General features: G+C 33.0%; 1 protein-coding gene and 1 long non-coding RNA gene across 2 annotated transcripts; both read left to right on the top strand.

Annotated features, from left to right (window-relative positions):
• The first annotated feature begins 1,227 nt into the window (after nt 1-1,227).
• On the top strand, nt 1,228-9,924 carry LOC143058556 (uncharacterized). Its single transcript, XR_012973114.1, has 2 exons — nt 1,228-1,353; nt 9,770-9,924. It is a non-coding gene; the product is annotated as an uncharacterized LOC143058556 (long non-coding RNA).
• Nucleotides 9,925-15,399: 5,475 nt separating this feature from the next.
• Nucleotides 15,400-66,105, top strand: LOC143058007 (uncharacterized). Its single transcript, XM_076231470.1, has 18 exons — nt 15,400-15,481; nt 16,892-17,035; nt 17,390-17,569; nt 25,418-25,741; nt 30,603-31,160; nt 32,193-32,765; nt 33,792-33,930; nt 38,521-38,606; nt 39,616-39,759; nt 40,118-40,297; nt 41,903-42,232; nt 43,207-43,945; nt 47,922-48,218; nt 49,566-50,018; nt 52,509-52,759; nt 53,329-54,513; nt 61,857-61,967; nt 62,818-66,105. The coding sequence occupies exons 2-18, from the start codon at nt 16,910-16,912 to the stop codon at nt 63,319-63,321; spliced, it is 6,180 nt and encodes a 2,059-aa protein (XP_076087585.1). The 5' UTR covers nt 15,400-15,481; nt 16,892-16,909; the 3' UTR covers nt 63,322-66,105.
• The last annotated feature ends 5,984 nt before the right edge of the window (nt 66,106-72,089 follow it).

The raw sequence follows: 72,089 nt of genomic DNA, 5'->3' as shown, positions 1-72,089 counted from the left end.
AAGGAATATGGGATAAACATACACGGGAACTTATCGCACACAAAGTCAATGCATAGAAAAAATACAAATGATCAATGGTCAAAATTGTTATTCTTGATAGTTGCTGGAGGGTACTCAATAATAAAAGAATCATTAATACTGTAAAAGAAGGTCAAGATGGTCCCTAGTGTCGAATTAAGCAGTACTAGTACTTAAAGTATAATACTGCACTGTCACTATATTTAAATGGGGGGGGGGGGGGGGTCTTAAATCTAGTCATAAAAAAATTCATCAAAGTCAGCACAATACAAGACAAGAGCAGACAGACAGACCCGGTATTAATGATTATGAGAAATACGAATTTTACTTTATCCTACATATCGGTCTTTTAATATTGCCCCTAAAACCTAAAAGTCTTAAATTATAATGAATCTATGTTTTTGCATTGAGACCAGAATATTGTCGAAAAAATAGCTAAAGATTATTTGCGTGTCAATGATGTAAGAAAGAGTCCGTGGAACGCTCAGAATGCACGATTTTGCGTTATTTTACTCAAAGCTTAAGGCCCCCAGACACTTCGCCAAAATTTTTTCGACTCGCTACGCTCGGCGAATATATTTTGCCTCATTATTAAAACGGAGGCTAGTTACGGTCCTGAATAAGGAATAAGTAACGAATAAGGAATAAGGAATAAGCAGAGACATATATACACATGTGTATATATGTCTCTGGAATAAGTAACGAATGAGTAACGAAAAAGGAATAAGGAATAAGTAACGAATAAGGAATAAAGAATAAGTAACCAACTTGCCGTCCATTTAAGATTTAACAGTCTCAAGATGCATGTTCGTTTTCTACTTTAAAATAATTACAATGAGATTTTCCATTAGAATTGAATATTATAATTTTTGATTTTTGTTTTTTGACACTGATCAAGTTTCCATAGGGAACAAAATTTATATATCAAATAGATTATATTTATAACTGAACCAATTTGATAAAATTTATTATTCTGCAGTTGTCAATATACGCATGTGCAAAAAAATATATTGGATTTAGAGCATGGGTTTATTCATAAAGCGAAATAAACACGTCATATTAGAAATTGATTGATATTCTTTAAACCTAGCTGCCTTTTTACGAATTGCTTTTCTGTTTCTGTTTAAGCATACTGAGCTTAAGAAAGATACCGAGAGTTCCGAATGTAGTCTTCAAAACATATTTGTTTGCTTAACTCCCCTCTACCTATTTTGCTCTTCCAAAACCGAAAGTAAAAACAGTTATCTGGAATTTAAGTAGGCGTATTGATCATCATGATCAGAAGGAAACATGACGTATGATCATGATGGCATATCATATCAAGATCAACTAAAGGTATACCAGTATCTATAGAGATTTGGAAATGTTGTTTACGGAACGAATTCTTAATGTTCATGTGGACCCTATGGCTAAAATATTTTCACCTCAAAATTTACTCTGAGTACAGGCAAATCTGTGCATTTGGAAAAGTTAGGCTAGGATGAAAAATTTTGTCCTGCATTTTTTTTTAGTTGTAATCTCTGTCCTGTCTTTTTATTTTTCACTCTATTCGGTCCTGCCTTTTTTTTTATTAGTTTATCCTGACTTTTTTTACCTAAATTGTCATCCTGCCTTTTTTTTTGCAAAGTGTCTCATCCTGCCTTTTTTTTTTTTACTCAAAACTCCTGTCCTGCCTATTTTTTTCAAATTTCATCCTAGCCCCCCCCCCCCCCCCCCCCCCCCCCCCCCCCCCCATAAAAATCAAATGGTAGCTCCCTTCCCTTGATATGGTCCACTCAGGTACACAGTTAAAATACCCAATTATTGTCAGGTATCTATTGTCCATCTCATCATGCTCATGTCCATGTCAAACAAAACAGCTCACTTCAATAATTACCTGTGGGGAAGTTCTCAAACCTGTTTCCCAACTTAGGTTATTTTGGCACCTTCTGGAGGAATGAAAAAAAGTGCACAGAAAAATCCTTGTGAGTTTTTATTTTTCTAAAACATAAAACATATTTGAAATTTATTTATCTAGGGCATGCTATGCCTGAAATTTTTTACAGATGCACAGGTTTGTCTGTACTCAGAGTAAATTTTGAGGTGAAAATACGGCCATTTTAGCCATAGGGTCCACATGAACCTTAACCATACGTTCTTGTCCATGTTGTCCTTATTTGTCATAATTTTATAAGATTTTATTTTAAAGCTGTGAAATCCTTTTTTTGTCGAGCCTTCGACTTTAGTCGAAAAAGCGAGACTAAGCGATCCTACATTCCGTCGGCGTCGGCGTCGTCGTCGTCGGCGGCGTCCACAAATATTCACTCTGTGGTTAAAGTTTTTGAAATTTTAATAACTTTCTTAAACTATACTGAATTTCTACCAAACTTGGACAGAAGCTTGTTTATGATCATAAGAAAGTATCTAGAAGTAAATTTTGTAAAAATAAAATTCCATTTTTTCCGTATTTTACTTATAAATGGACTTTGTTTTTCTGCAAGGAAACATTACATTCACTCTGTGGTTAAAGTTTTTAAAATTTTAATAACTTTCATAAACTATCCTTGATTTGTACCAAACTTGGACAGAAGCTTGTTTATAATCATAAGATAGTATCAAGAAGAAAATTTTGTAAAAATAAATTTCCACTTTTCCGTATTTTACTTATAAATGGACTTAGTTTTTCTGCGAGGAAACATTACATTCACTCTGTGGTTAAAGTTTTTAAAATTTTAATAACTTTCATAAACTATCCTTGATTTGTACCAAACTTGGACAGAAGCTTGTTTATAATCATAAGATAGTATCAAGAAGAAAATTTTGTAAAAATAAATTTCCACTTTTCCGTATTTTACTTATAAATGGATTTAGTTTTTTTGCCAGAAACAAAACATTCACTCTGTGGTTTAAGTTTTTAAAATTTTTATAATGTTCTTAAACTATCCTGGATTTCTACCAAACTTAGACAGAAGCTTGTTTCTGATCATAAGATATTATTCAGAAGTAAATTTTGTAAAAAAAAAATCACTTTTTCCGTATTTTACTTATCAATGGACTTAGTTTTTCTTCCAGTTAACATTACATACAGTCTGCAGTTAAAGTTTATACAACATTTATTAGATTCATAAACTATCCTGGATTTTTTACCAAACTTCTTTCAATCAAAAGACAGTATCGAGAGGGAAATTTTTATTGATGTTTTTCCTCATTTTTTGAGTCTGCGATTAACAGCAAAAGTAGGCGAGACACTGGGTTCCGCGGAACCCTTACAAATTTTTTTTATGAAATGAACCCATGACTATTACATGTATTATACTAACCATTACTCCAATCAATGTAACAATATCTACATCACAGTCATTAGAACAAGACTTTACCTGTGCTATTTATCGATACGCCATATTCATGATATTGTTTTGACAGTGACCAGTGGCCTAGCTAGGTCGTTTAAGCGTGTACACCATAACCTCAGCGAGGGGTCTTAAGATCCCAAGTGGGTCCAGGTCAAAGCAACAGGTGTTAGTGGGTTCAAAACCTAACGAGTTCTCATGAATGAAATACCATTCCTGCTATTAAAAACTCATCAATAGTAACATACTTTAGAATCTAAATGGTGTATTTTTATGCCCAACCTACTGTAGCATGCCTTTTTTTTCATGTTTTTTTTTCAGTCTGTGCGTCTGTTTGCCAATCCGTCTGTCTGTCCCACTCTAGGTTAAAGTTGTTGGTCTAGGTAGTTTTTGCTAAAGTTAAAGTCCAATCAACTTGAAACTAAGTACAAAATGAAGTACACATGTTTCCTAGGATTCGATCTTCTGTATTTTAATGCCAAATTAGAGTTTTGTCACCTCCATTTAACAGTCCACTGAACATAGCAAATGATAGTGTGAGTGAGACATCTGTGTACTATGGAACTTATCAGGGATGATTCCAGTATATAGTTTAGGCCAGCGGCCCCCAAAAAATGTACATGAAAATGAATTCCCAATTCAGGAAAATAAAATAAAAATCGATATTTCCGGAAAAGTTTCTGTCATCATATAACATGTATAAGGCAACTATAATTTTTCATAGTTTGTTGTCAAAACGTTTTAAAATCCGGATAAGAATGCTGTTTACAACCGCATTTTATTAACAACGATTTAACTATGACAACATGTGGCAAACAATTTTAGCAGCCGAATTCAATTGATTAATATGTTATGGCAGTATTCGATCTTGTAAAAGAAGATCGCCCATCAGGTTGATAAAAATGGGTGTCAAAGCGGACCTCGGCAGAGAGCAAATTCAAATTTTGATATAACATTGATGGATGCAGTTTAATGGGCGCCAATCTTATAAAAGCAGATCGCCCAGCAGAGCCGGTTATATAATATGATGAAAACTTGTTTTGTAAAAGAAATTGTTTCCTCAAAAGACAAAAGTTTGAGCGTTTTTTGCAAATAATGTTGATGATAGACCATTCATGAAATTTGATGTCATCATTATGGACCTATTTCAAAAGTTTTGAACATGATCCAAATAATTTTAAAGAACACTGGTTCAATGCTTTAAATATCTTATCAATTAAGTATATGAACTTTTGTAATTTCTTTTCTGAATTCGACAATTGACCAGTTCAATTTGAAATCCTTTTGAATCAAGGTAAATTTATAAAGATGACCTGCTGTTGAAAACATACTGGATGAATGATTTTTTCAGCGGTTTATGTTCATGATGTTAGCTGAAATATATGTTTTTGTAATAGGCCTGGGTAACTATAGCTAAGATGAGATACTAGTGCATCATGTCCAATGATATTCATGTAATAACAGTAGCCCATCCAGAATTATTCAAAATGTTACAACTTACATGAACAACAGTCAATGACAGTGTACAGGTTAAACTTAATAATATACATTTTCCATTTTTACAGGAAAATAATGTTGTTTCGTCTTAGATTTTATGCTTAAAAAATTCCCAATTAGAATACAAATTCCCAATTTGATGTTCAAGGTATCCATTTGAAAACACCTGGAATCATCCCTGCTTATGGACACTCTTTGTTTATGTTAAATTTATTTGTTTTGAAAATTTTGAATCTATGGCCATTGGTTATAGAAAAAGTCCAAATCATTAACTTTAAAACATTTTTTAAAAGGAGCCAATGGGCAAATGTTGGGGTAAAGGAATCAATCAGAGTTCGCGAAAAGTGTCAGTCCTCAGGATTTCAGCACCAAAATTTTGCATAGAACTGACACAATTTTAGTATTTTTCAATAGATAAATAGTGAGGACAGTAGATTTTCTTCAAGGACAACCAGGGGAAAAAAGATTTCGCGAACTCTGATCAATCGACCAAAACACCTTTGTATGTGCAAATTTTGTTTATGAACATGAAATAATTAGATTATTCTCCTTAAATCTGTACAGGGAAGTTTTAGCTAGCTCTAATTGTATCTAGTTTTATATCATGTATATCATGTATATTGTTGATATTCACCCCAATTTGTATCTAGTGTTCGATTATGTATTTATATGACCATGAAGACAGAACTTTCTTGGTTTTCCTAATTATTGGAAGAATTTTATACACATAAGTAGTATACCTAAAACGACAAAGCTATTTTTCATTTACCTGTATATATTATTAAAACCGTTTTTTGCAAAAGTGATTTTTGTCGAGCCTGCAACTTTTGTTGCAGAAAGCTCGACAAAGGGATAGTGATCCGGCGGCGGCGGCGTTAGCTAACTTCTTAAAAGGTTTATATTTTAGAAGGTGAAAGACCTGGATGCTTCATACTTTGTATATAGATGCCTCATGTTACGAAGTTTCCATCAGTCACATGTCCAATGTCCTTGACCTCATTTTTATGGTTCAGTGACCACTTGAAAAAAAAGGTTAGATTTTTGTAATGTTGAATTCTGTCTTATTATAAGTAATAGGATAACTATATTTGGTATGTGCGTACCTTGCAAGGTCCTCATGCCCGTCAGACAGTTTTCACTTGACCTCGACCTCATTTCATGGATCAGTGAACAAGGTTAAGTTTTGGTGGTCAAGTCCATATCTCATATACTATAAGCAATAGGGCTAGTATATTTGGTGTATGGAAGGACTGGAAGGTGTACATGTCCAACTGGCAGGTGTCATCTGACCTTGATCTTATTTTCATGGTTCAGTGGTTATAGTTAAGTTTTTGTGTTTTGGTCTGTTTTTCTCATATTTTATGCAATAGGTCTACTATATTTGTTGTATGGAATGATTGTAAGGTGTACATGTCTAGCGGGCAGATGTCATCTGACCTTGACCTCGTTTTCATGGTTCAGTGGTCAAAGTTGAGTTTTTAAGTTTTGGTCTTTTTATCTAATATTATATGCCAAAGGTCAACTATATTTGGTATGGAATATATTATGATCCATATGTCAGTCCCGCAGGTTTGTTTGACCATGACCTCAATTGCACGGTTCATTGCACAGTGTTAAGTTTTTGTGTTTTGGTCTATTTCTTAAACTATAAGTAATAGATCAACTATATTTGTTGTATGGAAGCTTTGTTAGCTGTACATGTCTGCCTGGCATGGTTCATCTGACCTTGACCTAATTTTCATGGTTCATTGGTCTTTGTTTAGCTATCTTGGTTAATGTTAAGTTTATGTGACAGTTGTAATAAAGCTTTATACTCATGATACTATAGGACTATCAACATAATATCAATGATTAGTAAAGAAGGTGAGACATTTCAGTGTGTGCACTCTTGTTTTCGAAGGGTTTAATATTTCACAGTGGTGTCTTGCCATGGCTTTGTTTGGACTTGTTTGTTTGCTTTTTGGCACTCAATGTTTGTCCCTAATATTTTATTAACTGTGCATTTGCATTCAGATATTGCAGATCAAATTTATTCCTTCAAAGTGTGTTAATTTACGTTTTTTGATTGAGTTAAGGCTGCCAATTGATATTTTATTGTGTGTTTTTCTATGTTTTATGAATTAATTAGGAACTGAAATTCTCAACATTGTTTTTATTGCACACTTTATGTTTTTTTATACGGGTGCAAAAAAAATTTGCATTCATATAAGGGCGTTTTCAATAAAAACGTATTTTCTTGTCCCAGCCACTTTAAAAAAAATGTGTTTGATCTTTGCAAGTGATTTTTTGTGAAGTCAGTACATTGAATTAGATTTAACATTTTAAAGCAAAGAAACAGTTTATTTTTAGAGGGATTGATAAGATATTGACTCCTGAATGGTCCAAAACAACCAAAATGGCATGTCCCTAGACCGCCTGTTCAACATTCATACTCTAAAATATCGTAAAAAAATGAAGAAATAAATGTTATTTTTACTTTACATAAGTTCTTTAATAACTCAAAAGTATGTTCAGAGCCAACATATTTTAATAAACAGCTTTCAATATAGGATTTTTAATTTCAGAAGGTGTGTCCCTCACAAAATGTCCACTATGAAACGAAGTCATTAAAATTTGCCAATAAACAGTTTTATAAAATCAATGTAATTTTTTTTTTGCAAGAGAAATAAACATTAGGGTCTTACAAAAGAAGTGATGCTTTTATAACGGCAATTAAATTGTTGGTAAGAAAAATTGAGCACATCAAATGGACTAGAGTGATACCGTATTTTTGTTAATGTCCACTACGAAACGGGTCAAATCTCCTTCAGTATCTGGTTTTAAAATTATGAAAAAAATATCAGTGTACAGCTTAATAAATGCTTTGATGAATACAATAAGTCTTGTTACTATTGCAATATAAGGATTGTGGGAAAAAAAAATAAAAGATGCGAATACGTCCCCTACGAAACGGTCCCCTACAAAACAAGTATGGGAGAAAAACGTTTCGTAGTGGACAATACCACTACTATGCAGTCTTTTTTTAATCTTTTTTCAATTATATTCGTGCAAAACAAATAACAAGGGTTAGTTTCATGTAATTTTTATTATGTTTTTATTAACATATAATAGGGTTGATGTCAACTACGAAACTTTTTGTCCACTACGAAACGGTTTTGTCCACTACGAAACGCATCAAAATGTCCACTACGTAACATGAGTTGTTCCTTCATATGTGAAGTACTGTCTAATCTTTATCGATAAAAATGGTTTTCCAATTCAGAAAAAAATGAGATTTTTCTAGTATTTAAAAGTAAACAAACTGGAATGTCTATAGGGAACATTTAAAATTGCAAAAAATATGTGTGTTTGGAAGAAGTTTCGTAGGGGACAAAAGTCCCCTACGAAACAGTACACAAATTATGAAAATAATATCATTTTAAAGAATATTTAAGATTGCACTTTTTGTTTACAAACAGGTCTACAATAGAGGTATTCAAAATAACTTGTGAAATTAAATTTTAGACAAGTTGATTTTCCATTTTTTTTAGGTCTGAAAGTTACGCTTTTATTGAAAAACGCCCATAAATGGTATGATGTCGTCGTCATTTGGTGTCAGGACAATAAGTTTAAGTGAATGGAGGTCTATGAAATTGAATATAAAGGTTCAATACCTCAAAAGGAAGGTTGGGATTGATTTTGGGGGTAATGGTCCAAACCGGTTTACAATTAGGGGTACAAAAGGGGCCCAAAACAAGTATTTTTCTACTTTCAGGATATCAACTTGTGTAATAGTATTTCAATTGTAATTTCTGAAATTGTACCACAATGTTTAATACCACAGGTAAATGTTTGGATTGATTTTGGGGGTTATAGTCCCAAAGGTTTAGGAATTATGGGCCAAAAAGGGGGCCCAAAATAAGCATTTTTGTAGTGTTCAGTTCAAGTGTATGAATCTCTCTGAAATTAAATCACAAGTTTCCATACCATGAAGGGATGGTTAGTATTGACTTTGGGTGGTTATGGCTCAAAATGTTTTGGATTTAGGGGCAAAAAAAGGGGAAAATTTTGTTTTTGTTTTTTGTCCATGGACAATTAAGACAATTTTAAAGCAGTGTACAATGGTGTAAGGGAGGTCAAAACGATTTAACATACAATGTTGGGTATGTTTTGATTTACCTCCCTTACACTACTTGTAAATTATGATTAAAGAAATGTCAGGTTTTGGAATAATTGCAAAAAAAGGGGGGTTGTAGTTTGTTTTTTTTCCAAATTTCTCAAATTCCAATTTTTGAAAAGTTTAAAGAAGAAATCTTTAATTACACTATCACAATCCAAATGCAAAGCTGTATCAAGCTTGAATTATGTGTCCATACTTGCCTCAACTATTCAGGGTTCGACCTCTGGGGTCGTATAAATATAAAAAAGAAGATGTGGTATGATTGCCAATGAGACAACTATCCCCAAATAACAAAGATGACACAGACATTAACAACTATAGGTCACCGTACAGCCTTCCACAATGAGCAAAGCCCATACCGCATAGTTTGCCATAAAAGGCCCCGATAAGACAATGTAAAACAATTCAAACGAGAAAACTAACGGCCTTATTTACATGTATGTAAAAAAATGAACGAAAAACAAAGATATAACACATAAACAAACGACAACCACTTAATTACAGGCTCCTGACTTAGGAGAGGCACATACATAAGTAATGAGATTAATAGATAGATAAGTTGACGGTTGTATATGGAAGCATATGGAAGCACCAATGTACATGTACCTAAGTTCAAAAGTTTAAACTTAAATCAGATAATAATCCTTACTCCTGGAGAGGTGTCACTCAAGGTAAATAGGGAATTAATGGTGTCTTTTCTAATATTAGCTTTTCAGTTATTTGTTAGATACTTTTTTTAAAAGATTAAATGGTTCTTCCATTATAGGATGAATGTTAAGATAAGAGAAAGTGTCAGATAGATTGGAACTAATAGTACGACAGAACCAACAGAACCGAGGCCATTAAAACACGATATCACCTGATTAATAAAAAGAGACAAATGGAAGACCTACAGAAAAAAAGACCAAGACTTACCATGCTTACAGGTACATGTATACAACAGATTTTGTGTAATATTATAAAAACCTTTTTTAACTATCTTTGACATAAACACATGAACGGCTGTCCAATTTCCTCGCAACAAATGAAAGTCATCATCAGGCAAGTATATGGCCGTGTTCACACCAAACGCCATGTACAGTAAACATGTCTACAATTAGTTTACCGTAAATAATGTACACTGGTTTCACATTAAATTTGTTCACATCTATACACCTTGTTTAATTACCTGTACATAAGATTTGTTCACATTTGTAAACTATAAGTCATTTAAATGTTCATTACGTAGAACAGAATGCAATATTTTCTGACAACTTTTCTAGCAGTTAGGGAACGACCATTTGACTTCAAAAATAGGGGGGGGGGGGGTTCTTTGAAAAATATTCTGATCCCTAATTTGATAAAAAAAAAATATATATTCTGAATGCAGAGTTTCACCATACAATACAGTATAGTGTTAAATATAGAAGAAAAAATATTTGATTGCTAGCATTGAAAAAAACCCTGAATAAAACCGTTCGTGCGAAAAATCCTGACTCAGAAAAATAACATACCCCCCCCCCTCTTTTTTGAAGTTATCCTCCAAATATTTGGCAAAGGGAGGGGGTAATGATGTTGTTTTGTTTTTTTAAGTGTATTTTAACGGATCTGAGATACTAGACAAACAATGCAATTTAATTACCTCTCACTTTTTTATACGACTGCAAAAATTGAACATTTTTTGGTGGTATATTGGTATCACGTTGGCGTCGTCGTCTGGGTCGTCGTTGTCGTCTGAATACTTTTAGTTTTTGTACTCTGACTTTAGTAAAAACGAATAGAAATCTTTGAAATTTTAAAACAAGGTTTATGACCACAAATGGAAGGTTGGGATTGATTTTGGGAGTTCTGGTCCCAATATTTCATGAATTAGGGGCCAAAAAGGGGCCTAATAAGCATTTTCTTGGTTATAACTTTAGTATAAGTAAATAGAAATCTATGAAATTTAAACACAAGGTTTATGACCATGAAAGGAAGGTTGGGTTTGATTTTGGGAGTTTTGGTCCCAACAGTTTATGAATAAGGGGCCCAAAGGGTCCAAAATTGAACTTTGTTTGATTTCATCAAAAATTGAATAATTGGGGTTCTTTGATATGCCAAATCTAACTGTGTATTTAGATTCCTAATTTTTGGTCCCATTTTCAAATTGGTCTACATTAAGGTCCAAAGGGTTCAAAATTAAACTTAGTTTGATTTTAACAAAAATTGAATCCTTTGGGTTCTTTGATATGCGGAATCTAAAAATGTACTTAGATTTTTGATTATGGACCCAGTTTTCAAGTTGGTTCAAATCAGGATCCAAAACTATTATTATATAATATTAAGTATTGTGCAATAGCAAGAAATTTACAATTGCACGTACAGTATTCAGCAAGAGCAAAAAATCTTCAATTGCACAGTATTGCTTAATAGCAAGAAATCTTCAATTGGAGTTATCTTTCTGTGTACCGAATAGTAGTTGAATCAACTTAAATCATTGTTTTATACAATATACAATGTGTATTCACTTTTACTACCAATTGATAAATTAAAACAATCTTTACCATTCAGTGATAACAAGCACTTTATTTTACATTTTAATATTTTATGATGTATTTAAATGAGTAGTTATTGTTGCAAACTCCATTAGAAATTTGAACATGTTGAATTGAGATCAGTTTTGGAAAAAGGGAAAAGGGGATGTGAAAAAATAATGGGGGGGGGGGGGTAAATTGTTCTCATTTCAGATTTCATAAATAACATGAATAAAAAGAAAATGTCTTCAAACATTTTTTTGAGAGGATTAATATTCAACAGCATAGTGAATTGCTCAAAGGCAAAAAAAATATTTTAAGTTCATTAGACCACATTCATTCTGTGTCAGAAACCTATATAGCTATGGTGTGTCAACTATTTAATCACAATCCAAATTTAGAGCTAAATCCAGCTTGAATGATGTGTCCATACTTGCCCCAACCATTCAGGGTTCAACCTCTGTGGTCGTATAAATCTGCGCCTTGCGGAGCATCTGGTTTAGCAATGCATTTATGAGTGAATCATTGTTTGAGTAGAGACCAGTTGCAAATATTTCTGTGTATGTCCAGTCAATTCGGGAAGACCTTTTCAAATGAATTATGTGTTCGGCAATGGTGATGCTTTGAGTCTTGATAAGGTGTTAATAAAGCTTCATAAAAGTTTTTTATAACAAATAAATATATCAAGTTTAGACAAATATTTTGTAAAGATCTATATTTAATTAATAATTGTTATCAATATCAATTTTATTCAAAAATCGTTTCTTCTTTAAATATATACATGGTAAAATTCATGTTCTAAATGCCTAGTTTTGTGTACACTTAACCTACACACGGCCTACATTGACTATCGACTGCGTGTAGACAAAACATGATTTAAACTACATGACTTTTTTGTAAACATTGAGTTTTATCAATGGGAACGTAATTGTTTTTAGTTTACGTGTGAGTTACACTAACACAACACCGAGTTTAGGTCAATGTGAACACGGCCTAAGTCATGTGAGTGGCAAAGTACTTAATATATGATTGGCAAGTGAAAATAAAATGTTTTAAACAGTGAAAAATACTGAATCTAATCTTAATTAAATTTCTTTTAAGTTTTATCAAGAAATCATATATCTGTCATCATGGTCATTTTAAGTATTTTAAGTATTAACCCTTTCTAACTATAAACCTTTTAAAAAATTGACCTATCAGAGTAACAATTCTGTTGTTGACACATTCTTTGATGAACCATGGAATTTAATTGAAACTTTTGGAGACAAAATTATATAATACTAAATACTTAAATTCTATATCACCATATCGATATCATTAACTTTGATAACATTAAACATGTTGAACAAAAGTAATTTTATGGGGGGGGGGAAATAAATTCATTTTAACCCTGACATTTTTATTATACCCCACGTAACAAAGTTGCGTATAATATTTTAACCTGTCAGTCCATCTGTCTGTCAGTCAGTCAGAGGTGTCCTTGTCATCGCAATTTCTCTGAAACCACACAACAAAATTTCATGAAACTTTGTAGATAATAAGCACATACTATGCAAATTAACATATCGACAGGGAATTGTAATTCAAGATTTTTTCTAGGAGTTAAACTATCTAGATATGCATATATCGAGAGGAAATTATTATTCAATTTTTTTTTAGGAGTAATGCCCCTTTTGACTTATAATTTTTGATATACTGCTGCAATAGTTTGTCATCCAAACTCCTCTGTTAGAAACCACACAACAAATTTAATGATACTTTGTAGATACTTAGGACACACAATTACTTTGTATATGTACATGTACGTGCATATGGACAGGAAATTATGATTTAATTTTTTTTAGGAGTAATGCCCTTCAAAATAAGAATCCTAAATATATATGCAACAGTTTTGTCATTGCAACTCCTCTGAAACCACAAAACACGATTTCAGGAAACTTTCTAATAAATGAGGACATAATGTGAATTTCCACAAGAAATTTTTATCAATTGACTTTTGTAGGAGTTTTGAGTCTTTGAACTTAGGAATCTGGTGACATTTTGTTTGCCCAGTGACAATGTGGTTGTGTTGGGCTCACAAAGGTTCTTTGATTGAATATAAACTTTCTCAATGTCCAGCACTACTAACTTTAATTTAAAGAAAGGGTTTCTGTGATTGGATATTCACAAAAGCCGTATCGATCAAAATTGATCCCAGATTTAAAGCACAAGGCCCTGGAAAAATGTTTTTCACCTGTGCTTTTATTCTATAGAGACCACATTACATTCTAAAATAACATTGCAAGCACCTGTGATTTAATTGATGGCATGGCTGATGACTCAGGGTTATACTCATATCTTATGTATCTTTTCTTAAAATCCCAATAATCAGATAATTAAATTCACATTTTTGTTCATTCTTCAAAACTTATTTCAATGATAAAATCAGGAGATGTTGTATAATTATCAACAGGAATACTATCCAACATGTCCTTGAATTGCAACATAGTCCAAATGAAGCAGAACAATTATAGGTATTGTTATCGTACAGCCTTCTACAATGAGGCCTGGAATCAAAATTCATTTGTTTGCCATTGCCTCCCGACCTACTGAAAATGTTGCCGCCCAAATAATTGTCCCCTGCTTAACGCATTTGGATTACATGGAAATACTGGGCGTCCATCAGTGTAACCCTTTCTCAGTCCTTCCAGTCATGTAAGCGCTCTAACAGGTACAATTCTCGCCAGATTTTTATAAAACTTATACTATAGGTTAATATCAGCAAAAATCTCAGACATGTTATATAATGGTGGCCAATTGACTTTTTAAAAAAGAGTTATGCCCATTGGAAATATTAAATTTCTTGAAAATGTCATTGTCTGTCAGCGCTCTCAGGGGTACATTTTTTTAAAACTTATACTATATGTTAATTTAATATCAATAATATTTCCAACAAGTTTTATAAAGGTGGCTAATCAACTTTTTATATTGCGGTGGCATTATTGGTATCACGTCAGCGACAGCGTCAGCATTTTCCGAAGATATTTGTTTTCCTAACAATAACGTTAGTTAAAGTGTATGGATCTCTATGAAATTTAAGCAAATTTAATACCTTAAGGTGGTACCTATCACTACAGGGAGATAACTCTGTAAAATCAGCTTAACGTTTTAATTACGTTGTGTTGTAAAGGGAATAATAAGCTTCTCAATGATCAAAATTGGTGTTTATCAAACTACTATATAACCAGTGTAATTTTTCTGACAAAACGGTTGGTTCAAAATGTTTGAAATTTTTATACTTTTGTTAAAGGGTCAAAGTAAATACTTTGTCAAAATTTTATGAAAATTAAACAAGCCAAATTTATTTCAGTGAAAGTATTGGGTACCACCTTAAAAGGAAGGTTAGGATTGTTTTTTGGGAGATGGTCCCAACGTTTAGGAATAAGAGGCCAAAAGGGGTCAAAACGAGCATTTTTCTAGTTTCAAGACAATAACTTGTGTATAAGTATCCTGATTGCTCTGAAATTGAACCACATGGTTCCATTCCATAAAGGTTTGGATTCATGTGGGGTAATTGCCCTAACTGTTCAGGAATTAGGGGCGAATAGGGGTCTAAAACAATAGTTTTTCTAGTTTTCAGACAACAACTTTTGTTTAAGTTCTTCAAATTTTTTTTTTTGGAAGAGGGGAGGCAATTTTTATACTCACAGAAAAAAAACCACTAGTCCAAGATTGTAAAAATCTATACAGGCCAATAAGATATAAATAAAATTTCATACAATTTCCCGTCGGTCCAGTAGATTCAAAAGTTTAGTCATGCAGAAAAGGAAGGAATGAGCTTATGTAGGGTTGTGATACTTATTGTCTCTCGGCGTTGTCTGAAAGATCAATGAAATAATGTTATGGCATGATTTGTTTTAGGGGTATCACAAGAGGAGCAAGTAGAACAGCAGCCACAGTTTAACATTTCTCAAGCAGGGTATTTTAATCCAGAACAAGTACAACAGGTATGTTAGAAGCTAGTGAATACTTAGTTAAATTCCTTCAATTTCCTTGATATCATAATCTTCCTGTTAGAGAAGCATTTAACAAATAGATTTCTTACAACATGACTTATTTTATGATTTTTATGCCCCACCTACGATAGTAGAGGGGCATTATGTTTTCTGGTCTGTGCGTCCGTTCGTCCGTTCGTTCGTCCGTCCGTCTGTCCCGCTTCAGGTTAAAGTTTTTGGTCAAGGTAGTTTTTGATGAAGTTGAAGTCCAATCGACTTCAAACTTAGTACACATGTTCCCTATGATATGATCTTTCTAATTTTAATGCCAAATTAGAGTTTTTACCCAAATTTCACGGTCCACGGAACATGGAAAATGATAGTGCGAGTGGGGCATTCGTGTACTGAGGACACATTCTTGTTAAATGGGTATTTGTTATAAATTCCATATACTATTTAGCCATTGATGTTTTATAAGATTTAAAAGGATTCAAGTAGAGTATATTTATTTGTAATCTGTTTACTTAATGATATAACTTTCCCTTTTATGCCTCTACCATTACCTTAGATGCTTAGGGAGCATTAAGTCATTTAGTATTACATATATAATTCAGTCCCAAAACTGGTTTCTATTCCCTAACTTTAGTTTGCCTCAACCAAGTGTTATATAACTTATATACAATCATGCTTATTTTAAAACTCAAACACAGATCATGTTCTAATTTGGGTGGCTTCACTTTTACGGTTCTATAGTTAAGCCCCTTTACAAATGGAAAAATTGCTGAATTTTTGGTTTCCATTCTCTTACTTAAGTTTACCTCAAACAAATGTTCTACAAATTATACAAAATGCTTATTACCACAAAACTAAGATCAAGTTCCAGTTTGTGTGGCGTCACTTAATATCTTTCTTGAGTTGTGTCCCTTTATAACTTTTATGAAAGCAGGTGCATCATCTGTGTCCCAAAGACACCTTCTCCATTTAATTTGTTTGTGTATAAATTGTAAGTTGATCTATCTATAAAAATCTGATACGGTATTCAGAATATTAAATCCAAATTTCAATTGCCTACTCTAATAAAATTGAGAATGGAAATAGGGAATGTGTCAAAGCAACAACAACTCGATCAAAGAGCAGATAACAGCAGAAGGCCACTAATGGGTCTTCAATGTAGCGAGAATGGCCCCTAAACAAATAAGCATACTAGTTCAGTGATAATGGACGTCATACTAAACTCTGAATAATAATTACACAAGAAACTAAAATTAAATATCATACCAGATTAAAAAAGGCCAGAGGCTCCTGACTTGGGACAGGTGCAAAATTGCAGCGGGGTTAAACATGTTATTTGATACTATTAATGATGGTGAAAATGTATTTAAAAAAAAACATTGTATTTAAGTATATACTCTAATTTTACAGCAATTTATTCAACAGCAGATGAATTCACAACAGAACTATCCCAATGATATAAGTAAACAATTGAACAATCAACAGTCGGTACAAGGCCAAGCCCTGGCTCAGCAACAAAACATGTCTCAACAACCACAGCAAAGGACACCAGCAGTATGCATATAAGATACAAAAGAGTCAAGTAAAAGGGGAAATGGGCATGGTCTACTCTACTTTGATTACTTGAGTGTTTAATGAATGATTTAAAGTTCAATTTAAATACATGAAATAACTAGTTTTGACCATACCTCAAAGATTGAAACTTGATGTTAATTGAACAATCAAAGGGTTAACTTATTGAATGAATATTGTAAAATGTTATTCCACAAAGAATATATATTGCACTCACAAATTTGTGCATTATAAAAACCTACTCTGGACAATATTCATACAATTAATCTGTAACACAGACCTGACATTTTGCTTTGTTAACTCTTATTTATCATGAAGTCTGTTTTATTGTTTCAGTCATTTTACCCCCAAGGGCCTATGCAGCCTCCTCAACAGCAGAGAATGAAGATACTAGGAGAAGGACAGAGTCCTATGTATCCAACTGTAATGTTCATGCCTCCAACAACCAATATGAACAGTTATGGAACACAGATTATTGTTCAGTCTCAGCCTGGAGTACCAATGAAGCCAATGATGGTAAGATTTATAAAAAAAATTAGTTATTTAACACCTAGTAATATAAATTAGTGCATGCGAAGTCTGTAAGTAAGCTTTACACATTTTCTTCATCAACTTTGAAACCAATTGTGCACATTCCTGTCTGAAAGTGGTCAACTGATTTCTAGCCCATTTTGTTGGTTCATTGTTGGTATTTTATAGAATGAAAATAAACTGAAAATGCCATGGCTAAAATAAAATGACACACAAACAAATAAGAGTACAGAAAACACAACAAAGAAAAGTAAAGAATAAACAACAGTAACCCCATCAAAAATAGGGGATGATCTCAGGTGCTCCTGAAGGGTAAGCAGATCCTGCTACACATGTGGCACCTAAAGTGTTGCTAATGTTATTACAAATCCGGTAAATAGTCTAATTCGATATGTCACATTCATGAAAAGGGAAGGTTATTGAAGGAACATATCTCATACAATCAGTAAAACGGTTATGGCGTCCATATAATTTATGAAGAGATGATTTCAACTTCTCCATTTGGAACCCTTTGGAAGCTTCCTGCACCATTAGCCACTAGTATGATGCCCCAGACTAGTAAAATTTTATTTAGACTAATACGTTTTTGAAAACTTCGTTAAAACACATCAGGAAAATTTCTAAATATTTGCCCTCTGACTAGTAGTTAGAAGAATTTTTTGTGCAGACTGAAGATGAGATTTAGATTATGTAGTAGTCTATGTGATTGTAATGGTCTCATTGTTCAATTATTTAGTCAAAATCAGTATTGTAAGCTAGACACCTCACCCTGTCTACATTTGTTTGAACAATTATATTTTGGAAAAAGTCTGTCAGCGAAAAAATAGAGAACAACTGGCATAGGCTTAATACAATGTATTGTATAAAACCCTGTCGATTGTTGAAGACCTTCAGTGGTCTTTCAGGGTTTTTCTCGAGCCTGCAACTTTTGTTGCAGAAAGCTCGACATAGGGATAGTGATCCGGGGGCGGCTACGGCGGCAGCGGCGGCGGCGGCGGCGGGGTTAGCTTACTTCTTAAAAGCTTTATATTTTAGAAGGTGGAAGACCTGGATGCTTCATACTTTGTATATAGATGCTTCATGTTACGAAGTTTCCGTCACTCACATGTCCAATGTCCTTGACCTCATTTTCATGGTTCAGTGACCACTTGAAAAAAAAGTTCAAATTTTTTGTAATGTTGAATTCTCTCTTATTAAAAGTAATAGGATAACAATATTTGATATGTGCATACCTTTCAAGGTCCTCGTGTCTGTCAGACAGTTTTCACTTGACCTCAACCTCATTTCATGGATCAGTGAACAAGGTTAAGTTTTGGTGGTCAAGTCCATATCTCAGATACTATAAGCAATAGGGCTAGTATATTCGGTGTATGGATGGACTGGAAGGTGTACATGTCCAACTGGCAGGTGTCATCTGACCTTGACCTCATTTTCATGGTTCAGTGGTTATAGTTAAATTTTTGTGTTTTGGTCTGTTTTTCTCATACCATATGCAATAGGTCTACTATATTTGTTGTATGGAATGATTGTTAAGTGTACATGTCTAGCGGGCAGATGTCATGTGACCTTGACCTCATTTTCATGGTTCAGTGGTCAAAGTTAAGTTTTTGAGTTTTGGTCTTTTTATCTAATGCTATATGCCATAGGTCAACTATATTTGGTGTATGGAAATATTTTATGATCTTTATGTCAGTGGAGCAGGTTTTATTTAACCGTGACCTCATTTTCACGGTTCATTGCACAGTGTTAAGTTTTTGTGTTTTGGTCTATTTTTAGCTCACCTGGCCCGAAGGGACAAGTGAGCTTTTCCCATCACTTGGCGTCCGGCGTCCGTCGTCGTCCGTCGTCTGTCGTCCGTCGTCGTCCGTCATCTGTCGTCGTTAACTTTTACAAAAATCTTCTCCTCTGAAACTACTGGGCCAAATTAAACCAAACTTGGCCACAATCATCATTGGGGTATTTAGTTTAAAAAATGTGTGGCGTGACCCGGCCAACCAACCAAGATGGCCGCCATGGCTAAAAATAGAACATAGGGGTAAAATGCAGTTCTTGGCTTATAACTCAAAAACCGAAGCATTTAGAGCAAATCTGACATGGGGTAAAATTGTTTATCAGGTCAAGATCTATCTGCCCTCAAATTTTCAGATGAATCCGACAACCCGTTATTGGGTTGCTGCCCCTGAACTGGTAATTTTAGGGAATTTTTGCTGTTTTTGGCTATTATCTTGAATATTATTATAAATAGAGATAAACTGTAGACAGCAATAATGTTCAGCAAAGTAAGATTTACAAATAAGTCAACATGACCAAAATGGTCAGTTGACCCCTTTAGGAGTTATTGACCTTTATAGTCAATTTTTAACCATTTTTCGTAAATCTTAGTAATCTTTTACAAAAATCTCGACTCTGAAACTACTGGGCCAAATTAATCCATACTTGGCCACAATCATCTTTGGGATATCTAGTTTAAAAAATGTGTGGCGTGACCCGGCCAACCAACCAAGATGGCCGCCATGGCTAAAAATAGAACATAGGGGTAAAATGCAGTTTTTGGCTTATAACTCAAAAACCAAAGCATTTAGAGCAAATCTGACATGCGGTAAAAGTGTTTATCAGGTCAAGATCTACCTGTCCTGAAATTTTCAGATGAATCGGATAACCTGTTGTTGGGTTGCTGCCCCTGAATTGGTAATTTTAAGGAAATTTTGCTGTTTTTGGTTATTATCTTGAATATTATTATAGATAGAGATAAACGGTAAACAGCATTAATGTTCAGCAAAGTAAGATTTACAAATAAGTCAGCATGACCAAAATGGTCAGTTGACCCCTGAAGGAGTTATTGCCTTTTATAGTTAATTTTTAACCATTTTTTCGTAAATCTTAGTAATCTTTTATAAAAATCTTCTTCTCTGAAACTACTGGGCCAAATTAAACTAAGCTTTGCCACAATCATCATTGGGGTAATTTGTTTAAAAAATGTGTGGCGTGACCTGGCCAATCAACCAAAATGGCTGCCACGGCTAATAATAGAACATAGGTGTAAAATGCAGTTTTTGGCTTATAACTCAAAAACCGAAGCATTAAGAGAAAATCTGACAGGGTTTAATTGTTTATCAGGTCAAGATCTATCTGCCCTGATGTTTTCACATGGATCGGACAACCCGTTGTTAGGTTACTGTCCTTAATTGGTAATTTTAAGGAAATTTTGCCGTTTTTTGTTATTATCTTGAATATTATTATAGATAGAGATAAACTGTATACAGCAATAACGTTCAGCAAAATAAGATCTACAAATAAGTTTACATGACCAAAATAGTCAATTGACCCCTTAAGGAGTTATTGCCCTTTATAGTTAATTTTTAACATTTTTCATAAATTTTTGTAAATTTGTAGAAAATATTTTCCACTGTAATTACCGGGCCAAGTTCATTATAGACAAGAGATATTTGTAGCAACAAGAATGTTCAGTAAAGTAAGATCTACAAACACATCACTATCACCAAAACACAATTATGTCATGAATTTATCTGTGTCCATTATTTAATATGCACAAGACCAAGGTGAGCGACACAGGCTCTTTAGAGCCTCTAGTTCTTAAACTATAAGTAATGTGTCAACTATATATGTTGTATAGAAGCATTGTTAGCTGTACCTGTCTGCCTGGCATGGTTCATCTGACCTGGACCTCTTTTTCAAGGTTCATTGGTCTTTGTTTAGTTATCTTGGTTAATGTTAAGTTTATGTGACAGTTGTAATAAAGCTTAACTTTATACTTAGGACTATCAACATAATATCAATGATTAGTATAGAAGGTGAGACATTTCAGCGTGTGCACTCTTGTTTATGTCTTTTTGAGTTGGTATCTTGTGGATGTATACCTAACATCTCATTTTATTCACATAAACTGGAATGGATTGAAGCTATGAGATGGTTTTCAACAACATGGAACTGAATATTTCTATGTGAGATGTTATGTTTCTTGCATCAACTGAATGGAAAATGGAAAACAATTGTTAAATGGAAACGCCGCAAAAAAATGAAAAATTGATATTTTGTTCTTGAAGCATAATAAACCACATGTTCATCAATAAACAAGTTTAATTCTGTATGTAAAGAGATCAAAATCGATTTTTAAAATTAATTATCAGTTCTTGGAAATTCCCATCTTGTCGGCATGTCCGATATAAAATGTCTTGTGACTTCTGGTGATATCTATAAACCACAAAGAACAAACCAATTTGGGGATTACCTACCGTGCGTTATCATCAATCAATCGGGTATTGTTGTAGATGTCATACATTGTTAAAATGTCTTGCTAAGTGTAGGGTTGTTCTGTCAAACAAGGTTGTGACAAAAGTATACATAGTTTTCCCGATCCCACAACACAAGAAAGACATGCATTGCATTGTTGTGCAGCCTTAAAGTAATAGCAAAAAGTTTCATCTATAGCAAGCTAAGTTGGTGTGTGACGACCATTTTGAATAACCTTCTTTCGAGAGATATTGGTAATTATATTCTTTTAATAACAAAATAACCTAGCAGTGCTGATAGCTATAGTTATCAAATCCTTATATGATAAGATCTCGTTGATAAACACATATATAAATTTGATGAGGAAGAAAAGTTTCAATTATAAGAAGGACAAAATTAATGCAGTGTTCTTGTAACAATCAATGATATACAAAAGATTCATTAGTATGCCTCTTTTATTTAAAGTACATTGATTTATATCAAGAATATTTCTATACAGACAAGGTAATTTTTCAAATTAATAAAGTTATACTATTATAAATATCATTTTTTTTTAAATTATGTTATTCAACGGCTATTGACAAGGAGCGATGTTAGGAAGAGCTTTAGCTTGGACATAATATGTTGATATACAAATGTAATATAATATTTCCAATGCCAGGTTATAGAAATGTAAATATCGAAATATCTGACATTTCAATTTCTTTATTAAAAGAGTTGTTCTTTGAATTTTATACAGAATCAATTCAGAACGGTCATTTGTAAAGACACTTTACAGTAAAATGTGTGACCCTATCTGGTATATTCGGTGAAAAATGTATAGGTTTTGTTTCCTTTTTAAATTTTATTTCGTTATCTTATTAAATATATTTTGGCTTCCTCCCGAATTGACAAAAGGTATGTCAGAATTATTGTTAGATGTAACGTCAGAGTGACAAATTCAGCTAGGTATTCCAAGCACGTATATATTCGACACATGTCCCTGTGTACTCCAGTGACATCCTGTCGACTAAAATTCGTATGACACAATGAAACAATACAGGTTCATGCATGGTCTCTTTATTGATGTACCCAGTGTGCACAGGTAACATTTATTGAACCACATATTTGTGTCCGATAATAAGTTTTAAAAAAATCATAAACATGATCTTTGAAATTTTTGAGAAATAGATAATGTTTTGTCATGATTATGGAGCCTTTTTGTGAAAAAAAAATCTTCATGCAAATACAAGCTTTTGTCGATTGACAAAGATGCAGATATACAGTAATGCAACACTTATCATGCTTATAGTCACTTGAAGATAAGCTGAGAATCCCTTCTATGTCTGTCCGTTGTTTTTTTTTTATCTTTAGTCCCCTATCTTTATAAGGATTAGGATGACACGGGAATTTGTCATTGTATTAAAATTAAGAAGTGTAGATAGAGTGGCATATTGAAAACAATATAATAACCGAATAGAGAAAAAAGAAAGAGAATGATCGACGAAAATGGGAACTATAGTGATTGCAAAGAAGCGGAAATAAAAAGAGAGGGACATTGGGAAACAAATGTTTGCATGACAAAGTTATTGCTCGTTTTGATATTTTTAGTTATACAAAATCACACATCGTGTTCCTAATTGATATCCACGTGCACTTTACTTGATGTCTGCATAGCGGCATGGTTATAACTTAAAAATAATTAAGTTTTCCATTTGTTATCGTAGTGTTGCTGTGTTTCTTTATTAATGATTGTGTAAACTATATAAAAAATCTTCATACCCGTTTAGTTATTGCCTATAATAGACGTTTGATTATTGTTACATACGATATATATATATATATATATAAGTACGTCTGAGTCAGTGACAACTCTACAACAGATGTATCCATCGGATCGCCATCAATGATGGTGATACATGGCTGTGTACATAATGTATATGCAACTCGTCTAAACATCAACCCAACAATGTTAGATCTGTAAATTTGCTTTCGCAAATTTTTGGTTCTTCCCTCGCCAGGATTCGAACTTATATGCATGAGTTCGAATCCCGGTTTAGATAAGTTGTATATATATATATATATATATATATATATAGAGAGAGAACCTTTCATACATCTTAAAGTAAAACGACATAAGAACCCTGTAATACTAGCTACTTAATATGGTTGTATTGGAATACAGATTGACAACTAGGCATGGTCCGAGATCATGTAATATTTGCCACATGACCCTCATATTTCTTTCTACCATCATCATTTTTTTCATTAAGTATTGCTGTAAACATCGATGTTTTTACACCCAAACAAAATGGGAGTAGTATATACCTTCAGAGCTTCTTCGTGGTATATATTTGTGAAATATATACTTTTTTTGAGAGAACACTCACCAAACCAAAACGAACGATATAACCATGCAGGCATTTAGTTTTCGTCAGACACAAGATAAATAATCACTCTCAAAAACGTATATATGCATGCAGTTTCAAATATCAAGAACAATTAGCGGTCGATGTTTTAGATCACTGTTTAGTCCGTTTACAAACTGTTGAGAGTCAGACATGCCACTTGTACATTCTTGGAAGCCTTCATGTACCACATTCGACGATGGGAACTCTTCTCTGATGGTGTTGACAACATAAGCTTATATGGTAATTCTGGTTATCTGTATACAAGTGGTTGGCCTCGTCTGTCCCAACAATCATATTAACGAAACGCTACTAGTCTGCTTTTTCTGGTAGAGAGGACCTCTGGAACTCATCCTCAATGGCACTTATACGTCAGAAAACTTACAAGTATACAAGTAAAGATTGTTTCAAGAACAACGAGGTTGGGACGAATTAATCTATATAAAATCGTCAATAGCAGTTATACATTACTAAGATATGCCTTTTATTACAACTACTGTACTACTAATTTGGATAATTGACCGCTATCCTCATGATCCTGTTCAACAGATTTTATTTTTTCCCATAATTCAACAAATTGGGCTAAAACGTCACAACCCACTCTCGTAGGTCAAGCAAAAAAGTTACAAATACTTGATTTTCTTCGTTATTAGAAGGAATATAAAAATAAAACTTTGTGATTGTGTTTTTTATGTTAAGACGAACATATTAAGATGATAAGTACAAATCGCAGAATTTCCCTTTAAAATTTGTGATTAGGTCACTTAAAGACAAACCCCTAATGATAAGTCCATGATATTTGCTATTGAGTTGCATAACCATTTCCATAAAGATTATTTGGCCCCACCCCTCAGTCATGATCAATTGACCATGAAAAGATGAGGATAGTTTAACTTTGACGGGAATCACCTTATACAAGTAAAAGATTGGGTATAGGGTTGTATTAGCATTTGTGTATCTCATTTCTATGGAAATTATTTGACCTTGACCCCTGAGGTCCTCATTCTTAGTCCATTTACTGAATTTTTTTGGTAAATGACATGTTCATGATGTTAAAGTTATAAAATTCATTATCTATACAAATTAAATAAAGGTGAAACATATCTCTTTGTCAACAGTTTATTAAAAAGTCTGTGACATTTAATCTTGTTGTATTTCTTGGCTCATATATATTCTAATGTTTAAAATATTTTAGCTTCCTGATGATGAGAGGATGGCAGCTCCCAAACCTCCATACAATATGCCTGCACAGCAAACAGTAAGTTCTAGAGGGTATAGTGGCATGCCACCGACTTCATATCAAAACACAATGACAATGAACCCAGTACCAACACAGAGACCTCCATCAGAACCAGGGATGACTGCTCCACAACCAAAAATACAGAAAAGAGAGAGAAAGATTTTGTCCATTATTGACCCCAATACTGGGAAAGATTTAATAAGTGATGTCATATCTTCAAGATCAACACCACCCAAATCCACTGGGTCTAGAGGACAATCTCCTACTGAGAGTATTGAGGTTTGTCTTAAAATAAATCAAATTGAAGTGTTTTGATGCTGTAATAAATGAGTTAACTGTAATGTATGTGTATTAAGAAGACTCAATATATGTCCTATATTTGGCTGGGTTGAACAAAGTGCAAAGGTAGCTTATAGTATTGTTATGTCTGATTGACAGGTAGGTGGAAATCAATGGACATAGGGTACCTGTTATGTGTAATCTACTACAAATTCAACCCATATTCTTTAAACTTAAAAGTAAGATTGCACATATTAAAAAGTTGTGCATTGCTTTTATAGAATTCTTTGAGGAATATTTTCCCATCTAACCTTGGGAATTTTCTTTTTCTTTTACTTGTTTTATTTCCAAAAATTATATTTGTATGTTCATTATAGACTATTGTTTAAGATACATTTTGTGCAATCCATGCCAGTCATTCCAGTCTTTCATTCATTTTTGCATATCAAAAAGCAATTACTATGGGAGGAAATGCATGGTTGAGATTGAAAGGGCACTCATACATGTAATGCAATATGTCTTACAAAAACAAATGTAAAATTAAAACAAATAACTTATAAGCTGTTCAGTATTCTGTCGAAAGATGTCTATTTGTTACAATATAAAGTTTGATTTATAGTCCTGGTTGCAACTCTGTTAATATTTCTGATTTAATCAATAACATTGACTTGAGTGCATAAGGTTTAAGGAATAGTTCTAATGTATTTACCATGGTAATGTCTTGTGCACAGAATAGAATTTTGTGTTATGGGAAAACTTGGGCAGACACTGTTTGAAATTTATCAGTCCAATCCTATAATTCCATTGAAATATTCACCAATCTAATTAAAAACCGATCTCTCATCGCTCCTGTTTATGATATGTCGCGTGGGAGATCTAACGAAACCGGCTTTGAGGTCACATGTGAGTTAACTAAAAGTCATGAATAAAGATATGCAAATGAGTTCCTGACCTATTAATAAGCAAATCAAAAAAGTTTATAAATTATTTTGACTGATGATTTCGTCGTAAATAAAATGAGTTACATCCCTTTGCCTTACGTTTACTTCCAAGATCGTGGAAGACTCAATTTCATTGGTTGAAAAAGACACACCTACGAGGTCACTCACATGTGACCTCAAAGCGGGTTTCGTTAGATCTCCCACACGACATATCAGACACAGGAGCGGTGAGAGATCGGTTTTTAATTAGATTGAATATTCACTAACTTGTGTAAAACATTGGGACCAGCATTGTACACTGTTTGAAGACGAAATGCACATCTGCCGTAAATACAAAATTTAATCCTGATATCCATGATGAGTTTATTAATATCATACATTTAAAAAGTTTTATCAGTAAAATTATCCTGACTTAAACTTTTCAAGAACTGTATTTAAGGTCAAGGATCAGTACATGACCAGTCCATAGAATTTTTTAATTTAGAACTCAATTAGATATTGAAAATATACATCAGAAAATGTCAAAAAAAGTATATATGTCACTGACTTGGTTTTCGAGAAAAAGCCATTTTTAAAATGGTCCGATAGGGTACCAAGTTACATTGAATATATGGGGAAATTTAATATTTTTCTTTAACAATTTTCAGTTTCCTGAATAAATCACATGAACCACTCCATAGATTTTTTTTTTTAAATAATATGTTCTTCCTCTTTGTCTAACAAATTAGATGATGTTTAAAAAAATATATGGTCAACGACTTCATTTTCCCTGTAGAAGGGACATAAACTCAACCGTTTGGCCAAAAAAGAATTAAAAATCTTGACGTCGACATTTTTATAACATAACGTCATGCTTAAAATTTCCAACTTTCTTTATGTTGATTATGTGTTTTTTATAGATAGATTTTTTCTTATCATAAGAGTCTGGATAATTATCATTAATTTTTATTTTGTATGACCAGTATTCTTTATTCTTTATATATATATTAGAACCCCATTATTCTCTACTTTTTTTCTTTGCCTTATTTTCTGCAATGTTTGCCCGGTATTCTGTATTCCGTAAACCCCGATCAGACCTCTTTTATGGACATATATTTTAAAGGTAATTATAAGTTATAAAAAATAATATGTCTATTATCAACATGTAAATGTTTAAGACAAATATTAATTTAGACAAAAATTCTTTGTAAGTACATGAACAAAAAAACAGTAAAAACATAAAAGTCGAAACCATCCTATTATGTCTTGCTTTAATAAAAGATAAAATTGAAGCAATACTTTTTTATAAATGAAATTTGGGGGGCATATTGTGTTAGCCTTGTCCATCTTGTGGTTCGTCCTTCTGTCCCATTATGGATATATAGTTTTTCCAAATAATTCCTCATACAGTTTGAATCCTAGAAAGTTTTCACTTTGATGTCTGTTTGTACAAATACTAAAGGTGTGCATGTAGTCAGGGTTTTGATTTTTATTAATATTTGCTCTTATGGGAGATAGTTGAACATTGTCATTTTTTATTCGTAAATCTCTTCGACTTAATAATCTTGCATGTCATCTGTTTGCATTATTTCACTTTTTGAAAAACCGATAACTTTAGCATCAGGTCATGTAATAGCTTGTTGTCAGTACTATGTCACAACAGAACTAGGTCTGTCCATAAACTACTGCTTAACATTGCATATATGACCATCATTAAATCAATGATTCTACAAATTCTTGAAATGGTGTCGTCACTGTCGTGTGGTTATTAATACATCTGCAAATTGACAAGTAAAACACGCATACAAACTGACATCTTTGTTAACTTTTTTTTTATCTATATAAAATTTATTGTATACAAGTCTATAGCAACGTTAAAGTTTACTAAATTGTTCTGGATCCAAAAGTGTTCACTTGTATGCTCGAAATATATATAGAACCAGTATATGATACACAACATGCAACAAAAAAAAAGGGTAGTAAATTAAACTAAGGCTTTGATTTATGTTAACTTCAATAAAAATGGAAGTTAGGGGAACAGGAAAATATAAATATATTGCTTCACTTACAACAACCTTTGATTTGACCAGTGTTTTTTTTTTAATTTATTACATAACACACCGAGATAATCCAACAATTATATAAGGGTCTACATGAAGTGTGCATGTACCTAAATGTTCTTTACCTTTAACATGTTTAGATATAAGCTTATTCTGTGAAATCCTCAAAAGCATATATTGTAAACTTCTTCTATCAACAAGTTATTTCTTTAATCTGTACACAATTCTTGTCTGTGTTCAGTATTATATTAAATTATTATTTTATTTTCCATTGTTATTCTGTATAATTTGGCAAACTTTTGTTTCTTTTGTTCAATTTTATACATGCGCCAGTATCCATTATTCTGCAACCCCTTTTTATATCTAGTTATGTGTGACAATAAATTAATGTGCTTCTGTCTCTGAATTTGGCTTTCTCTTGAGACGTCTTTGTAGTACAGTGTATTTTCCAGGTGATACATCGTGTAGAACATTTACAAGAAAACTAAACATACGGAGATTGAAACATGACATAAAAACAGATGTACATATTTCTGTCTAATATGCTTACCAGAATCATCCCCCTAAAAAAAAAACAGGCTAAGACTAGACTGGAAATTGTGTTTTGTTATAGTCAATCTGCACAAAATCATGTCATCAGATGTCTTTTCCTTTGAATTTAATTTGTTTGTTGCCTGGTGTTGTTGTCTAGTTGTTGTCTTATTGAAGTAAGGACTACTTACGAGATTGTCGTTCTCAACCTTTAAGTTATGAGTGAAATAGAATTGAAAACAGTTCTATTTTATATTCAAGTTGAGGTGCTACTTTCAAGGTACATGTCTCTTTTTTATTCGGTTAATTATTTACCCATTTAGGCTATATTACAATTTCCTTTCAGGAGACAACCATACGAATCTATATTAAGAAATATTTTTAAGGATCCACTAAATGTTCTTTTATAATTAGGAGTATAATCCATGTTAAACTCTTCAAACCATATACTATTTATACATGTATCTATTTAAAGATTTGTGTTCTATTTTTTACTTCAAAACTTTCCACAATATTGCGGACGTGAAAGAAAAACGCCATTACAAAAAACAAAAACTTTAGAATACAAAATTTAGCGATGGGTGAATGATTGTGAATTGTTTATTATTTATTTGTTATAGTCTTAAAAACTTATGAAGTATACTACTAAATGATTGTTGCAACCGTGGAGAAGGTTAATTAAATATGAAATCGTTTTTGCCATCTGTTGTCGTTGACTGACTGAGGTAGCGGAGAATTTATGGCCAGTATTAATTTATGTGGTTCATTTCCTTTTCTTAAATTTGAAAAAGCTTTTACTTGTTCCAACTGGTGTGATAATTTTCAAAATAGGGAATATCTACTGTAACTGTACAATACTAAGTTTATGATTAATGTCCAAACTTGCACCCCTTCTGCTTATTTTCTGCTGAACGATGTCTTTCCCCAGTGAATATAGGGTTTTTGTATGGACAGTTTTGACATACTACTTAAAGAATACTTCCTAGACCACCCTGTTTCTCCTCATCACAAATTAACTGCTAAGCAAGATATCGAAGTTCAATACCACCTTATACCAGTCAAGTTCACGATTTTCATTTTAAAGATCTTCTACATGACTTTTTCAATATTCATTTTTAAAATCCTGTAGTATTTCTTCATCTTCAATTTAAGCAAAGAAAGTTAATTCTCTTAGAAGTTGCATATTTTCCATCAAATTTACCGTTGTCCCGTCGGAAGGTTGCTGGTTGCAACAATGCAAAATCTAGTCAAAGGGACTTAATTAGTACAGAATATCGCAATATTTCACAGAATCCGATAGACGGCGTTCATTAACTGTTACTTGATCTTAATATATTCCATATTTTTTAGGAAGTAGGGGAAGCTAGTGCTATTTGTGCTCAGTTTGCAGCTCTGGTTGAGGCTACCATGAGATTAGGAGGAGGTGGACAGCATTCTGCACAGATGCTTTGTACTGAAGTTCTGCCACCAGGTGTGCAACCACATCACTTGAAACAAACTGCACCAGTTATGGAACCTCAATCTCAACCTCCGATTGTTATGAAAGACACCACAAACAGCATATCACAACAACAACCAATTGTAATTACACCACATGTCTCAGCTCCCCAACCACTGAGCAATAGGTCTGCACAGCAAACAGTACGTTCTGGAGGGTATAGTGGCATGCCACCGACTTCATATCAAAACACAATGACAATGCACCCAGTACCAAAGAAGAGACCTCCTTCTGCACCAGGGATTACTGCGCCACAACCTTTTACACAAAAAAGAGAGAGAGAGATTTTGTACATTGTTGACCCCAATACTGGGAAAGATATAATAAGTGATGTCATGTCTACAAGATCAACACCACCTGCATCCACTGGGTCAGGGTCTAGAGGACGAACTCCTAATGAGATTATTGAGGTTTGTCTTCAAATAAATCAAATTGAAGTGTTTTAATTTTTCTTCCAAATATTTAAAATTCTGTAATGAATGAGTTAAATGTATTGTATGTGAACTAAAAAGACTGAATATGTCTTATTATTTGCTGGGTTGAGAAAAGTGCAAAGGTTACTTATAGTATTCTGATGCCTGATTGATAGGTCAGTGGAAATCAATGAAAATGGGGTACCTGTTATGTGTAATCTTCCACAAATTCAACCCAGATTCATAAAACTTAACAGTAAGATTGCACATTTTTTTAAAGTTGTGCATTTGCTGTTATAAAATTCTTTGAGGAATATTTTCCCATTTAACCTTGGGAATTTTCTTTTTCGTTTACTTGTTATAGTATTTCTATTTATTTAGATGTTCAATTATAGACCATTATTTAAAATACATTGTGTGCAACCCATGCCAGTCATTCCAGTCTTTGGTACATGTTTGCATATCAAAAAGCAATTACTATGGGGGAAAATGCATGATTGAGTTTGTAGGGGCACTCATACATGAAATGATATATGTCATACAAAAAAAAGTCAAAGTGAAAGAAATAACTTATAAGCTGTTAAGCATTCTGTCAAAGATGTTTATTTGTTACAATATAAAGTTTGATTTATAGTCCTGGTTGCAACTCTGTTAATATTTCTGATTTAATCAATAACATTGACTTGAGTACATAAGATTTAAGGAATAGTTCCAATGTATTTACCATAGTAATGTCTTGTGCACAGAATAGAATTTTGTCTTTGTGAACACTTGGACCGACACTGTTTGAAATTTATCAGTCCAATCTTATAATTGCATATTCACTAACTTGTGTAAAACATCTGAACTAACATTGTAAAAACATGAATGTACACTGTTTGAAGACAAACAGGCGTCTGCTGTTAATTCAAAATTTAATCATGGTACCTATGATGAGTTTATTATCAGACATTCAAAAAGTTTTATCAGTAAAATGATCCCGACTTAAACTTTTCAAGAACTGTATTTAATATATTCCCTACTTTTTAGGAAAGGGGGACTTCTCCTCCACAAGGCGAAGCTAGTGCTATTTGTGCTCAGTTTGCAGCTCTGGTTGATGCTACCATGAGATCAGGAGGAGGAAGAAAGCATCCTGCACTGAAGCCTTCTGAAGTTCTACCACCAGGTGTGCAACCACATCACTTGAAACAAACTGCACCAGTTATGGAACTTCAATCTCAACCTCCGATTGTTATGAAAGACACCACAAACAGCATATCACAACAACAACCAATTGTAATTACACCACATGTCTCAGCTCCCCAACCACTGAGCAATAGGTCTGCACAGCAAACAGTAAGTTCTGGAGGGTATAGTGGCATGCCACCGACTTCATATCAAAACACAATGACAATGCACCCAGTACCAAAGAAGAGACCTCCTTCTGCACCAGGGATTACTGCGCCACAACCTTTTACACAGAAAAGAGAGAGAAAGATTTTGTACATTGTTGACCCCAATACTGGGAAAGATATAATAAGTGATGTCATGTCTACAAGATCAACACCACCTGCATCCACTGGGTCAGGGTCTAGAGGACGAACTCCTAATGAGATTATTGAGGTTTGTCTTCAAATAAATCAAATTGAAGTGTTTTAATTTTTCTTCCAAATATTTAAAATTCTGTAATGAATGAGTTAAATGTATTGTATGTGAACTAAAAAGACTGAATATGTCTTATTATTTGCTGGGTTGAGAAAAGTGCAAAGGTTACTTATAGTATTCTGATGCCTGATTGATAGGTCAGTGGAAATCAATGAAAATGGGGTACCTGTTATGTGTAATCTTCCACAAATTCAACCCAGATTCATAAAACTTAACAGTAAGATTGCACATTTTTTTAAAGTTGTGCATTTGCTGTTATAAAATTCTTTGAGGAATATTTTCCCATTTAACCTTGGGAATTTTCTTTTTCGTTTACTTGTTATAGTATTTCCATTTATTTAGATGTTCAATTATAGACCATTATTTAAAATACATTGTGTGCAACCCATGCCAGTCATTCCAGTCTTTGGTACATGTTTGCATATCAAAAAGCAATTACTATAGGGAAAAATGCATGATTTGTAGGGGCACTCATACATGTTATGATATATGTCATACAAAAAAAGTCAAAGTGAAAGAAATAACTTATAAGCTGTTCAGTATTCTGTCAAAGATGTTTATTTGTTACAATATAAAGTTTGATTTATAGTCCTGGTTGCAACTCTGTTAATATTTCTGATTAAATCAATAACATTGACTTGAGTGCATAAGATTTAAGGAATAGTTCCAATGTATTTACCATAGTAATGTCTTGTGCACAGAATAGAATTTTGTCTTTGTGAACACTTGGACCGACACTGTTTGAAATTTATCAGTCCAATCTTATAATTGCATATTCACTAACTTGTGTAAAACATCTGAACTAACATTGTAAAAACATGAATGTACACTGTTTGAAGACAAAAAGGCGTCTGCTCTTAATTCAAAATTTAATCATGGTACCTATGATGAGTTTATTATCAGACATTCAAAAAGTTTTATCAGTAAAATGATCCCGACTTAAACTTTTCAAGAACTGTATTTAATATATTCCCTACTTTTTAGGAAAGGGGGACTTCTCCTCCACAAGGCGAAGCTAGTGCTATTTGTGCTCAGTTTGCAGCTCTGGTTGATGCTACCATGAGATCAGGAGGAGGAAGAAAGCATCCTGCACTGAAGCCTTCTACTGAAGTTCTACCACCAGGTGTGCAACCACATCACTTGAAACAAACTGCACCAGTGATGGAACCTCAATCTAAACCCCCAATTGTTACAGAAGACACAACAAACATCATACCACAACAACAACCAATTTTAGTTACACCACATATCTCAGCTGTGCAGCTTCCTTTAGAAAACACCCAAAGTCTTTCAACAATTTTTAAATATTTTGTGCATAATGTGCATTCTCAAACGTTAGCTAACCTCTTAAAAGCTTTATATTATAGAAGCTAGAAGACCTGAATGCTTCATACTTTTTATACAACCGCAAATTTTTTTATTTTTGTCGTATATTGCTATCAAGTCGTCGTCGTCCGAATACTTTTAGTTTTCGCACTCTAACTTTAGTAAAAGTGAATAGAAATCTATGAAATTTTAACACAAGGATTATGACCACAAAAGAAAGGTTGGGATTGATTTTGGGAGTTTTGGTCCCAACATTTTAGGAATTAGGGGCCAAAGAGGGCCCAAATAAGCATTTTCTTGGTTTTCGCACTATAACTTTAGTTTAAGTAAATTGAAATCTATGAAATTTTGACTCAAGGTTTATGACCATAAAAGGAAGGTTGGGTTTGATTTTGGGAGGTTTGGTCCCAACAGTTTAGGAAAAAGGGGCCAAAAGGGTTCAAAATTGAACTTTGTTTGATTTCATCAAAAATTGAATAATTGGGGTTCTTTGATATGCGAAATCTAACTGTGTATGTAGATTCTTAATTTTTGGTCCCGTTTTCAAATTGGTCTACATTAAAGTCCAAAGGGTCCAAAAATTAAACTAAGTTTGATTTTAACAAAAATTGAATTCTTGGGCTTTTTTGATATGCTGAATCTAAACATATACTTAGATTTTTGATTATGGGCCCAGTTTTCAAGTTGGTTCAAATCAGGATCCAAAATTATTATATTAAGTATTGTGCAATAGCAAGAAATTTTCAATTGCACAGTATTCAGCAATAGCAAGAAATCTTCAATTGCACAGTATTGTGCAATAGCAAGCAATTTTCAATTGCACAGTATTGCGCAATAGCAAGAAATCTTCAATTGCACAGTATTGTGCAACAGCAAATATTTTCAATTTCAATTTGAATTGAGATCAGTTTTGGAAAAAGGGAAAGGGGGATGTGAAAAAAAATGGGGGAGGGGGGTTAAACTTTTCTCATTTCAGATTTCATAAATAAAAAGAAAATTTCTTCAAACATTTTTTTGAGAGGATTAATATTCAACAGCATTGTGAATTGCTCAAAGGCAAAAAAAATATTTTAAGTTCATTAGACCACATTCATTCTGTGTCAGAAACCTATGCTGTGTCAACTATTTAATCACAATCCAAATTTAGAGCTGAATCCAGCTTAAATGTTGTGTCCATACTTGCCCCAACTGTTCAGGGTTCAACCTCTGCGGTCGTATATAGCTGCGCCCTGTGGAGCATCTGGTTATATAGAGGCCTTATGTTAAGAAGTTTCCGTCTGTCATTTGTCCATTGTTCTTGACCTCACTTGCATGGTTCAGTGACTACTTGAAAAAAAAGTTTGCAATGCTAATTTTTATAAATACAGACAGACATGTTCATCAAAAAATATTTCAATACACCAAATACAGTTGATCTTTTGCAAGGTCCTCAAGGCCGTTAGACAATTTTCATTTGACCTCGATCTCATTTCTTGGATCAGTATATAAGGTTAAGTTTTCATGGTCAAGTCCATATATCAGATTCTATAAGTAGTAGGTCTATTTTATTTGGTATATGGAATAATTGTAAGGTGTTCATGTCCAACTGGTGTCATCTGACCTTGACCTCATTTTCATGGTTCAGTGGTCAAAGTTAAGTTTTTTGAGTTTTGGTCTTTTTTTCTTATACTATATGCAAAAAGTCAACTATATTTGGTGTATGGAAATATTTTATGATATTTTTCATCTTTGACCTTGATCTCATTTTCAAGGTTCATTTCTCAGTGTAAAGTTATTTTGTTTTGGTCTGTTTTTCATCAACTATAAGCAATAGATCAACTGTATTTGTTGTATTGCAGGATTGTAAGGTGTATATATATGTCTGTCTGGCAGGTATCATCTGACCTTGAGACTCGTTTTTATGGTTCATTGGTCAATGTTAAGTTTTCATGGTTAAGTTTGTTTCTTAGATACTGTAAGCAATAGATCAGCTATATTTAATGCATACATCAATTGTAAGGTGTACATGTCTCTCTATCATGGTTCATCTGACCTTGACCTCATTTTCATGGTTCATTGGTCATGTTAATTTTTTTTGGTTTAGACTGATTCTTAAAAACTACAAACAATAGGTCAACTATGTTTGGTTTATTGAATTATTGTAAGGTAAACATCTGTATCTGGTTTAGTTTATCTGACCTTGACCTCATTTTCTTGGATCATGTTAAGTTTATGTGTTACTTTTAGTAAAACTTTATATTGAGGACTATTGATATAAAATCAATGGTTAGTTACCTAATAAAATAATGGAGAGAGACATTTCTTGCTTATGCTAAGCAGAGTTGCTCACCTGAAACTTTCACTGTTGAGATGGTGTTTTTAATGCCCATTAGGTGTTACCCTTGTCAGTCTGATTTACCTTCTCTAATTTCTGTTTGCCTCAACCAAGTTTTTTGGTTATGTTATTTAACCATGTGTTAGTTGTTACATTAGCTTTAAACTTGGTACAGATGTTCAATATGTTGTGAGCTTTTAGAACTGTGTTTATGGATGAGGATTGATCCTGTGTCTGCTCATGTTTTATCCATTCAGCAAAGTTGATTACGTTTTGGAATCAGATTTCTCTGAAATAAGACCAAATATTATAACTGTTCAAGACAACTCTGATAAGAAGTTTCTAAACCTAAAATAAGTGTAAAATACAGTTTTTGGCTTATAGCTATGAAACTAAAGCATTTAGAGGAAATCTACAGTATTCTCCTCTTACATTTCTCTAAAAATATTACAAAATAAAATCAGGAGATGTAGTATACTTATCAACAAGAATACTATCCAACATGTCCTATTGCAGCAGAGTCCAAATGAAGCAGAAATAAGCTACTAAAGCATCGTACAGCCTTCAACAATGAGGCATAAAATGAAATATCATGTGTTTCAACTTACTGAAAATGTTGCTGCCCAAATAATTGTCCCCACGCAAAACATGTTGCAGGGACATGGAAATACTGGGCATCCAACAGGTGTGACTGTTCCTCTTTCCTTCCCGTCTTGAATGCGCTCACACAGGTACAATTCTTGCCAGATTTTTATAAAACTTATACTATAGGTCAATATCATCAATATCTCAGATAAAGGTCGTTGATAGACTTTTTATACAACTGCAAAATAAATTGGCGGTCATATGTTGGTATCACATTGACGGCGGCATCAGCATTGTTTCGGGACAATAACTTTAATTTAAGTGCATGAATCTCTATGAAATTTGGGCAAAAGGTTTAATACCACAAAAGAAAGGTTGGAATTGTTTCTGGGGTACTGATCCCAACCGTTTAGGAAAAAGTGGCCAAATCAAGCATTTTTCTTGTTTCCGGACAATAACTTATGTTAAGTATTCTGATTACTCAACCACCCCCAAAACTAATCCCAAACTTCTATTTGTGGTATTTCAGAATTACTCTGAAATACCTCAAATAGAAGTTTGGGATTAAAGTTTGGGATTAGTTTTGGGGGTGGTTGTCCAAACCGTTCAGGAAATAGGGACCAATAAGGTCTAAAACAAGCATTTTTTTCTAGTTTTCAGACAATAACTTGTGTTTAAGTGTATGGATGTCTCTCAATTTGTTCAAAATTTTATAAAAAAGAAAATTTCTTTCTAATTATTTTTTTTTAATTTTTTTGAAGAGGGGATGGTTAAAAAAAATGTTTTAGGGGCATACCTGTCAACCTATGACAATGAAAATACAGGTGATGACCTGCATAGAAAAACTATTGTGAGATGACATATAAGGGGAAGTAACTCAAATTGTTTTTAAAACAACTTTGAAATACACAAATTATTCAAGACCTAAAGCTAAGGTAATTGGTGTTAATTATCAGTGTGTTTGACACCAAATCTGTCAAGTGAAGCCATGCAGTGAAATGGGTCACTTGATTTGAGTTTACACAGGTAGTTGAAATACAAATTTGCTGGTAATTTCAAAGGAAATCAGTCTAAAAGCTTTGGAATCCATGTGAATACGGATTATTTTCCGAATTTCCCGGGTCATTTAGTCAACCTATGGGTGTCCCCGGTGATCCCTCAGAATTGTGAAAATCTTGGGCCACTCCGCAGGATGGAGGTCAGTTGATAGGTATGTTGGGAGGGGGTAGGCAATTTTTAATTTTTTTAAACACACTCTAGACCAGGATTGTAAAAATCTATACAGGCCAATAAGATATAAAAAAAAAAAAAAAAAATTTCCTTTGGGCCAGTAGATTCAAAAGTTTTGTCATAAGAAAGCTACATACTTCATTACATGTGTATTTCCAGAAAAGGAAGGACTGAGCTTATATGGAGTTGTGATACTTATTGTCTCTCGACATTGTCTGAAAAATCAATGAAATAATGTTAAGGCATGATTTGTTTTAGGGGTACCACAAGAGGAGCAAGTACAACAGCAGCCACAGTTTTACATTTCTAAAACAGGGTATTTTAATCCAGAACAAGTACAACAGGTATGTTAGAAGTTAATACTAAGGTAATTTCTTCATTTTCCTTGATATCATAATCTTCCTGTTAGAGAAGCATTTAACAATTAGATTACTTACAACATGACTTATTTTATGATTTATTCCATATATTATTTAGCCATTGATGTTTGATTTAAAAGGATTCAAACAGGGTATATATTTATTTGTAATCTGTTTACTTAATGATATAACTTTCCCTTTTATGCCCCCACCGTTACCAGAGGGAGCATTAAGTACTACTCTTGACAGTATGTATGAACATATATATTTCAGTCCAAAAATTGGTTTCTGTGCTCTAAGTTTAGTTTGCTTCAACCAAGTATTATGAAACTTATGTATAATGCTTATTCACTCACATACAGATCAAGTTCTAATTTGAATTGCTTCACTTTTACTGTTCTAGAGTTATGCCCTTACAAATTGAAAAATTGCTGAAATTTTCGATTCTGATCTCTTATTTAAGATTGCCTCAAATAAAAGTTCTCAAATGCTTATTACATCAAAACTAAGATCAAGTTTGAATTTGTGTGGCATCACTTATTATTGTGTATTGAGTTGTGTCCCTTTATAACCCTATATGAAAGCAGGGATATCATCTGTGTCCCAAAGACACCTTTTCTATTTATGTTGCTCATATATGAATTGTAAGTTGGTCAGATAATCCGATGAGGTATTTGGAATTTTAAATCCAAATTTTAATTGCCACTCTTAATGTATCTCCCTCATGCAAAGCTCTGATTCCTTTCACGGATTTGGCTATACTTTTTGGACTTTTTGGATTATAGCTCTTCATCTTTTATATTAGCTTTGGATTTCAAATATTTTGGCCACGAGCATCACTGAAGAGACATGTATTGTCGAAATGCGCATCTGGTGCAAGAAAATTAGTACCGTTAATTTTATTAACATATGTGATACTATTATTGACGGGGAAAGTGTATGCAAAAAAAAAAATTATGTATATATTTATTTAAGTATACTCTATTTTTTTCAGCAATTTCTTCAACAGCAGGTGAATCCAAAACAGAACCATCCCCACACTAACTCTAAAGAATTGAATAATCAACAGTCGGTACAAGGCCAAGCCCTGGCTCAGCTACAAAACATGTCTCAACAACCACACCAAAGGACACCAGCAGTATGCATATAATATACAAAAGAGTCAAGTTAAAGAGGGAATGGGCATTGTCTGCTCTACTTTAATTACTCAAGTGTTTGATGCAAGATTTAAAGTTTGAATTTGGATACATGAAGTTACTAGTTTTGACCATAACTCAAAGATTGAAGCTGAATATTAATTGTACAATCAAAGGGTTAACGTATTGAATGAATATTGTTGAATATTATTCCACTAATAGTATATATTGCACTCACAAAATTGTGCTTTATAATAAACACCTACTCTGCACAATAATCATACAATTAACCTATAATACAGACCTGACATTTTGCTTTGTTCACTCTTGTTTATCATGGAGTCTGTTTTATTGTTTCAGCCATTTTACCCCCAACGGTCTATGTGGCCTCCTCAACAGCAAAGAATGAAGATGCCAGGACAAGAAAAGAGTCCTATGTATCCAAATGTAATGTTCATGCCTCCAAAAACCAACATGAACAGTTATGGAACACAGAATATTGTTCAGTCTCAGCCTGGAGGGAAAATGCAGCCAATGATGGTAAGATTTTTAAAGAAATTTACACCTGGTAATATAAATTAGTGCATGCAAAATATATTGTTGTCAAATATAAGTGATGTATTTATAGGTTTCAAAACCAAACTTGTTACAATTTTTAGCCTGCCTATTAGTTATTGCTCTTTGTGTGAATTTTCGCGTCTGTAAGTAAGCTTTACACATTTTCTTCATCAACTTTGAAACCAATTGTGTACATTTCTGTCTGAAAGCGGTAACCGGATCTCTATCACATTTTGTTGGTTCATTGTTGGTTTTATAGATTGAAAATAAAATGAAAATGCCATGGCTGAAAAGTAAAAAGACACACAAACAAAGAAAAGTAAAGAATAAACAACAGGCACCCCATCAAACACAGGGGATGATCTCAGGTGCTCCAGAAGGCAAAGCAGATCCTGCTTCACATGTGGCACCAATAGTGTTGCTTATGATATTACAAATCTGGTAAATTGTCTAATTCGATATGTCCCATTCGTGAAAAGGGAAGGGTATTGAAGGAACATATCCAATATAATCTGTGAAACGGTTAATCCATTATGGTCAACCAACTTGTGATGGCGTCTGTAAATTTATAATTTGAAATTCTGGGTTTGATAGCTTCCTGCATTATTAGCCACTTGTCCGATGCCCCAGACTAGTAACATTTTATTTTGACTAATACGTTTTTGCAAACTTTGTTTAAACACATAAGGAAAATTTCTGAATATTTGCCTACAGACTAGTAGTTAGAAAAGATTTTTGTGCAGACTGAAGATGAGATTCAGATTATGTAGTAGTCAGACAAAATCAATATTGTAAGCAAGCCTCCTGTGTCTACTTTTGTTTAAACAACTATATTTTTTATTATCATATTTTGGAAAAAAGTTAGCCAAAAAATAGAACATCTGGCTAAGGCTTATGAAAAATTATCGTATAAAAATCTGTCGATGGTTGAAAGCTTACATTGGTCTATCAGTTTTTTATGTCTTTTCGAGTTGGTATCTCGTGGATATATACCTAACGTCTCATTTTATTCATAAGCTGGAATGGTTTGAAGCTACGAGATGGTTTTCAACATCAACATGGAACTGAATATTTCTATGTGAGATGTTATGTTTCTTGCATCAACTAAATGGAATACAATTGTTTAAATTTGTGATTGGGTCACTTAAAGACAAGCTACTAATTAATGATTAGTGCATGAATTTGCTATGGAGTTATTTCATGAAGATTATTTGGCCTCACCCCCTCAGTCATGATCAAATGACCTTGAAATTTGTACATAGTTAAGGTGTTGAAGTTAAAGATAAGGATAGTTAACTTTAAAGGGAATCACCTTGTGCAAGTAATAGATTGGGTATAGGGTTATATTAGCATTGGTGTATCTCATTTCTATGGAAATTATTTGGCCTTGACCCTCATCCTTAGTCCATTTACTGAAATTTTTTGGTAAATTGCATGTTCAAGTTATTAAATACAATTTTCAACAAAAGCGTTATCCATATAAAATAAAGGTGAAACATATCTCTTTGTCAACAGTTTATTAAAATTCTGTGACATTTAATCTCGTTGTATTTTTTGGCTAATATTCTAATGTATAAAATGTTTTAGCTTCCTGGTGGTCAGAAGATGCCAGCTCCCAAACCACTGTACAATATGTCTGCACAGCAAACAGTAAGTTCTGGAGGGTATGGTAGCATGCCACCGACTTCATATCAAAACACAATGACAATGTACCTAGTACCACCACAGGGACTTCTTTCTGTACCAGGGATGACTGCGCCACAACCTGTAATACAGAAAAGAGAGAGAAAGATTTTGTCCATTATTGACCACAATACTGGGAAAGATATAAGAAGTGATGTCATGTCTACAAGATCAACACCACCTGGATCCACTGGGTCAGGGTCTAGAGGACAAACTTCTAATGAGAGTATCAAGGTTTGTCTTCAAATAAATCATGTTGAAGTGTTTTAATTTTTCTTCCAAATATTTAAAATGCTGTAATGAATGAGTTAAATGTATTGTATGTGTATTAAGAAGACTGAATAAAAGTGCAAAAATAGCATTTAGTATTGTGATGCCTGACTGACAGACAGGTGGAAATCAAAGAAAATAGGGTACCTATTATGTGTAATCTACCACAAATTCAACCCAGATTCTTAAAATGCGCATATTTTAAAGTTGTGCACTTGCTGATTTAGATTTCTTTGAGGAATACTTTCCCATTTAATCTTGGGAATTTTCTTTTTCTTCTACTTGGTTTATTTCCATATATTTAAATGTTCATTATAGACCATTACTTAAGATACATTTTGTACAACCCAGTCATTCCAGTCTTTGGTACACTTCTGCAAATCAAAAGGCAATTACTATGGGGAGAATGCATGCTTGAGCTTGTAAGTGCACTCATACATGTAATGTAATATTTCTTACAAAATCAAATCTAAAAGTAAAACAATTAACTTATAAGCTGCTCAGAATTCTGTGAAAAGATGTCTTGATTTATAGTCCTGGTTGCAGCTATGTTAATACTTCTGATTTTATCAATAGCATTGACTTGAGTGCATAAGGTTTAAGGAATAGTTATAATGTATGTACCATGGTAATGTCTTGAACATAGAATAGAATTTTGTCTTATGGGACACTTGGACCGACACTCTTTGAAATTTATCAGTCAAATCCTATAATTCCATTTAAATATATTCATTAACTTGTGTAAAACATTTGAAATAACATTGTAACAACATGTATGTACACTGTTTAAAGACAAAACGCATGTCTTCCATAAATACAAAATTTAGTCCTAGTATCTATGATGAGTTAATTATTAGACATTTAAAAAGTTTCATCAGAAAAATGATCCCGACTTACACTTTTCAAGAACTGTATTTAATGTATTTCCTATCTTTTAGGAAGGGGGGACTTCTCCTCCTCAAGATAAAGTTAGTACTATTTGTGCTCAGTTTGCAGCTCAGGTTGAGGCTACTATGAGATCTGGAGGAGGTGGACAGCATTATGCACATATGCTCTCTACTGAAGTTTTGCCACCAGGTGTGCAACCACATCACTTGGAACAAACTGCACCAGTGATAGAATCTCAATCTCAACCCCAGATTGTAATGAAAGACACCACAAACAGCATATCACAACAACAACCAATTGTAATTACACCACGTGTCTCCGCTGTTCAGTTGCCTAGAGAAAACAACCCAAGTCTTTCAACTAGTAAGTCTAATGTGAATTCTCAAAACAATGTAGAAGTAGTTGAAGCTACAAGGACAACATCAGAAACTCCAAAAACCATTAGTTATGTAGATACTTTGTCAAATGTAGAAACTAATGGAATAAGTAAAGGTTACAGTCGAGAACTGTCACAAGAATTAGTTAGTGATAGAAAGGTTATAAATGCAATGGACATAAGTGTTCCCACACAAGTGGAAGAAAAGGTTGAAACTATAGTTATTTCAGAACCTTCAAAAACAAAAAGTAAAGAAAAGGTTGTCAAAATTGAATATAAAAAACAAAACCCTGTTGTCAAAAGTGAAGAAAATATGTTGATCCAGGAAGTAGGGAAAGAGGAGTCTGTATCTATTGATCCAGTACCATATTCAAAAGTTTTAGGGGAAGCAGCTCCACTTATGGAAACATTTGGTTAGTTATAGTTTGTGTTTAGATAATATGATTAAGTTAGAGTTAATTTATCAATGGGTAGTTAATTTTTACTTACGGCCTTAGCAGTGTTAGCTAACTTCTTAAAAGCTTTATATTTTAGAAGCTAGAAGACCTGAATCCTTCTTACTTTGTATATAGATGCCTTATGTCATAGTCCATTGTCCTTGACCTCATTTTCATGGTTCAGTGACTACTTGAAAAAAAGTCAACATCATTTGTAATGTTAATTTCTTTCTTATTATGAGTAGTCATGGTAGTAGGATAGCAGCAGCAAAACCGAATGGTAGGCATTGAAATTCATATATTTTTTCATTCCATATGAATTTTAAATATTTTTTGTCTGATTCGTAGATTGAAATGGAAAAATATGCATGTGTCAATTTCAAAGATGTAAAAAAGCTATTAGAAATTCCTTTTAAAATCAAATGTTTAGTTTCTAGTTTGAATGGTAATAGCTAATAAATTTATTCAATGGTTTCAAATTTTCTTTTTTACTAGAAGTATATTTGAAATAAACTGTTCTGATTCATCAAAAGATTCCTTGATAGCACCTTTCTCAAGCATATCAACTATTTCTTTGTTAAGAAGGGCCTTTTCCTAATTGTTAAATTTTATAGGAACAGGAATTTTTCCCTGAATTAGCTTTTTATCAAATTGTATCTTCCTAAATTCCTTAATTGTAGAAACAATCCAATTGTCTTTGGTTGAATATTTCCAATTTGAAATTAAAAAAAAAACAGTTTTCAAGACTTTCTTTTAATATTTTTAATTTTATTTCTCACTTTTAAAATCTTCTTTTCTGATTGAAGGTGTTGGGTCTGTTTCCTCTCAATTGACCACGTGACATTGACTACGCTGCAGTAATGTTCTTATTTATTTTGTTAATTTCATTGATATCTTTTAATCGCTTGCCAACTTCATCTCCAAAAGAGCTAGAACTTATACATCGATATCTTCGTTAAGATTGCAAAGTTTGGGGGTATTTCTTGTCTATTTGTGACTTTAAAGACATCCGTCTTTTTATTGATAGCTCAAAGTAAGTATTGCTTAAAATTGCCAATGCTTTAGAAATGTTTTCTCTCATAAGTTTAATATCTTGACTTTTGGATTTCAAAATTTCAGCCACCTCTTATCAATGGTACGATACCACAACCCAGCAATTTTTGTTTGGGGTTGCTACCAAAATTTTACAATTTACAGGTATCTTCATCTCTCTTGTCATTACTGACACATCAGATTTATTTTTACATAAATTGTCAAATACTTAAGCAAAAGATGGGATAAGCTATTCATCATATTGTTCATCCTCTTCTAAAGTCTTAGGTAGTTCATAATCAAATTCATCATCTGATGCAACAACTTGAGGTTCATTTTCTTCATTAGAAAATATATTATATGTTGCCAATCACATGTGTGACTTGTTATTATACTAACTCAATGTGGATACCAGAGTATCTGACAAACCTTTAAACAGAGTTTAAAGTAACTATGACTCGTCTAGCTAACTATTTGCAGTATTTTCTTTACTGTGCTTTTGTAGAATTCGTAACTTTACAAGGTTTTTAACCCGCCTTACTGTTATTCTGCTCCCTGATGGCAACTCATTGTCCGTCTTAGTCACCTGCCTTTTAGGTATTTTTGTGCTTGCTGGCTAAAGCCTTGCCTTTTGAAGAGCTTTTACTTTTCTTACCTTTCATTGCATTGTTGTTTTACTGCTATTCAGATGCTCTCGGCAATTAATATTTGTGCTTCTCAGTTATCAAACTCTAGATCATTAATGTTCTCAATTTTAGAAAAACCAGCAAATGAAGCATCAACTTTTTCGTCTGACGCAAATAATTTTAATATTTCATCAACGTTATCATTACTGTCACCATCGCTTAATCAAGATGTACAGTGGATAGATTCTGCCAAATTTTGAAATTTATTTAACAGAATATGTTGCAAAACTTTTATTTTGTGTCTAAATCGAGTCGACTTTAACCAATCTGGCCTTTTAAAATAAAGAGGCTGGTGACGTGTCTTTGCAATGGGCCTATAGTAGTGTTCAGACAAAAAATCACTCAGCTGTAAAAAAAGGTTTACGGCATTGGCGTAAAGTATCATGGTTCACTTCTTAACCTGAGCAAGCCCAGGATTTTGTTATGTAATATGTCATTGTTTTCTCTTTCTCTTTAATTTATACAGAATGTTAAGGTTTAATTATTATTCTGTTCAGACAGTTGACGATGCCTCTATAATGTCTTTCTGGAAATTATTAATTTAAAGCAAATTATTATTAATTGCATATAAATAAAAGCAACAGTAGTATACCGATGTTCAAACTCATAAATCCATGGACAAAAAACAAAATCGGGGTAACAAAGCAAAACTGAGGGAAACGCATTAAACACAAGAGGAGAACAACGACACAACACTACAATGCAACACACATAGAAACGGACCAAGCAACAGACAAAATCCCACGAGAACAACAAATATAACATCAAAAGCAAATACATGAACTTGGGATAGACAAGTACCTTGACACGTCTTATCGCAATGTGAATTTACACTCAAAAATAAAAGAAAACAAACGACGCAACGTTAAAATTTAACACATACAGAAACGAACTATAATATAACAATGGCCGTATTCCTGACTTTGTACAGGACATTTTTAAAGAAAAAAATGGCGGGTTGAACCTGGTTTTGTGGCCTGCCAAACCTCCCCTTTTATAGCCATGTGAAATATAACATTAGGATGACAACTCAACACTACAGGACTACAATATAAATAAATTGGAGAATACAATTGCCAAAGAAACACACGAACAACAGCCAACAAAAGGCAATAAGTTGAAAATTTTAATACGCCAGAAGTGCATTTTATTCACACAAGATCTACTAGTGATGCCCAGATACAAAAGTTTGAAAGCCGAAACAAGCACAAAGTCGAACAGCATCGAGGACCAAAAGATCAAAAAAGTTGTGCCAAAAACGGCCAGGGTTTTCTGTTAGTTACCAGAACATCCTTATCATTTAGAATAATTTATACTTTTGCAAACAGTAAATTTATAAAATTAATAAACAAAAGCTGTACATGATAGAACTGAAATATTAACTAATTACAGGAAACAACTGAAATACATTACATAACCAGACATTTGCAACACAATATGTAGACACATCCGAATATGTTTAAACCTCAACGCCAAGTGACGTCATATTTGAAATTGTAAACAATGACGTCATTTGAATTTGTAAAACAGATCATCAAAAAATGAAAAATGACGTCATTTGAATGAATAAGATAGAACTAGGACTGACCCAAGATTACATTTGAACTAAATACTGATATTGCACTTAATAACAATGCACATTTCAATATATATTAATAGCAAACTAAGGCAGCAATTAACTATATTATAAAACTATGTCCGGTTTGTTTTGAATCTCACTTCAAACGTATCGCACTGATTACGTTGAACAAAATAAAATCTAATAAATGAATGCGGTGATTAATATTATTTACCATAACTATAATAGAAAAGAAGTCAACACATTTGACAAAGTCCGATGAGAATTACAAATAAAACATTAAACATTCAAACTAAATACATGTATCAAAGAGTTGCTTCAAATTTGAAGATTTTCCGTAACATTCTTGTCAAAATCATTGATTTTCAAATTTTTCTAAAAAAAAAAGAAGATTTAAAAAAATCTTCCATGGCTTCAATTGAAATACCGAAATAATATGCATCAATATAGCAAATTCTCCAATTAATAGAATACGAATTTTACAGTGAGATTATGGAAATGAAATTAACAAAAGAAATACTGAAAGTATGGTAAGAAAAAATGTCAGACTTGGTACAAAATTGGCTGAATCACAACATCCGTGATGCTTTGATTTAGTTTTTGTTTCTGTATAATTATAACTATAACTATTCATTTTCTTTGATTTATCATCTAGGTCATAGTTTGCATACCATGCATACTGAACCTGAAACACATGGATCAATTCCAGCAATAATTTTGCGAATGGACAATGAATCAATAGAAATATACAAGAAAGCATTGGAATCTGGCTCAGAAATCAAACATGATATAAGAATAATTATTGTTGGAAAAAAAGGTGCAGGTAAAACCAGCCTGGTCAGAAACTTGCTAAAGGAAAACTTAGACAATGTTGATAGCACAAACGGAATAGATATTCATGTGAAAAGATGTAAGATTAGGACAGCGGATGGAAAATGGTTTTTGCAAGAAGGTATGCTCTCCTTAACTTCAATTTAACCACATGTAAAATTATGTTAATTGTATTTTAGTATCAGATGAAATAACTGCTTTCACTTATGACAGTTTCTGATTTTGCAGAAAATTTTATTGGAGATTAAGTTTTTATTAATTTTGCAAGAATAAGATCGAATTCTCAAAAATAATTTAGCAGTAGAAGGAACAATTCAAAATACGTACTTATATATTTATATACAGTATGAGATTAAAAGAAAAGCTGACAACAATTAACTCACTGTTAAAATGATTAACTACTTAGAAAACTTCTTTCAAAAGAGAATCCATTTTTTTTTAGTTAAAGTGAACAAATAATTCAGAAAACTGTCTATTAGGTTTGTAAGTTAAAAACTTTTGATTAATTGATTAAACATTATCATTATCCGTGCATAAACCATTAAAGGCATGTAATTGCCTGTTAGGTTGTACAGGTATGATGTCAGGCCAACATTCATTTTGTCAATTTTTTTGCTGAGTAGAAACTTGATCCGAGTTCCAATTGATTCCTTACTTTTTTATGATGTATTTTAGTTCTCAATTAAGAGCACAGTCACACAGCTGAAGTTGTCTATTGTACTTAGAGCACTGGGAGGAAGAAATATAGTACAGTTTCAGTTTGTAAGAAGCAATTCAAATCAGACCTTGTCTTTCTGATATAAAAATAAAAAAGATATACAGCCTTCAACAATGATCAAAACAAGAACTACATGATATGCTATAAAAGGAAAGATATGCCATGCTCCTTCAAAAAAAAGACACTGCTATATTTGCAGACTTTTTGCTCTCAATGATAATTTCACTTGTTGACCAGTGATTCATAGAATGCCTGATATGTTAGTCTTTGATACTGTGTATGAAGGATAATTAGTAGTTATTGTATTAACAAATATAATTGAAGCAATGAAACAATCTTTCCCAAACCAACTTAAACAATATAAGGACACAATTTGTGATATTTTCTGCAAAATCGGCTCAACACACCTTGCTGACATTTGACAAAATCTTAGGGAAGCACTTCCTTCTTTCCTTGAGGTGATGCTTTCGGCAAATCACATACACTTTTGAATACTGTGTTTACTGTGGTAACATCTATGACATCATTTACATCTTTCATGAAATGATGAAACTGTAATCCCTTTCAAAATAATGCTACTGTATACAATTTCAAATGATAAACTGTGTTAACTTAGCTGAAAAAGAACAATGTTATCTCCTGCAAAGGGTTAAAGTCTGTGTGCTGTACTGACATATGGAATATGGTATATTTGTGTGTATTGTTCAATGTCATATAAATCTTTGTTTCAAAGTTTAGACTTATTTCTAGGTAGTTTCATTTCTGATGTCAGTCAGCGAATGTTGAGATCAATGATTATTCAAACAAGGATGAACACATTTCCTGAAAATGAAAGGAACAATGAATATGGGGAAGAATTTGAAGAGGAAGACACTGCAAATCAATCTAAAGATACACATGACCTGAATATAGTTGAAGAAGCAACAGATTATGTTCAAAGAAGAAATATTCAGAGCCTCACCAAAGTGGACGAACTGGTAATAAAGCAGAAGTCTTCAAATGCAACTGATAACCAACATGATATAGATCTACGAGAAATGATTGATTCTGCAAGAGATATGGATGATGAGGAGTATGCTTCTTTAAGTTTCTGGGACTTTGCAGGTGATAGAGAATTTTACAACACACACCAGACGTTTCTCTCTGAAGAAGCCATATATCTGGTGGTTACTAAGCTAAATGAGACTGATGATGAAACCAATGGTATCTATATTCTAGAATATTTATGTGTCTTGAAATTAATTTGATATTAAGGTATCAATAAGATAAACTGACAAACAGTCTCTGGCAATCACAAAAAGGGACTTAATGGTTTACTTTTCATTGATTGCATGTAACTTGGATGGAGAGTTGTCTCATTGGCACTCATACCACATCTTCCTATATCTATTAACTCATGTTCCTTATCACTTTGATCCAAATTGAACAGATTGTCCTGACAAAAATAACAAACATGTGCTTTCAACATTTTGATATCTCTTTTATACATTCCCCATTTCCATTTTCTACTTTACATACCCATGTATAGCTATTATTTTAATTTTCAAGCTCACTTGTGAACACTTTAGTCCACCTGATTTATGACCAAAACAAATATGACAGACGGCTAAGAAGGATAGTCATTGAATTAAAGTTTTCTGATTTGAACACACAAATTAAGTTATCATAAGATGTAATTCATCCTATATTGTGTTATAAAACATTGAACTAGTAAAGCAGAGTCTACTTATTCTTCTGGTTCACCTGATCATGAGGTCACCCCCAGTGTTTGGGGATTTGTGTTGCTTAGTCTTTAGTTTTCTATGTTGTGTTTTGTATACTGCTGTTAGTATTGTTGATCATTATTTTTGCCATGGGATTATCACTTTATTTTCAACTTATGATATTGAATGTCCCTTTGGTGTCGTCCGCCTTTCTTTCAAGGAGCATGGGGCTGTGTGAGAGGGTCAGGTGTACTCTACCTCCAGTGGCAGATCCAGCCATTTTAAAAAGAGGGGGTTCCCAACCCATGATAAAGGGGGGGTCAAGCTATATGTCCTGCTTCAAATGCATTGATTGGCCAAAAACAAAAGGGGTTCCAACCCCCGAAACACCAAGATACCAGGCCTAAATTTTGCACCAGCGTAAATAAGACACTCTTCAGTAATGATCAAATTAAAAAATTAAAACATTTAAAAAGCCAAATGAAGTAGGTGAAGTTAAAGAGCAATGTGGACTCAAAAATTTCAGAAAAATAACTTTAGTTTAAGTATAAAGAAATCTATGAAATTAACACACAAGGTTTATTAGCACAAAAGGAGGGTTAGGATTGATTTTGGGGGTTATCGTCCTAACAGTTTAAGAATAAGGGGCAACAAAAAGGGTTGAAAGAAGCATTTATTTTACTTTTCGGACACTTACCTGTGGAACGGTGTATGAGTCTATCTGAAATTATACCACAAGTGTCCATACCACAAAGGGATGGTTAGGATTGACTTTGCGGGTTACGGGTCAATCTGTTAAGGAGTTAGGACAAAAAAGAGGTTAATGATCAATTAAAAAGCAGTGTAAGGGAGGTAATTCAAACACATTTAACAATGTTGTGTTTACTTTAATTAATCTCTTACACTGCCTTTAAATTATGTATAAAGAAATGTGAAAACAAAATTTGAGTGATTTTTCTGCCCTTATTTTAATTTTATGAAAAGCAATATATTCTTAACTATATACAAAAATCCAATGGCGGTCAATAATTTAAATTTCTGAAAAAACAACCAATTCTAGACTATAAAAAGTTCAAAAAATAAAAATCCTATGGCGGTCAATACTTACCATTTTCGTATGAAGAAGTTCATGTTAACAAAACTATAAATCAAAACAAACAAAGCTCTAAGCATCCTATACTGTTAAACTATTTTACTTTTTTATTTCAACAAATTCTATTACAAATTAAAGTGTAAATTAAAGTGTCTTCGTAGAGGTCCACTTTCATCGATTGTAAACACTGTAGAGTTCGGTTTACATAAGAATTTCAAATATATACGTTTTTGTCAGATCCATGCATAAAATTAATTTACTGATCGATCACTGACCGTTGTGACGGTAATTCTCACATATCTTATTTGACTTATGTGATGGATTCTATGGGTCAACAATCACTGATCACTCTTTGATCAGTTAAACAACCGTTACTGATCACACACCGATCAGTCAAGTTCACGTCAAACAGAAACGCTTAAGGTTGCAAGTACTGTATGTATATGTAATTTTATATTTTAAGACTTTTATGATGTACAAAAACTGGTAATAATTTTGGTTGCAAATTCAATTGGAAATTTAAATTTAGATATTGACCAATTCTTGAGGGAAAGGGGATGTGTTCAACATGCAACAGCAAAGTGTATTGCACAAAAGTAAAAAAAGGGTATTTTTTGTGTTTGCATGGGAAAAGGGGGAGGGGTATTTGCAACGACGAAGTGTATTGCACAAAATTAAAAAAAAATCAAAGCACATAACCAATTCTTTGACTACAGTTGTTCTGTGCCAAAAACCTATTATGTATCAAATATCTGATTACAATCCAAATTCAGACCTGTATCAAGTGCCTGTATTGTGTCCATTTTTACCCCAAGTGATAAGGGTTGGACCTCTGCGGTTGTATTCTGCTGTATTCAGCATTTGTCAGATATAAACATTTTGCAATTTTTTTTGTAGAAACATTGAAATTCTGGTTTGACTCCATCCATTTCTATGGCACCCCAAAGAAAGAAAAACATGAAGACATAGAACAAGTTAACAGACCACTACCAAGTAGTAGCACTGGAATTGAAAAAGGGTGTATTGGCAATTCTTCAACACAAATATATGATTTTCATGATATAGCTGATAGTAAAGGAAAACCAGCCTTCCCAGCGTATTTGGAACCTCCTATTATTGCAATTGGTACACATAAGGACCAGTGCATGGTAGTATATATCTTAGCTTTTAAAAAAATATATGTAAAGTAAATAAAAAATCTATATAAGACAATAACAATCAAAACCAAGGAGTAAACAAAGACTCACAAACCAAAAAGACATTTACATCAAAAGTTAAAAATAATAATTAAAAAACAAGCCAAACTCCACTAAAAACACGGAGTAAAATCAGGTGCTCTGAAAGGGTAAGTATTTCTTGCACCCTGATAACTGCATGATATTAGAATTGCTATACAATATATATATATACCTTCTTGGAAATATGTAAGGATTTCTAGGGTTATGTACCTCTTAACAAATTGCCTTTTAATAAACGTTATTTGGATGATAAATGTATTGTTATAAACAGTATAGAAACTTCCCCATAGACATGATAGATGTAATATGTATTATTGTCCCATTCATAATAGTTTTATAGTCAAATCAGCAATTGTTTAATTTGTGCAATACCCTTTTAACTCATTCTAGTAGACATCATTAATAATAACTTAACTTTCTTCAATAATCCTCCTGATTATCAAAACCCATAATTGATATATGATTTGTCAATTTTTTAGCGAAATTTCAAGGACCAACTAGTAAATCAAATTAAAAACAACCTAGGAGACTCTGCAGCAAGACAACATTTGCGAAATTGCCATTATATTTCAAATACAACTAACGATGACAATATTTTTGAGGCTCTTCGACAGAATATATATGAAATTGCAAAGAGCAGGCAAGGTTTTGGTAAATTAATGCCAGTAAGATTTATTCAGTTAGAAAAATATATTGATAGAAAACTACAAGCAGGTACGCAATTCTTATCTTTTGGTGATTTAAAAGCGTTGGCAGAAAAAATAGGTGCAATCACAGATATTGGTGAGTTAGATGTATTTCTTCGATATCACCATGATTTCGGGAATCTAATATATTTCATAGATATTCCTGAGTATATCATTTTAAATCCTCAATGGTTAGCAAATGTGTTCTGTATATTAGTGACTGCAGATAAATTTAGAGATAATCTGATATGGCACAATGAATTGGAAACATATGAGACTACTGGGAAATTAACTGAAAATCTGTTGCACTGTATATTTGAAAATCAGTCGGAAGGTATTATAAAATGTAAAAAACACATTTTAAAAATCATGGAAAAGTTTGATATAATCGTTCGTCCAAGAATGTTAATTGATGGTGAAGAGAAGATTGATGATCATTATTATGTTCCTTGCATGATAAAATCAGTTGCTTCAAAAAATATCCAAAATCAATTAAACCCGCAACAGAAATCTTATTGTTTATGTTTGCAATTCAATTTTCTACCGCCTGCATTTATCAATCATGTGATTATTTCTTGTATACGGAAGTACCCTACATCTCAATTCCGTGAAGAGAAGAAAAATCCCAGACCAGCCTTATTTAGACACACTGGACTATTTGACATTCAATGTTGTAAAAAATTATTGGTTGCATCATTCAATAATTTCATTCAATTTCAAATTTGGAAATATGATTGTAAATGTCAGACTTCATCCAAACAAATTGGAAAAATCTTACTAGAACAAGTTGATCAAATTATACATGAGAGTTATGGATTGTTTCGTATAAGTTATGATGTGAAAATGAAATGTGAATCTACAAGTTATGACTGCTTTGATGGACTCATAAAACCTATTGAAAATGGCCTTTGGTATTTCTGTTATGAGCACAATGGAACTCATATTTATAGAGATGACTGCTTCAGTGAACATGCAATGGTAAGTATATTGACATGGGAAAACCACCCTAAAAATATGCATTATGAACCCATACAGAAAAAATGATCACTAGGCCAACTGCATTGCTCAACTGGCCGCCAGTTGAGCTAACAGTTGAGGGCCAGTTGAGGGCTAACTGGCCATTAGTTGAGCAAATAGTTGAGGGCCAGTTGAGGGCTAGCTGGATTTTTGCCATGCAAATTAGGTAGCCCTCAACTATCAATGCTCAACTTTATGCAAATTAGTTGAGCAACGTTGAGAAAATATAGTTGAGGGCTAGGTGTCCAACAGTTGAGCAATTAGAGTTGAGGGCTACCTAGCCAACAGTTGAGGACCAGGTCATTAAAAGTTGAGGGCTAGGTGGCCAATAGATGAGGACCAGGTCATTAAAAGTTGAGGGCTAGGTCTTAAAAAGTTGAGCATTATGTGATGATTGCAAACTGATGACTACACATTGTAGAAAAGATAAATTTAAATTGTGTATTTTTATAGCCAAAATACTGCTGACAGATCTTAACTCACAACATACTAAATGTATGCTTTATTCTTGCTTTTTAGAAGTTATCTAGCAAATAAGAATTGATCTCTAGTTTTATACCAAATTCATTATATTAGAATATTCTTATTTTATTAGTAATACTTTCTAAAACAAATTTTCTTAATAATAAAATAAACATGTCTCCTGTCTTACACATTTTGACAATATATAAATTAATGCATAAATATATTGTCTCATTTTTTTCTTCACTCTTTAAAGTTTATAAAGAAAACACTTTAAATATTACTATTTTGAACTAAAAGAGCATAATTATACACTTATTCAAAATGGCGGAAATCAAATCTAATCCAATGTACTTACCAAAAGATGTAGGAAACGGATTAATGTAAGCTAAGAGCTTGTTTCTGGATCCTATTAATTATTTCACATGTATTATTATGTAAATGCCTATGTATTTACACCACTGGGTCGATGCCACTGCTGGTGGACGTTTCGTCCCCGAGGGTATCACCAGCCCAGTAGTCAGCACTTCGGTGTTGACATGAATATCAATTATATGGTCATTATTATAAATTTCCTGTTTACAAAACTTTGAATTATTCGAAAAACTAAGGATTTTCTTACCCCAGGAGTAGATTACCTTAGCCGTATTTGGCACAACTTTTTGGAATTTTGGATTCTCAATGCTCTTCAACTTTGTATTTATTTGGCTTTTTAACTATTTTGATCTGAGCGTCACTGATGAGTCTTATGTAGACGAAACGCGCGTCGGCGTATAAAATTATAATCCTGGTACTTTTGATAACTATTTACACCACTGGGTCGATGCCACTGCTGGTGGACGTTTCGTCCCCGAGGGTATCACCAGCCCAGTAGTCAGCACTTCGGTGTTGACATGAATATCAATTATATGGTCATTATTATAAATTTCCTGTTTACAAAACTTTGAATTATTCGAAAAACTAAGGATTTTCTTACCCCAGGAGTAGATTACCTTAGCCGTATTTGGCACAACTTTTTGGAATTTTGGATTCTCAATGCTCTTCAACTTTGTATTTATTTGGCTTTTTAACTATTTTGATCTGAGCGTCACTGATGAGTCTTATGTAGACGAAACGCGCGTCGGCGTATAAAATTATAATCCTGGTACTTTTGATAACTATTTACACCACTGGGTCGATGCCACTGCTGGTGGACGTTTCGTCCCCGAGGGTATCACCAGCCCAGTAGTCAGCACTTCGGTGTTGACATGAATATCAATTATATGGTCATTATTATAAATTTCCTGTTTACAAAACTTTGAATTATTCGAAAAACTAAGGATTTTCTTACCCCAGGAGTAGATTACCTTAGCCGTATTTGGCACAACTTTTTGGAATTTTGGATTCTCAATGCTCTTCAACTTTGTATTTATTTGGCTTTTTAACTATTTTGATCTGAGCGTCACTGATGAGTCTTATGTAGACGAAACGCGCGTCGGCGTATAAAATTATAATCCTGGTACTTTTGATAACTATTTACACCACTGGGTCGATGCCACTGCTGGTGGACGTTTCGTCCCCGAGGGTATCACCAGCCCAGTAGTCAGCACTTCGGTGTTGACATGAATATCAATTATATGGTCATTATTATAAATTTCCTGTTTACAAAACTTTGAATTATTCGAAAAACTAAGGATTTTCTTACCCCAGGAGTAGATTACCTTAGCCGTATTTGGCACAACTTTTTGGAATTTTGGATTCTCAATGCTCTTCAACTTTGTATTTATTTGGCTTTTTAACTATTTTGATCTGAGCGTCACTGATGAGTCTTATGTAGACGAAACGCGCGTCGGCGTATAAAATTATAATCCTGGTACTTTTGATAACTATTTACACCACTGGGTCGATGCCACTGCTGGTGGACGTTTCGTCCCCGAGGGTATCACCAGCCCAGTAGTCAGCACTTCGGTGTTGACATGAATATCAATTATATGGTCATTATTATAAATTTCCTGTTTACAAAACTTTGAATTATTCGAAAAACTAAGGATTTTCTTACCCCAGGAGTAGATTACCTTAGCCGTATTTGGCACAACTTTTTGGAATTTTGGATTCTCAATGCTCTTCAACTTTGTATTTATTTGGCTTTTTAACTATTTTGATCTGAGCGTCACTGATGAGTCTTATGTAGACGAAACGCGCGTCGGCGTATAAAATTATAATCCTGGTACTTTTGATAACTATTTACACCACTGGGTCGATGCCACTGCTGGTGGACGTTTCGTCCCCGAGGGTATCACCAGCCCAGTAGTCAGCACTTCGGTGTTGACATGAATATCAATTATATGGTCATTATTATAAATTTCCTGTTTACAAAACTTTGAATTATTCGAAAAACTAAGGATTTTCTTACCCCAGGAGTAGATTACCTTAGCCGTATTTGGCACAACTTTTTGGAATTTTGGATTCTCAATGCTCTTCAACTTTGTATTTATTTGGCTTTTTAACTATTTTGATCTGAGCGTCACTGATGAGTCTTATGTAGACGAAACGCGCGTCGGCGTATAAAATTATAATCCTGGTACTTTTGATAACTATTTACACCACTGGGTCGATGCCACTGCTGGTGGACGTTTCGTCCCCGAGGGTATCACCAGCCCAGTAGTCAGCACTTCGGTGTTGACATGAATATCAATTATATGGTCATTATTATAAATTTCCTGTTTACAAAACTTTGAATTATTCGAAAAACTAAGGATTTTCTTACCCCAGGAGTAGATTACCTTAGCCGTATTTGGCACAACTTTTTGGAATTTTGGATTCTCAATGCTCTTCAACTTTGTATTTATTTGGCTTTTTAACTATTTTGATCTGAGCGTCACTGATGAGTCTTATGTAGACGAAACGCGCGTCGGCGTATAAAATTATAATCCTGGTACTTTTGATAACTATTTACACCACTGGGTCGATGCCACTGCTGGTGGACGTTTCGTCCCCGAGGGTATCACCAGCCCAGTAGTCAGCACTTCGGTGTTGACATGAATATCAATTATATGGTCATTATTATAAATTTCCTGTTTACAAAACTTTGAATTATTCGAAAAACTAAGGATTTTCTTACCCCAGGAGTAGATTACCTTAGCCGTATTTGGCACAACTTTTTGGAATTTTGGATTCTCAATGCTCTTCAACTTTGTATTTATTTGGCTTTTTAACTATTTTGATCTGAGCGTCACTGATGAGTCTTATGTAGACGAAACGCGCGTCGGCGTATAAAATTATAATCCTGGTACTTTTGATAACTATTTACACCACTGGGTCGATGCCACTGCTGGTGGACGTTTCGTCCCCGAGGGTATCACCAGCCCAGTAGTCAGCACTTCGGTGTTGACATGAATATCAATTATATGGTCATTATTATAAATTTCCTGTTTACAAAACTTTGAATTATTCGAAAAACTAAGGATTTTCTTACCCCAGGAGTAGATTACCTTAGCCGTATTTGGCACAACTTTTTGGAATTTTGGATTCTCAATGCTCTTCAACTTTGTATTTATTTGGCTTTTTAACTATTTTGATCTGAGCGTCACTGATGAGTCTTATGTAGACGAAACGCGCGTCGGCGTATAAAATTATAATCCTGGTACTTTTGATAACTATTTACACCACTGGGTCGATGCCACTGCTGGTGGACGTTTCGTCCCCGAGGGTATCACCAGCCCAGTAGTCAGCACTTCGGTGTTGACATGAATATCAATTATATGGTCATTATTATAAATTTCCTGTTTACAAAACTTTGAATTATTCGAAAAACTAAGGATTTTCTTACCCCAGGAGTAGATTACCTTAGCCGTATTTGGCACAACTTTTTGGAATTTTGGATTCTCAATGCTCTTCAACTTTGTATTTATTTGGCTTTTTAACTATTTTGATCTGAGCGTCACTGATGAGTCTTATGTAGACGAAACGCGCGTCGGCGTATAAAATTATAATCCTGGTACTTTTGATAACTATTTACACCACTGGGTCGATGCCACTGCTGGTGGACGTTTCGTCCCCGAGGGTATCACCAGCCCAGTAGTCAGCACTTCGGTGTTGACATGAATATCAATTATATGGTCATTATTATAAATTTCCTGTTTACAAAACTTTGAATTATTCGAAAAACTAAGGATTTTCTTACCCCAGGAGTAGATTACCTTAGCCGTATTTGGCACAACTTTTTGGAATTTTGGATTCTCAATGCTCTTCAACTTTGTATTTATTTGGCTTTTTAACTATTTTGATCTGAGCGTCACTGATGAGTCTTATGTAGACGAAACGCGCGTCGGCGTATAAAATTATAATCCTGGTACTTTTGATAACTATTTACACCACTGGGTCGATGCCACTGCTGGTGGACGTTTCGTCCCCGAGGGTATCACCAGCCCAGTAGTCAGCACTTCGGTGTTGACATGAATATCAATTATATGGTCATTATTATAAATTTCCTGTTTACAAAACTTTGAATTATTCGAAAAACTAAGGATTTTCTTACCCCAGGAGTAGATTACCTTAGCCGTATTTGGCACAACTTTTTGGAATTTTGGATTCTCAATGCTCTTCAACTTTGTATTTATTTGGCTTTTTAACTATTTTGATCTGAGCGTCACTGATGAGTCTTATGTAGACGAAACGCGCGTCGGCGTATAAAATTATAATCCTGGTACTTTTGATAACTATTTACACCACTGGGTCGATGCCACTGCTGGTGGACGTTTCGTCCCCGAGGGTATCACCAGCCCAGTAGTCAGCACTTCGGTGTTGACATGAATATCAATTATATGGTCATTATTATAAATTTCCTGTTTACAAAACTTTGAATTATTCGAAAAACTAAGGATTTTCTTACCCCAGGAGTAGATTACCTTAGCCGTATTTGGCACAACTTTTTGGAATTTTGGATTCTCAATGCTCTTCAACTTTGTATTTATTTGGCTTTTTAACTATTTTGATCTGAGCGTCACTGATGAGTCTTATGTAGACGAAACGCGCGTCGGCGTATAAAATTATAATCCTGGTACTTTTGATAACTATTTACACCACTGGGTCGATGCCACTGCTGGTGGACGTTTCGTCCCCGAGGGTATCACCAGCCCAGTAGTCAGCACTTCGGTGTTGACATGAATATCAATTATATGGTCATTATTATAAATTTCCTGTTTACAAAACTTTGAATTATTCGAAAAACTAAGGATTTTCTTACCCCAGGAGTAGATTACCTTAGCCGTATTTGGCACAACTTTTTGGAATTTTGGATTCTCAATGCTCTTCAACTTTGTATTTATTTGGCTTTTTAACTATTTTGATCTGAGCGTCACTGATGAGTCTTATGTAGACGAAACGCGCGTCGGCGTATAAAATTATAATCCTGGTACTTTTGATAACTATATGTACCTGAATATAATTAATAAAAGATGTTTACACTAAAAGATGTTTCCAGAAATATGTGTTAAACATCAATCTTCCTAAATCCAAGAGTCATGTCATCAGAAGAATACACTGCACTTTTCAATGTCAATACAGTTATTTGTAACTTTTTTTATCTACATTCATTGTAAAATTCATATTTTATTCATGATAGCTAGAAGACATCTTTGCTTGCCATGTGCATGCTCAAACCCAGTTCAAATTTTAAATGTTTGAGGTTGTTTAAGGTATTGTGACAGTGTGATCACTTTGAGATTTTCCCCCAATAATAACTGTTAATGACCTAAATCTTGAATATTTGATATATCTTATAATAAAAGAAATGCTGTTTGTTTTTTATCTTTATGTCAAAGATTTAGTTAGAATACAGAAAAATGTATAAAAATGAAAACATGTGCTTCCCTTAATTTTGCCTCAAACTTTGTGTACATTTATAGTAATACTTCCTGTCCATTTGCACTCAAGACAGATAAAACAGATGGCACATAACATTTATATCACCAGGTCATATTTCTAATTGCTCAACTTTTGCTCAACTATAAAAAAAAATCAAAGTCTGAACACTCTACTTTTCCTCAACTACAAAAATTTCAAAGTCTGAATGCTCAACTTTTCCTCAACTACAAAAACAAAGTCTGAATGCTCAACGTTTCCCCAACTACAAAAATTTTAACGTCTGAAAGCTCAACTTTTGCTCAACTATATGAAAACCAAAGATCAATTGCTCAATGTTTCCTCAACTTAATGGCCAGCTTTAGTTGAGGGCCAGTTGAGCGACATCTATCCAACATACAGTGCTTGGCCAGGTTTGAGTTGAGCTAAGATGCTCAACACCTAGCCCTCAACTATTTTGCTTAAAACAGCTAGCCCTCAACTGTCCACCACATGGCCATCAATTGGCCCTCAACTTTTGTTTCTGTAGGGGAACCTAACAAATGATCTTTTAAGTCCTTGTTGTCTGGAATTGCAAATAACAAGAACATTATATTACCAGAATTTAGATAACATGAATATTTTACAAAAAACGCAAGCATTCTTTAAGGAAGAATTCTGGCACAATCAACAATAGTTACAGATCAAACAACCTTGGCACAACTTTTTGGAATTTTGGATCCTCAATGCTCTTCAACTTTTTACTTGTTTGGCTTTATAAATATTTTGATATGAGCGTCACTGATGAGTCTTATGTAGACGAAACGCGCGTCTGGCGTACTAAATTATAATCCTGGTACCTTTGATAACTAATTATATAAAACCATAAATTCAACCTTGACTTATACTTACCATAAACATTAAGATGAGATATGTTCTTTCATTTGTCTTCTACATTGAAACACAGTTATCAATGTTTCTAACATTATCTTTGAAAACGAAAACAAAATATGATTTTTCAGACAAAGAAAACTGCTGAATGTCAGACTGAACAAGAGAATACAATAATTGCTCAAAAGAAAGATGAAGATAGATTCTGTTTTGAAATTCATGTCCAGAAAAACACGAACAAGGTGTGTGTAAAACTTGCACAATATTTATAGTTTGCCTAATCTTTCATTAAACATTTCCATATTACAAGATTATCATAGGAATAGATTTTATTTAATGTTTGTATTAAGATTTGATAAATAATTATCACATTTCCTAATTTTGCAATATCAGTGGTATGGGAGAAATAAAATTAACTGTAGTGGCAAAGATAATATAATTGTAAATAGTGAAAGGCGATATCGCAACAAAACAGCTTAGTTTAAGCCTGATATTTATGGCTTAAAACATTTAAACCAGAGATTAAAGAGGGAGAAGAGAAACTTGTGATCCACAATTTACACAAAAACTTACTCATGTTGATAAAGAGAACTTTACAAAAGTCTACTATTAGTCTTGAGAAATGTAAATCTGAAGGTTCCCATTTGAAGCATTTGCCTAAATAATAGTTTTTCCTCCAATATTACAGAAATTTTACAGCTGAGGTACATCTGGCGTAGGTACAAAATTTAATCCTGATATTTATTATTAGTTTATTTCCATGTGAATGACATGAATTTTTAAAACATTTTTTTACTAATTAATGAAATGTTATTCCCTGTTAACGGTTCTTGGTTTAACATTTAACATTCACTATAAAAACGTGAATATCCTGAAAAGATGAGAAATGTACTAATTCAAATACAGCCACAATAGAAAAAGAAAGCTTTTATCTCTTTCGTAAATTTAAGGAATAATTTTATACACAAGAGAATAATCATGTTCAAATTAGGAGTATAGTTAACAGATAAATTAATAATCTGTCTTTTCTTTACGATGCATAAAAAAGTAGATTGTATTATTCCTGAACATTTATGTTTAAATTTATTTTAGGTAGCCTCTTCTGCTGAAGAGATGAATATGGCAAAAATGGTAAAGGTCGCTTTGAATATACTGGCTGATGTTCTTTTTGATCTCCTTAAGTTAGAGACTTATGGAAACCCTGCATACCTACTGCAATCTCGTAAACAGTGTGATATTACTTTTTTATATGGAGAGCATAGGCGCATGAACAAGCACAAACCTAGCAATTCAAGTAAAAGGCATTGTCCTTGGGGAGGGGAGTGGACAGATATTGCGGGCACTGATAATGCCTTAGGTGATGATATCGAACGTATACGACTAACAAGAAATGAACTTCAACATATGAAATTCTTTGCACTTGATGATACAAGATACACTGAGTTATGCACGATATTGCAAGATGTGCTTAAACGTTTTGATAAACACATAAATCCATCACATTTGTACACAGACAGATTGAATGAGATTCTGAAGAACACTGTTGAAAGAGAGGATGTAGAATGCTTTAAGCTGGAGATCAAATCCAAACTATAAAGGATGATTTAGTAAATGAGTATAAAAAAATTTTGCTGATTTGTCTGTAAATAAGCAAATATGAACCTGGGAACTTATACAATATACTTCAAAAGCAGTGACATTGTTCAAAACGATCTTAGAATTGTTATCAATAGAATTAATTATACCAGGCAAATGCTTTATTTTTTAATCTTATTGGCGGGTAATCGATGCAGGCTCTATCAATATTGAAAATCTCAATTGGGGCATCATTGGATTTTGGGTTTTGTACTATTAGTTCGATTGATCAACCCATCATTGGTGCATTTCTTAAAATTTGGAATGCCAGATGTGGGTTTTGTTTGCAAAAATCTTGTGCTGAAGCAAAATGTTAAAATGGCCTAAAAAATTATGAATTTGAAAGCATTGAGGATCTTCAAATGAAAAACTCAGCTAATGTAATACATGTAATAGTATTTTATGTGGCATTCAAACTGTTTTGAAATGAGCGCCACTGGTGGTCTTTTTTCAATCAGTAATACTGTATTAAGATAATAAATGAAAGTAAGTTACAACAATACTGAATTGCAGTGGTGTGATTTTTTTCAGATTCTTTTCTTTCTAGCAGTTGTTTTCTTTTTTATGGTTTGTTTTTGTTCATTTTTTGTTCATATGACTTGAATGATTTGTGTTTTTTTTTATTCGCTGGTGATAAAAGTCACAATATTCTTTATCATAGGAATGACAAGCCAGCTACAGCTACAACAGAAACTTTTTGCAAAAATTTACATTTCAGAAGATAAAAGACCTAAATAACAGTTATGTTTATCAATAAAATGCAATATTGTACATTTTGTCTTATATAAATACTGCATAAGGTTAACCAATGAATGTGATGTTTATGCCAAGTTTTTAAAAATTACATTGTGTCCAACATTTTTGTCCAGAAAAAAACCTTTATGTTAGTTTATGAGCATATTGACCAGCTAATGTAGAATACTTATCATGGCTGCTATTGAAAATTACTTGGCTTTATCATGGTTATAATGTAATGCTTTTGGGATTGATATTTTATTCAGACCTAATTTGAAAACAAGTTAATTTTCACAACAATTAACTCGGTAACATTTAACAGTGCTGCTGTAAACGTTTTTAGTATTAAATACATGTATCAAGTAATGATCAAAATGATGGACAGTTCTTTAACTTTACGAAAATGGTTTGCAATTTAAAATGTATTCTTCTTATTTATTATAAGACTTTTATATTGCATAGCGTTGACAAACACAATCACTGATCGAAATCATTGTATATTTGTAGTATATATTATCTTCCTTCATTTACTAACGGATATTTAGTTAAAGAAAATAGAAACAGCACATTATAAATGTCTTGTATCCGAAGCATTTCGCTAAAACTGCTTTTACAAAAAACGAACTAAGCCAGATAGTTGAAGGAAAAAAACAATTTATGGGAATCGAAACAGTTGAAGTAATGTTTCATCAAAAGATCCTTAAAGTAGAAGACTAATTCAAAAAAGGTTAACTTTGTCCATTATTGGAAAAATATGTTAAAATTAAAAAAAAAGAAGTGTTGAAACCTTATCTAATCTGTGTTTGTCATTGTCGTATTAGGAATAACCTATATACAATGCATATAATTATGTGATTCAATTTTAACCTTTAATCCGGTACAACAGATGATATGTGCAGAATAGGTAGTTAAATAATTTTAGATTCTTTATTTAAAACATGTAACATTAGTAATCACAGTTTGTTTAAAAGGCGACATTGTGTTGAATGCTGTATGCAGTTAAGGATGTCTGATTGGCATGTTTTGGTATTTTTGTCAGATTTTCCAAATCCTCTGGTTTTATCCATTTGAATGCCTTACAAAATTTTCCCCATGAACCCCCATTTTTCCTTTTTATAAATCTTTTATATGTATAATTATAACATGTATAAGTCATTTGTTAAAGTCTAATTTTATTTATTTTTAAATAGTATTTGATAACTTTAAATGGTCAATGATACAGCTATGAAAAATCTAGAGAGAACATTTTCCCGCCAAAATTCTAATGGCTAATATCCCGAAAAGAAGCACATTGACCCCTATAAATTTATTCCCTATCAATACATACTAGTTTTATGAAAAGTTATTTATTTTGAAACTGAGCAGCGAACATCCTTAATGGGTGCTCATGATGGTATGATAGAAGGTGTATGGTGCTAAAGTGTATGGTGTAAGTGTTATCAAAGTTTAAAACTAAGCAAACTATTGATCAGAACTAATTTTTATTTTTATACATTAATTTTCCTTAGATGTATTTAACAAAACTTTTAGAAATTTTGATCCTTAATCCTCTTCAACTTCGTACTTTATTTGGCCTTTTTATTTTTTTGGATTCGAGCGTCACTGATGAGTCTTTTGTAGACGAAACGCGCGTCTGGCGTATATACTAAATTTAGTCCTGGTATCTATGATGAGTTTATTTATTAAATTGTGATCAAAGTTCGTTTTTCAACAAAAAATACTAATTTTGTAGTAGCATGTTTTCTTTGAAATAAAATTGCATTATGTGTAATTTTGGAGGTTATAGATAAAATGTGTAAGGTGATTGATGTAAAGTGTATAGTGTAATTGCGCAGTGTGTATGGTGTATGGTGGATAGTGTAATGGTGTATGATGTTAGTGAATAGGAATTTATATTTTTTAATTCATGTCATAAATATTGAGTTTCTAATTTTATTTTTATAAATCTTTAATATATTATGTACAAATAGTGTAAATATGAAAAATATTCAATAAAATAGTTTCCGGCTATTGCTTTATTCAAAGTCACCTGATGCATGCAGGACACTTAATCTCAACACCGCAAACGTGTATATCATGTCAATATACAATTAATAAAGTCATCATAATTAGATATAAGAAGATGTTGTATGAGTGACAATGAAACAACATCACGTCCAAGACAATTCGTAAAAGTGAACCATTAAAGTCAAAGTACGGTCTTCCACACGAAGCTTTGACTCACACTGAACCGCAAACTATACGAGGCCCCAAAATGACTAGTGTAAAACCATTCAGACGGGAAAACCAACGGTCTAATTGAAATAAATAGTAGTTATTTGTTTTGTTGTTGTTGTTGAAAAAGTGCATATTCTAGAACTACAAGAACAAATATTTGATTATTCGCAATGCAATTGGTAATTAGCAGTATAAAAGAGCGACCAAAAATACCAGATGGACATCTCAACTCATAGATCGAAAATAAACTGACAACGCCATGGCTAAAGATTAACACGACAAACATACAAATAAAGTACACAACTCAAACCCCACCAAGAACCATATGCTTTATTGAAAAATGAGCGATAAACATAAAACATAATGCCGCAAAAAAATCTACTGGACAAGAATTCTATACGATATTTTATCAAACAAATCTAAGAGACAATATATTCAATTATACTGAAACAACTCATCATGAGAAATTTAAATCACACCAGACATTTCTGTTTGTTCCGAGCTTAAGGATGATGGTGAACAAACGAATTAATATACTAGTTATATTTATAGGTAGAAAGTAACTCATTGTTTAGTTGATAAAAGCAGATTGTCGCCTTTAATTTACTTGTAAGTAGTTGCTATTGGTGTTATTTCTATAATCAAAGTGTATGACTACTCTTTTTATAAAATTTATATGTTATTGCATATGTATGAAGATTTGTTCATTATGTTCAATATTAATACAAAACTTTTCTTCATTTAGTCTCTTGTTGGGAGTTGTCTCATAGGCAATCATATCACCTTTTCTTTTTTATATCTTATTAATTCGAATTAAAAAGGTTCGCTGATTTGTTATCTTTATTTTCATAACCGTTTTCCAATTTACGATTTTCTTTTGTGAGTAATAAGTTAAAGAATGCGACAATGCATATGCACTTTTTCAACACCAACAAAAATTAAGTAAATTTAGTTTTAATTATGAAGATTTGTTCATTATGTTCAATATTAATACAAAACTTTTCTTCATTTAGTCTCTTGTTGGGAGTTGTCTCATAATCATCATATCACCTTTTCTTTTTTATATCTTATTAATTCGAATTAAAAAGGTTCGCTGATTTGTTATCTTTATTTTCATAACCGTTTTCCAATTTACGATTTTCTTTTGTGAGTAATAAGTTAAAGAATGCGACAATGCATATGCACTTTTTCAAAACCAACAAAAATTAAGTAAATTTAGTTTTATTTTTTTTTTTTTTTTCTGTCTTGAAATATACATGTACATATATCGTATAAATCGATGGACAAGTTGGGGTTTGTCTTTAGTTTTCTTTGATGTGTCTTGTGTACCACTATTTTATTTGTTGTCTTTTTTTAGCTTTCCTGGCCAAAAGGGCCAAGTGAGCTTTCCCAATCACTTGGCGGTCGTCGTCCGTCGTCTGTCGTCCGTCGTCGTTAACTTTTACAAAAATCTTCTCCTCTGAAACTACTGGGCCAAATGAATCCAAACTTGGCCACAATCATCTTTGGGGTATCTAGTTTAAAAATGAGTCCGGTAACCCGCCATCCAACCAAGATGGCCGCCACGGCTAAAAATAGAACATAGGGGTAAAATGCAGTTTTTGGCCTATAACTCAAAAACTAAAGCATTTAGAACAAATCTGACATGAATAAAATTGTTTATCAGGTCAAGATCTATCTGCCCTGAAATTTTCAGATGAATCGGACAACCCTTTGTTGGGTTGCTGCCCCCGAATTGGTAATTTTAAGGAAATTTTGCTTTTTTTGGTTATTATCTTGAATATTATAGATAAAGATAAACTGTAAACAGAAATAATGTCCAGAAAAGTAAGATTTACAAATAAGACAACATGACTAAAATGGTCAATTGACCCCTAAGGAGTAATTGTCTTTTATAGACAATTTTTAACAATTTTCATAAAATATGTAAATTTTAACTAACATTTTCCACTGAAACTACTGGGCAAAGCTCATTATAGATAGAGATAAGTATAAGCAGCAAGAATGTTCAGTAAAGTAAGTGTACAAACACATCACCATCACCAAAACACAATTTTGTCATGAATCCATCTGCTTCCTTTGTTTAATATTCACATAGACCAAGGTGAGCCACACAGGCTCTTAAGAGCCTCTAGTTTAGCCATGACGTTGACAGTTTAGATTCGATCTATGAGTTTGAATGGCTTTCTGGTATCAAGACAATGATAATACATGTACATGTATCAGTATATTCATAGTTCGTTTGTGCATATTTGTCATTTGATCGTTGTAAATTTTGAAATCGCACAGATACTTTAAATATTGATAATAGGCGAACAATTTACTTTGATATCAAAGGTATACACAGGTTGCATTTTAACCTAATACTTATACACGCATTACATACTGTTAAAATCCTTTGAAAATTTGTTAAAAAAAATACATTCGAATGAAACAAAATTTACAAAATCACAGCAATCAAATACATGAATTAAAATCTTCCTCATTTTCTAAAATGGACAATAGAGACATGTTATAGGCTTCACTTTTTAAACACAACTGTTTCCTAAGCTACACCTCTTTGGTGGAGATAAATAATATTCATAGACATTTTGTTTTGCTAACGTAGTGGTTCCAAGATATAATCTCAATGTTTAATCTCAAACAGACATAATTTAGGAATATTACCAGTTTAAAAACGCATGGTAGCGGTGAAACCTTAAATCTGAGAAAAATCCACAGATACGGTAGGGGTAGTTCATAATTTTAGTAAAGTTTAAACTATACGAAGTTCAGTGATATTAATGTTGAAAATATGCCGCGCAACCATATGTTTTGACCTTTGAATTAGAAAAGTTGTACATGGAACTTTCCTTTCCAGGATATATTTTTTTTAAACTTCACAGTAAAAGTGGCACTGTTTTAGCCGAAAAGAGAGTTCCTATGGGAAATTGCATCGTCTATGCTAACAGAAGTGCAACCTTCAAGCTATCCCTGCCAAAAAAATGCTGAACTAAATATTTTTAAAATGTTTGAATGCTTGCAGGAGAAAATTAAAATACTTTAGCTTCCATCTTTATAACATGTATACTTACATTCTATTATTGGGAACTTCAGTAACCACCCCGAACCAATGTATTCAATAATTATAGTATCGGTGATCTTGGCTTATGACTATACGCTGTATTATAAGTTCATGGCAATGATAGTAAATGTCATATTTTTCGTAAACAATGAAATATTTAGTGATAACAACGTTAAAATCTAATACATATGTATTTACAGCAATTTAATCTCAACCCTCCCCTATACCTCGCCAACGTAGAAAACATCACAGTAAACATCAATTCAAAAAAGTCCGAGACCGATGTCAGAATAGGTAACAAACGAAACTAAATAAAATGACAATGATACATAAATTAACAAAAGACTACTAGTAGTTACTAATAACATGCCAGCTCCAGACCTCAATTAAAGTAATTGACAGAGTTTGTCTTCATCATATGAATATCAAGTACGATTCCTCCTATTAGGTGTTGAGTATTTTACCATCATAAAATAGATTAGAAGAACATAACCCATATTATGACAACAACTGGTGCTTTGCCCACCCAATGAATTAACTTGTCATACATGTAGATACTAAGATTAAAATTTGCATTTTCGTCTACAAAAAGACCCATCAGTGACGCTCGAATGAGTTGCAATGCATAATGACCTAGATGTACTTTGTGTTAAAACATACGAAGAATATGTGTTTTCACTGACCTATAGCACATATTTTCACAGATTATAGGAAAACATTGGTTTTTCGTTTTCTTCTTTGAAATATTACATTTACAGATCATAGAATAAAGCATTAGTACAGTGCTCAGACTAAAGACTATGATCCAATTAATTAGTGTTTCAAATACATGAAATATGAAAAAAAGAAAAATAATAGCGCATACAAATGTTTCAAACATTATTGCATGTGAGATAAACTAATTGACAAAAAAAACTGTTAAAAAAATATGTACATGCTTTTACATGCATTTAAATGTTTCTTAAACGAGAGACTACATAACTTTTACACGTGTCGCAACAGAGTTTATAGCAAATTGTGGCATTGTTAGAATTTGCGTTTTAGTGTACATGGTTTCATACTATTAGTTTATTTTTATCATTATTCATTATCTTATAAGTCTTTACTACTCATGGATTCACAACATAATCAAAACGAACTTGTAGGTATCAAAAGGGCCATGCAAAATCTTAAGTCGAAAACAATTTGAAAAAAAGACTTTTGAAGAAAAAATGATCAAAATACAAAAACACAACATAACATAAAAGACCGAGCAACGAGAACAAACACTAGCGTGATCACATGACTTCCGGGAAGCCAAGCAGATCTCATTCAGGTGTGGAACCTGTGGTGATGATTACGCATATTATTTCACATTCGGTGATGTTGAATTAGGGAACATAATGTTAAAATACGATTCAAACGATTGGTTCATAATCGTTAAACAGATATCCTATTATTGTCATAACAGTGAATTTAAGATAAAGAGAACAAAAGCAGCAGTGTTTCTTATATTTAGTTGTTTTTATATGTACGCGTAGTGGTGTTGTGCTTTGAATTGAAACACTCTATCCTTTTTTCTATAACTTTTGTTATACACAGGTGTGCTAATATAATCATTATAAAGATGTTATTACGTCTTATTTGTCATGGGTAAAACATGATATATAGTGTATACGTCAATGAGACACAAACTAAACGATAGAAATGAAAAAAATATACCTAAAGGGCAAACTACAGTCTTTTTTTTTAAAAAGAGTTTCTGCACAAAATGTCAAACTCTTAGACTCAATCGTCCCGAGTCTATTCATACAACTCTTATTTTCAGAAAAAAATGTTAGGGATGAACAAACTTTCAGATAACGTCCTGTCAAGAAGTCATAACAACGAGTGAGAACCTTTCTGTATATGTTCAATTTTTTCGCTATTACGGTCGCACCATTGTTTCTGTCCAACAGGTTTACTGTGATTTGTGGGTGCCTTATAAAGGAACACTATCTGTAAACGGCATGATACAAAAACACCTTTAGCATAAATTTCCAGGAAACCATTTCCTCTAATGGGATTTCAGGCTTTGAAAAGGTCAGATGATTTCTTACTGTACAGTGGTTTAGATAGCATTGCATTAATCATGTTAATGTACGGATCCAATGCAAAGAAATAAAACACACATGTTCAACTACTTTGACAAAAGGGAAAAAGTCGAATGGTGCAGCAGAATATTGTTTTCGAATAACATTTGTGTGTTGTTTAATAAAATTGATACTTCACTGATATCATCGTAGTTCATTGTCATAGTTAATATTAAAGTTTAAAATTACTCCTTGTTACTCCCCTTTGTATAGGAAATTAAAAAAAGAGACATCAACATATTCTCTCTGAGAACTGTCGTGGTTGGAAATTTGACACATGTCTATTCTGATTTTCTTTCTTTAAAAGTGTGAGTTGCTGAAATGTGTTTCAGTCTTTCCTGCCTATAAATCGTTTGAGCGCTAAAATTTTGAAGACATAACAAGACTTATTTTGTTTCAATTTTCCTTGAGTGCTTTACCCGCTGGTTCATAATATTTGAATATTTAGTATTCTTGTTAATTTACTGGCATTGATACCGATAAAGCAGTTTTCGAAAAGTTTAACTTTTATGTGTGTTGTGTTGTGCCTGAAACAAACACGTTTATCAGGTCGGTCTAGTTATATTTTGTCTTTCTTTCTGTCGGGCTTATTTTCATGTCTT

The sequence above is a fragment of the Mytilus galloprovincialis genome, chromosome 14 (assembly GCF_965363235.1).
Source record: "Mytilus galloprovincialis chromosome 14, xbMytGall1.hap1.1, whole genome shotgun sequence".
NCBI classification, from domain to species: Eukaryota; Metazoa; Mollusca; class Bivalvia; order Mytilida; family Mytilidae; genus Mytilus; species Mytilus galloprovincialis.
Note: the sequence above shows the minus strand (reverse complement) of the source record. Positions and strands in the feature narration are given on the sequence as shown.

What these genes read in the sequence shown, in the direction of transcription:
- LOC143058007 (XM_076231470.1), top strand. Translation starts at nt 16,910, where the DNA reads ATGAATTCACAACAGAACTATCCCAATGATATAAGTAAACAATTGAAC. An exon ending in CTCCTACTGAGAGTATTGAG is followed by an intron (nt 25,742 to 30,602) that starts GTTTGTCTTAAA and finishes CATATTTTTTAG; the next exon opens with GAAGTAGGGGAAGCTAGTGC. An exon ending in CACACCAAAGGACACCAGCA is followed by an intron (nt 39,760 to 40,117) that starts GTATGCATATAA and finishes TTATTGTTTCAG; the next exon opens with CCATTTTACCCCCAACGGTC.